This window comes from Oncorhynchus kisutch, unplaced genomic scaffold (genome assembly GCF_002021735.2).
Source record: "Oncorhynchus kisutch isolate 150728-3 unplaced genomic scaffold, Okis_V2 scaffold1570, whole genome shotgun sequence".
Lineage (NCBI taxonomy): Eukaryota > Metazoa > Chordata > Actinopteri > Salmoniformes > Salmonidae > Oncorhynchus > Oncorhynchus kisutch.
In genome coordinates, this window is record NW_022263515.1 from 1 (window position 1) to 52,045 (window position 52,045).

Below are 52,045 nucleotides of genomic sequence, written 5' to 3' on the forward strand. Positions count from 1 at the left end.
AACTGCAATGGCCACCACTATAGTACAACAAGATACATTCTATATGAGAAGTAAGTCACAAGCATATCATGAAAATAAAACATCTTATCTGTGTTACCCAACTATTCTGATTCATCCCCAACAAGTGTAGCAGGAAGCTAGACATACCGTGAAACAAGAGGTTATGAGTTCAAATCACTGGTGAGAACTGTAGAATAATAATTATTGTATAAACTAACATGCACAATGTAGTCAAATATCTCATTTGATTATGTTATGTTAAAAGCATTCTGTGTGAGTATCCCTTGCCAACAAAAAAAGAGCTATGAATGGATCCGTGGTTCACCAATCAGGGCCTTGATTGGCATGACAACACAACAAGTCTTGACTTGTAATGAAACCATTTCTATTTGTTTTGTTCCATCAGAACTGACAACTGATACACAGAAATGTTGTGAAACTGTCTAGAACATGAATATCTTATGTTCTGAGAACACGAAGACACGAAGGCTTGTCTGTCAAAAATGTTGGACATAACTATTTTTGCATCTGAGCTAATAGAAGGCGTGCGGCTCTCCTTACTTAATCTTGTTTTTTGAGAACATAGCAGCCATGTTCTGTGTATGTTTGTTGGGACGTTGATGGAATATTCTCCTAACCCTTACAAAACTGGACACATGGATGTTCTTGCCACGTCCATTAAACATCAATATTGTCCACTGAAATAATTATTTAAAAATATAAACGCAACATTGTAAAGTTTTGATCATATGTTTCATAAGCTGAAATAAAAGATCCCAGAAATATTCAGTCTGCTCAAGTCATTATGCTTTATAGGTGGTGTGGAACGTTCCAGAAGGAGGATTGTTGGAAACTATTTGACTTGAGCCAGTTTTAGATGCATAATGAGTCTGTTTATAATCACAAAAAGTGCTTATTAGTAGTAATAATTTGTAATTGGTTAGGATGTTGGAGCTGGAGAGACAAAGGGAAGTCCAGAAAGTCTCTGTATGGCCAGATATGTTATTTCTGCATATTAATATGTCTAAGGAAGTAGGTAAAGAACCACAGGCGAGTCTCAGTTCCTGGTAAGATCACGCAAGTTTCGGTGGAACTAGGGGCTGGGAGAGACTTCCACATCGAAGTGAGGACAAAGTTGAAGAGAAGAAACCTCTGCGAGGGAGGCCAGAGGTGTCACATCCCATCCACCCTTCAAACTATATGCCTTTTTCTCTCCACACACACCTCCCTGCCCACAAAAGGTCCTGCACTCAGGCTGGGCCACGATTACACCAATAGGGGGCCCATGACCTCAGTTTCTGCCCAACAAACAGAGACTGATTGTATTCCAACATCACAGGAGGTGACTCCTAATCGAAGTATATATATATATATATGCTTGTGTGATTCTATGTGTGCTTGCAGGCAGCACATCAGTTGTTTGGGTGGAATAAATCCGTCTGAGCTTCCGTTTGGTGTCTGACCGGATTTGCACCAGAACTTAGAACCTAACATACAGATAGAAGGTCCCCCTAACCAACGGAAAACTGGACACTCAAAACATTAGGGTAACATTACGGGTAACTTTACAAAAACCGTCTCCCTAGCAGGGGGCGTCATGCACCCAAACTCTGAAGGGGCACAAGTAATACACTGGACTTTGTGCAAACTGGAAACCGCATATCCTAAGCTGCATTTATTGTAGCTGGGGACTTTAATAACATACATCTGAGGAGTATGCTACCGAGTTCTATCAACACATCTCCTGTGCTAACGCGGGCATCGAGAACTCTGGGACCATTGTTTATCCCCCTTCTGGGATGGCGTACAAAGGCCCTCACCCCACCCTCCTGTCAGAAAAATCAGATCACGCCTCCATTTTGCTCCTCCCATCCTATAGGCAGAATTAACACGGAAGTACCCGTGGTAAGGACTGTTCAATGTTGGTCTGACCAATCAGAATCTATGCTTCAAGATTGTTTCAATATTTGGCGATCTGACTTGTTGAAAGGTGGCATCCTAATGAGTGTGCCACGTTGAAAGTCTCTAAACTCTTCATGTAAGTCCATTCTACTGTCAATGTTTGTCTATGGAGATTGCAGAGCTGTGTGCCTAATGTTATAACACCTGTCAGCAATGGGTGTGACTGAAAAAGCCGAATACAAATACTTTTGTACTATAGTTCAGCTCTGAGAGCTGTCTCGTTTTAAAGACTTGTTGGTTTTGGAGGGCTGACTTAGCAGGAACTAAGGGGGATCCGTAATAAACCCCAGAAAGTGTAGCTGCTGCCTTGGGAGGACCAATAGGGATCCATAATAAACCCCAGGAAGAGTAGCTGATTCCTTGGCAGGAACCAATAAGGATCCATAATATACCCCAGGAAGGGTAGTTGCTGCCTTAGCAGGAACTAATAGGGATCCATAATAAACCCCAGGAAGAGAAGCTACTGCCTTGACAGGAAACTAATGGGGATCGTTAATAAGTATAAATACAAATGCAAATACAGCACGTGGAATCATTCCCATTGTAGAGAAGCTACCCTCCAGTCTTCAAGAGAAATGGGTGTCACTGACTGAGTTGCAAACAGCGACACCATGTGGCCTTTCTCCCCTTTCACTTGTCCTTTTTCATCCTCAATGAGACAAACGTGAGGAACGACCCCAGCTTTACCCTTTCAACCACAAGTACATCCATCACAAGACCAGAGAGACTCCAAGTGAGACATGAAGATTCAATCCCATCTCAGCACACTAAACAGAGGTTGGTAAACCTGCCTACCAGCAACATCCAGTTGAGGACGCAATCACAGGGTGCCCTATCCACAAGTACCACACCATCTCAAGAGCTGTAGACGATTCAGACAAATCTTGTCTCATTGCTACAACTCCTGTACTCCAGCCATGCGTCCTCCGAAACACAACCCAACCAAGCCGCACTGCTTCTTAACACAGCTCGCATCCAACACGGAAGCCAACCACACCAATGTGTCGGAGGAAACACCGTGCACCTGGTGACCTGGTTAGCGCGCACTGCGCCCAGCCCGCCACAGGAGTCGCTACTGCGCGATGAGACAAGGATATCCCTACCGGTCAATCCCTCCCTAACCCGGACGACGCTAGGCCAATTGTGAGTCGCCCCACGGACTTCCCGGGTGCGGCCGGCTGCGATAGATCCTGGGCGCGAACCCAGAGTCTCTGGTGGCACAGCTAGCACTGCGATGCAGTGCCCTAGACCACTGCGCCACCCGGGAGGCCCAGCTCGCCGCCATTTGACTCTGGAGCAGTGAAACGTGTTATTTGGGGTGATGAATCATGCCGACTGTGAGCTAGGCCTAATCGCTCAACATCAGTTCCCGAGAGATAGGATTTTTTTGCATAGGCTGCGTCTCAATCAACATATGTGGCACTTCCGCATCTGTGGTGAAAGGTGACAGAGCTAGAACTGTGTTAGTCAGACCGGTGAGACATCACGAAATTCGGTCTTCTCACAAAATTGTCTGTAGAGTCTGAACGGTTTGGCCTACAAACTATTATGACCCCTCTATGGATAGATGAGACTCTCTCGAACATGTCAGTTGCTCAAGGACGCACACAGGCCTCACAAGACTTGAACAGATTTTTTTATTTTACCTTTATTTTACTAGGCAAGTCCGTTAAGAACAAATTCTTATTTTCAATGACGGCCTAAGAACAGTGGGTTAACTGCCTGTTCAGGGGCAGAACGACAGATTTGTATCTTGTCAGCTCGGGGATTTGAACTTGCAACCTTTCGGTTACTAGTCCAACACTCTAACCACTAGGCTATGGAAGTATATATGGAGATTGTTTGGTATATATGGAGATTGTTTGGTGCCAAAAATAAAGGGTAAAATACAGTGCATTTGGAAAGTCTTCAGACCACTTGACTTTTTCCACATGTTGCTACATTACAGTCTTATTCTCAAATGGATTAAATTATTTTTTCCCTCATCAATCTACACACAATACCCCATAATGATAAAGCGAAAACAGGCTTTAATGAAATGTTTGCTAATTTATTAAATAAAAAATTAAATACTGAAATATACAATTTACATAAGTATTCAGACCCTTGACTCAGTACCTGTTGCACCCTCGACAACCACTGTGATTATTATTATTTGACCCTGCTGGTCATCTACGAATATTTTAACATCTTGGCCATGTTCTGTTAAAATCTCCTCCCAGGCACAGCCAGAAGAGGGCTGGCCACCCCTCATAGTTCCTCTCTCGATTTCTTCCTAGGTTCCTTCCTAGGTTCTTGCCTTTCTAGGTAGTTTTTCCTAGCCACCATGCTTCTACACCTGCATTGCTTGCTGTTTGGGGTTTTAGGCTGGGTTTCTTACAGCACTTTGAGATATCAGCTGATGTAAGAAGGGATTTATAAATACATTTGATTTGATTTGATACTTTGCTGAACCACCTTTGGCAGCAATTACAGCCTCGAGTCTTCTTGGGTATGACGCTACAAGCTTGGCACATCTGTATTTGGGGAGTTTCTCCCATTCTTCTCTGCAGATCCTCTCAAGCTCTGTCAGGTTGGATGGGGGGCGTCGCTGCAGTTATTTTCAAGTCAATCGATGGTCAATCGGGTTCAAGTCTGGGCTCTGGCTGGGCCATTCAATGATATTCACAGACTTGTCACGAAGCCACTCCTGCATTGTCTTGGCTATGTGCACCATCCCAAGACAATGCAGGAGTGGCCAAGAGTCTTGGTGGTTCCAAACGTCTCCCACTTAAGAAAGATGGAGGCCACTGTGTTCTTAGGGACCTTCAATGCTGCAACCATTTTTTGGTTCCCTTCCCCAGATCTGTGCCTCGACACAATCCTGTCTCGGAGCTCTACGGACAATTCCTTCGACCTCAAGGCTTGTTTTTTTTGCCCTGATATGCACTGTCAACTGCAAAAAGGTTGAAAAACCTGTTTTCGCTTTGCCATTATGGGTTATTGTATGTAGATTGAATGGAAGAAAAATCTATTTAGTCCACTTTAGAATAAGGCTGTAACAGAACAAAGTGTGGAAAAAGGGAGTCTTACTACTTTCTGAACGCACATGTACAATTTGTTTTAATGATAATGTTCTCCGTTTTGCTCTATAACCCCCACAAGCGTCTTGAGACTCGTCTGCAGTTGGTAGAATCCGATCTGCCAACTTCGTTCTGTAGTGTCCGAACAGTTTGGGCTACACACTACAGACTATTTGTGGAAAGGTGAGAACCTCATGAACAAGTACATGTTGGTTGTTTTGCTCTAGGATGCCCACAGGCCTCAAGAGACTTGTCTGAAGGTCCCCGGTAGAGTACTGTATATATGGAGACAGTTTAGTGCCAGAAATAGGGGATTAAATAATGCTGAAATAAGTATAGTAACATTCCCCATTCTTAGGAAAAGGATGTACTGATGAAGTCTACGTGGTGTAGGTATTTTACAATCATAGGAGGTTGGTGGCACCTTACTTGGGGAGGACGGGTTTGTGGTAATGGCTGGAGTGGAATAGGTGGAATGGTATCAAATACATGAAATACATGGTTTCCAAGTGTTTGATGCCATTCCAGTAGTTTTCATAATTACTGTGTAAGTCTACGGAGAGGAGTGAGAACCATGAGCCTCCTAGGTTTTGTGTTGAAGTCAATGTACCCAGAGGAGGACAGAAGCTTTGACCAGGTTCCAGTGAAGCAATTATAATAACAGTCCACAACAACATACCCAAGAGTTTCCTGGTTAGCAAGGGGAAGTCAGTGTTTCATTTCATTGTGTATTAGAAACACACTTTGAGATCATTGTGAGGGGATTTCACCAGTGGTTGAATGGGGAATTGGGCTTCCAGGGAAAATGTTGTTTGAGGTTGCAAAAGTAGCGAGGCGGAACTTAGTGAAGGGTCAAATATGTGAGGCTTATTTGATCTAATAGTTCCGTGATGTTTAGGCTGTTACAAATGTACTGATATAAGTGGATGCAAGTGACATTCTGGCAACTTTAAGTAAAATAACTTAGTTGTGTATCTGCCCTCTCATTGTCTAGAATGGTACAACCTGATCTCGCCTGCCTTCGATCATTGAGGAGATGTATTTCCATTGTTAGAGCGGTCACTATCTAGTCAATATAATAGATAAACATTGGTCTGGTGCTGTGTTTACGTATGCATGCTATTAACGTGGAAAAGAGGCCTGGTGCAGGATAGTGGAATAGTGGGGAGGTTTTAATGGGTGTAGGATCTGATAGGGCCAAGTAGTGGAATAGTGGGGAGGTTTTAATGGGTGTTGGGTCTGATAGGGCCAAGTAGTGGAATAGTGGGGAGGTTTTAATGGGTGTTGGGTCTGATAGGGCCAAGTAGTGGAATAGTGGGGAGGTTTTAATGGGTGTTGGGTCTGATAGGGCCAAGTAGGCTGAAAAGAGGAAGAGAGAGGAGAATGAGAGGAGAGAGCAGGAGGAAAAGAGGAAGAGAGGAGGAGAGGAGAGAGGAAGAGAGAGGAGGATGAGAGGAGAGAGCAGGTGGAAAAGAGGAAGAGAGGAGGAGTAGAGAGAGTAAGAGAGAGGAGGATGAGAGGAGAGAGTGGGAGGAAAAGACAAAGGCAGAAAATGAAATAAGGATGGGGAGAGGACAAAGGTCATTGGAAGAAATGGTTGTCGAAAAAAGAAGGACCATAATGTTAAAAGATGCTTGTCCCTTTATTTAAGACACTGTAACCAACACTGAGGCACTACAATGGTTAAATGGTTGAACAGTTGAACAGTAACACTTTGGACAACACAGTAGAGATGTCTAATGTCTAATAATGTCCTGAGTTGTCCTTTCATGTGTGTTATGAGTATGTACATAATATGAGTGCATTGCTAACCTGATCCCAGATCTGTTTGTGGTGTTTGTGGTCTGGCCAATGCCAACTGTTGTTCTGCCCCTGAACAAGGCAGTTTAACCCACTGTTCCCCAGTAGGCCGTCATTGTAAATAAGAAGTTGTTCGTAACTGACTTGCCTAGTTAAATAAAGGCCATCGTGCCAGTCTGTCATTGCCAAGTCAACTCTTTGTCACCCATTGTCATGTTTGGCTTGACACAAATGAGTGACTGGAGTTGTCATGATGGCACAAACAGACTGGCACTCAGACTAGTGCATTGAGTCTCCTTCATAAGAGGACTATTTCATTTCAGACACTCTCTGCTGTGTCACACAGCTCTCTGTATTGAGGTGGTTGAGAGGTGAAGATCACAGGTGGCACATCAACCTTTCTTCTCATCTGGCAGAGTATTGTGATGGCCAGGACAACTCCAACATCCTGAGGACAAGACACACAGTAACGGTTCAGTCAGGATTGACGGAGCAGGTGACCAGATGCTGAGTGTAAGAGATAATGGTTCAATCTAATAGGCCTACACTCGAAAGGTATGGTAAAAATCACTATGGTACAGTGTTGGAGTCGATTCATCCATCCTTCAGTTAGCATCCTGACTTTCAGATGTTTTAATTGTTCTTGTTTACTTGTATGTACTGTGTACTGCAATTCAGCTTTTAGCTGCCACATCGGTAATAATTATAATAAACAAATATACTACTGAAGTTTTCAATTCGGGTAATTGAATTTCACTTCCTGAATTGAAAAATACACATGAAACACTTTCAATTTGGGAATTGACTTTCTATTTATTGAATTTAAAAAACTGAATGGACCCCAACCCTGAAATGGTGGAATAGTACGGACATCGATCTGAAATACATACCCATAATGCTTTAAGTGCTACTAATGTTCCTATTATCAGGATGATGTCATAGCCCACGAAAGAGATTAAGATGGGAAGACATGGCTGAAAATGAAAAATCAAGAGTTTGTAAAAAACAAGAGTATCCACTCTGTATTATATCAGAACTTGAACATATAGCTGTTTATTGTATCAATGAGCACTGCAAGACATTTTGCGCAAAATAAAAAAAAATACTTTTTAGTTGCACCTTCTTGACAGCAGAGAGAATTTTTTTACATTTTAGAGTTGATTTCGACCCATTTTGACATGGGGTGGAGAGAAAATCTTGCCGTTTTAAAGCAAGTTTGCTGCAATTCTACACATTTTGCCATGTGGTGGTGAGAAATGTATGCAGTTTTTAATATGACATGAGAGTGAGACTGACTAACAACATCAATGGGGACTCCATGGGCGGTAATTCGACCATGATAACAGGTTTAGATAGCTGACCGGTAAACAAATTTAGCAATCTAAAAGATATTAACTGACATGGCCTAATTGATCTGAGGGCCTTCAAAATGGCCGCCAGTTGCCCATCCCTGGTGTAGTGGAATGGCATGATTTTACCTCTTTATATACCAGCATGTGTTCATCCATTAATCCCTTGTGGTCATCATCCTCAGACATATCACTGTTGGGATAGTGAATAACAAATCTTGTATTGTTACCAGGAGCAACCTGAAATAGAATGTGACAAGGTTTAAAACAGTGCTCCACTTTAGCTGCATGATTTCTTACTAGGCTGCAGCATGGCATCCATTATGTGTCTGGTCCAAATGTGTTCTATCGTATTTGTTGGTCTTTTAGAGTATTGTCATGTACATCTTCCTCAGTTTATTTATGGTCGTCTTGTCACTGTCCTCATCATCTGTTTTGTTTTGTTTTTTAAATAAAAAATGTATTGCTCTTACCGAAAGACAAGAGATTTCCATTTTCATATTTGAGTGATAATTTATTTAACAGACGGACACATTGAAACCCATCCTCCTCATCATACACATAACAACAGCAACAAGTTAACTTATTTAACACAGCAGACTCACACATTTAAAGTCTGTTGAGTCCTCATCAGAGCAGAGACAGGAGATGGGGATGTCTGTGCCCCAGTCTTGGTAGCCTTGTACGAGCCCACAGCATTTGAACTGAAAGTGAAGGAAACAGAACAACAGCACAACAGACATTTTAAAAACATGATTTACCAGGTATAGTTAAGGCCTAGTCCTGAAAGAACCCTACATGGAGAAATCTCCAATGAAAGTGTTTTTAGTCCAGGCCTAGATTTACATAATAAGGAAAACCGGTCCTAAAGACAAACACACACATTGAATTGGCACTCTGGGACTGTGAATTGGCACTCTGGGACTTTGAATTGGCACCCTGGGACTGTGAATTGGCACTCTGGGACTTTGAATTGGCACCCTGGGACTTTGAATTGGCACTATGGGACTGTGAATTGGCACTCTGGGACTGTGAATTGGCACCCTGGGACTGTGAATTGACACTCTGGGACTGTGAATTGGCACTCTGGGACATTGAATTGGCACTCTGGGACTGTGAATTGGCACTCTGGGACTGTGAATTGGCACTCTGGGACTGTGAATTGGCACTCTGGGACTGTGAATTGGCACTCTGGAACTGTGAATTGGCACTCTGGGACTGTGAATTGGCACTCTGGGACTGTGAATTGGCACTCTGGGACTGTGAATTGGCACTCTGGGACTGTGAATTGGCACTCTGGGACTGTGAATTGGCACTCTGGGACTGTGAATTGGCACTCTGGGACATTGAATTGGCACCTTGGGACATTGAATTGGCACCCTGGGACATTGAATCGGCACCCTGGGACATTGAATTGGCACCCTGGGACTTTGAATCGGCACAAGCAGAGACCATAAGAAGCATTAAATGAAGGTGACTTACGTTAGTCTGCATGTTGTATAGCCCTTCTAAATCAGTTTGATTCGCTCCACTCAGAGGCATCATAGCTAGATGTTCCTCTCTGGTTAACTCCTCCATCTTGAAATGAATCAAGTTAACATTGAGTGTTATAGTCACAGCTGAAACCTATAATCAGCTCTGAATTTGAAAAGGACAGATACAGACATTGAATTATCAAGAATCAGATGCATTGCACCATCATACAATAACTTCTCAAATATATTTTTACCAGAACAGCAAACAAACATTGCTTCAAGGCTGAATGAAAGTCACAGCCATGTATATCCCCCCCAAGCAGATACCTCGAAGGCCCTGAAAGACCTACAGGTTGACTGATTATGATTTTTCAACGCCGATACCGATAATTGGAGGACCAAAAAAAGCCAATACCGATTAATCGGACGATTGTTATATATATATTTGTAATAATGACAATTACAACAATCCTGAATGAACACTTTTATTTTAACTTAATATAATACATAAATAAAATCAATTTAGTCTCAAATAAATAATGAAACATGTTCAATTTGGTTTAAATAATGCAAAAACAAAGTGTTGGAGAAGAAAGTAAAAGGGAAATATGTGCCATGTAAAAAAAGCTAACGTTTAAGTTCTTTGCTCAGAACATATGAAAGCTGGTGGTTCCTTTTAACACGAGTCTTCAATATTCCCAGGTAAGAAGTTTTAGGTTGTAGTTATTATAGGAATTATAGGACTATTTCTCTCTATACCATTTGTATTTCATATACCTTTGACTATTGGATGTTCTTATAGGCACTATAGTATTGCCTGCCTAATCTTGGGAGTTGATAGGCTTGAAGTCATAAACAGAGCAATGCTTGAAGCATTGTAAAGAGCTGCTGGCAACCGCAGGAAAGGGCTGTTTGAATGAATGCCTACAAGCCTGCTGCTGCCTACCACCGCTCAGTCAGACTGCTCTATCAAATATCAAATCATAGACTTAATTATAATATAATAAACACACAGAAATATGAGCCTTAGGTAATTAATGGTCAAATCCGGAAACTATCATTTAAAAAACAAAACGTTTATTCTTTCAGTGAAATACGGAACCGTTCCATATTTTATCTAACGGGCGGCATCCATCAGTCTAAATATTGCTGTTACATTACACAACCTTCAATGTTACGTCATAATTATGTAAAATTCTGGCAAATTAATTACGGTCTTTGTTAGTAAGAAATGGTCTCAACATAGTTCACAACGATCCAGGCGGCCCAAACTGCTGCATATACCCTGACTCTGCTTGCACAGGACGCAAGAGAAGTGACACAATTTCACACCCTATTAAGACAGTTTATGTAAGTGTTTCCTTTATTTTGACAGTTACAGTTTCCTCGTAGAGGAAAATATTTCAGTCTCTCGATATGCAAAACTGATAGAGACATACCCCAAGCGGCTTACAGCTGTAATCGCAGCAAAAGGTGGCGCTACAAAGTATTAACTTAAGGGGGCTGAATAATTTTGCACGCCCAATTTTTCAGTTTTTGATTTGTTAAAAAAGTTTGAAATATCCAATAAATGTCGTTCCACTTCATGATTGTGTCCCACTTGTTGTTGATTCTTCACAAAAAAATACAGTTTTATATCTTTATGTTTGAAGCCTGAAATGTGGCAAAAGGTCGCAAAGTTCAAGGGGGCCATTGGCAACAATGCAAAACGTTATGTTTGGCGTAAAAGCAACACAGCTCATCACCCTGAACACACCATCCCCACTGTCAAACATGGTGGTGGCAGCATCATGGTTTGGGCCTGCTTTTCTTCAGCTGGGACAGGGAAGATGGTTAAAATTGATGGGAAGATGGATGGAGCCAAATACAGGACCATTGTGGAAGAAAACCTGATGGAGTCTGCAAAAGACCTGAGACTGGGACGGAGATTTGTCTTCCAACAAGACAATGATCCAAAACATAAAGCAAAATCTACAATGGAATGGTTAAAAAATAAACATATCCAGGTGTTAGAATTGCCAGGTCAAAGTCCAGACCTGAATCCAATCGAGAATCTGTGGAAAGAACTGAAAACTGCTGTTCACAAATGCTCTCCATCCAACCTCACTGAGCTCGAGCTGTTTTGCAAGGAGGAATGGGAAAAAATTTCGGTCTCTCGATGTGCAAAACTGATAGAGACATACCCCAAGCGACTTACAGCTGTAATCGCAGCAAAAGGTGGTGCTACAAAGTATTAACTTAAGGGGGCTGAATAATTTTGCACGCCCAATTTTTCTGTTTTTGATTTGTTAAAAAAGTTTGAAATATCCAATAAATGTTGTTCCACTTCATGATTGTGTCCCACTTGTTGTTGATTCTTCACAAAAAAATACATATATCTTTTATATCTTTATGTTTGAAGCCTGAAATGTGGCAAAAGGTCGCAAAGTTCAAGGGGGCCGAATACTTTCGCAAGGCACTGTACCTGTGTATGTATATATATATATAGACTACTGTACCTCGTGTTTCCTTTATTTTGACAGTTACCTGTGTATGTATATATATATATAGACTAGTGTTTCCTTTATTTTCCTTTATTTTGACAGTTACCTGTGTGTGTGTATATATATATATAGACTACTGTACCTCGTGTTTGCTTTATTTTGACAGTTACCTGTGTATGTATATATATATATATATAGACTACTGTACCTCGTGTTTCCTTTATTTTGACAGTTACCTGTGTATGTATATATATATATATATATAGACTACTGTACCTCGTGTTTGCTTTGATATCCATTCACACACTCCACAAACAGGTACAGGCTGGCCAGTGACATACCTACAGAAAACTACACACATACAGGGGTTGTCAAGCAAAATCAATACTTAAGGTTCATTCAAAACTTATCCTGCTTTTTGGGAAACATGTCATGGGGAAAGTGTTGACTGGTTTCAGTTGAGTTGTATGGCATGGCATTACCTATCAGAAAGGAACAGTTTGCAGCAGAGAAGTCAAGTCAGTAGCCAGATCCCAGACCTGTTTGTGCTGTCTAACCAACTCCTATGATAATTATCCAAGACAAACAAACAGATCTGGGATCAGGCTAACACTTTGAGACAGGTCTCGGCAGGCTTACCAGAACCACAGCCCATTTCTTCTCCTTGCGAGCGCCATAGACACCAAAGATTGACAGGACCAGGGTTGCTGCTTCTAAGACATACAGAACTACTATCCCAGGCAGAATCTCCTCTATCTGTGCATAGGAAGACAAGCCAGATTAATGATATGGCAACTGTGGGTTTATAATCATAATATTACAATGATGCTGATGGATTCTAGCCTGGTCTCAGATCTGTTTATGCTGTATAGCCAACTCCTATGGTTGTTGTCATGCTAAACACTGTAGGAGTTGGAAAGACAGCACAAACAGATCTGGGACCAGGCTAGATGGACACAGAATTATTATAATGAAATCGATATGATATAATTAGTCAATATAATAGGAGCTATAAAAAAAAAACATAATTACTTCTTCTGATTGGTGGAAGTACCCATGTCCAAATAATGTGATGGCCAGCAAGAGGGTGCTGATGATCTGAAGAGAATACAACACATGATACAATCATTACAATGTACAGGGTATTATACTGAGAATTCTACTGATAATGCACAGTAAAGGTTGATACAATCATTACAATGTACAGGGTATTATTCTGAGAATTCTACTGATAATGCACAGTAAAGGTTGATACAATCATTACAATGTACAGGGTATTATACTGGGAATTCTACTGATAATGCACAGTAAAGGTTGATACAATCATTACAATGTACAGGGTATTATACTGAGAATTCTACTGATAATGCACAGTAAAGGTTGATACAATCATTACAATGTACAGGGTATTATACTGAGAATTCTACTGATAATGCACAGTAAAGGTTGATACAATCATTACAATGTACAGGGTATTATTCTGAGAATTCTACTGATAATGCACAGTAAAGGTTGATACAATCATTACAATGTACAGGGTATTATACTGAGAATTCTACTGATAATGCACAGTAAAGGTTGATACAATCATTACAATGTACAGGGTATTATACTGAGAATTCTACTGATAATGCACAGTAAAGGTTGATACAATCATTACAATGTACAGTGTATTATACTGGGAATTCTACTGACAATGCACAGTAAAGGTTGATACAATCATTACAATGTACAGGGTATTATACTGAGAATTCTACTGATAATGCACAGTAAAGGTTGATACAGTCACTTGTTTCAGAGGAGTTGAGGGATACATTTCTTCATAACTTCAATAATGCATTTGACCAACGCCATCTACAAATGGTTTGTAAGCAGACAGTAAATTGTATTTACATATATTATACCTCATTTATAAATAGACTAAGAAATTATACACGATTAAGAAATGAATAGCTGAAATATTTACTTAGTCGGCTGTTTATAAAAATCTAATAACAGTTATTGACTATCCTAATATTCTGCCAAAAACGTGATAACTAAGGTCAGTAAGTCTATTTGAAGATGAGAATAAACATAACTCATGACTTTAAAACATTTAGCAGCGCGAGGATTATACTGAGCAAAACCCAGTAGCCTAATTGCAACATTAAATACATGTAGATTGAATTTGAGTGCTTCTTTCAATGCCGCGCTATAGAACAACTCGCTCATTAGTGTTGATGAATGTGGCACTGCTCTTTATTCCGTCGCGTGTAAACTGCAACTCTCACTACTTGAAGACCCCACCGCGCGCAGAAGTTACAAAAATAACCGGAAATAATTACAAAGCATTTGCCTGTATTAAAAAACGTTGCTCCTATAAAAAAATGGTTTATCAACTCGTATATTAACAGGCCAAAATACTGGACGATAACTTACCCCGATCAAGACACAGACGAAAATGAACGTCCGTTTTACGCAGATATGTATTCTTCCCATTTCTATATTTGGTTATAATAAAAACAACAGTTTGGATAAGCAGTTCACTTCAGAGTTGGTCTTGCTGAAGCCCAAGATCTTTAAGTCCAGAAAATAGATTGTCTGATTCCTTTAACTGTTTCTTCTTCTTCTCAACATGAGCGTGTGTTGACATGATGCTGAATGGTGTTTTGTGACATTGGAGGGACTAGCATGACCATTATGTCACTGATGGTTAGAGCTTAGGCAGGCATAAAGGGAGGGACTTGACTTATATTTTCTTTAAATGGGCTCACCCGGAAGTTAGAGAGAGATGTGAAACCAGGCAGTAAGATTTGTGGCCAGTTGCCCTGAGAAAACGGCAAACAGTGGAGCACAAACAACATTGTAAACATTAATCTGTTTATTTATCTTCCCCCATTATTCGTACTACAACTATTTGCTCATTAAAACCCTGGACATATATGATAATATAACTCTTGAAATGTCTGTATCTTTATGAAACCTTCGTGTTGTTTACTGTTTATTTATAATAGTTTGTTGTTGATGTTGTTTTTTGTTTCTTCTCACTTTCTTTATTGTTTATGTCACTTGCTTTGGCAATGTAAACACATGTTTCTCATGCCAACAACACCCCATTAAAGAGAGAGAGAGAATTAAGAACTCATAAAGCACTTATTGTCTGCTCTTCTATCTGTTGTCTTGGCAGAACAAAGCCTCTACTACAGGAACCCAGACTCCAGAGGTCCAGACCAGAGCAAGGAGGCCTGAGTGAACATGACATCACATAATCAGCCATTTCTGGACAACTATGACCTCACCACTTGCGTCCAAAATGGCACCCTATTCCCTAGTGCTCTATAGGCCCTGGTCAAAAAGTAGTGCACTATATAGGGAATAGAGTGCTATTTGAGAAGCAGCCCCATTGGGTCTCTAGGAATCCAGAGAAGGGCCAGGTGTTAAGCAATGTCAATGTCAATGCAACCCCGCAAAACATCTGGAGCACATTATGTACAGAGGAAGATAGTAATGGAACAGACTCAAGCATATGATAGCAATGGAACAGACTCAAGCATATGATAGCAATGGAACAGACTCAAGCATATGATAGCAATGGAACAGACTCAAGCATATGATAGTAATGGAACAGACTCAAGCATATGATAGTAACAGAACAGACTCAAGCATATGATAGTAACAGAACAGACTCAAGCATATGATAGTAACAGAACAGACTCAAGCATATGATAGTAACAGAACAGACTCAAGCATATGATAGCAATGGAACAGACTCAAGCATATGATAGCAATGGAACAGACTCAAGCATATGATAGTAATGGAACAGACTCAAGCATATGATAGGAACAGAACAGACTCAAGCATATGATAGTAACAGAACAGACTCAAGCATATGATAGTAACAGAACAGACTCAAGCATATGATAGTAACAGAACAGACTCAAGCATATGATAGTAACAGAACAGACTCAAGCATATGATAGCAATGGAACAGACTCAAGCATATGATAGCAATGGAACAGACTCAAGCATATGATAGCAATGGAACAGACTCAAGCATATGATAGTAACAGAACAGACTCAAGCATATGATAGCAATGGAACAGACTCAAGCATATGATAGTAACAGAACAGACTCAAGCATATGATAGTAACAGAACAGACTCAAGCATATGATAGTAACAGAACAGACTCAAGCATATGATAGCAATGGAACAGACTCAAGCATATGATAGTAACAGAACAGACTCAAGCATATGATAGTAACAGAACAGACTCAAGCATATGATAGTAACAGAACAGACTCAAGCATATGATAGCAATGGAACAGACTCAAGCATATGATAGTAACAGAACAGACTCAAGCATATGATAGCAATGGAACAGACTCAAGCATATGATAGTAACAGAACAGACTCAAGCATATGATAGTAACAGAACAGACTCAAGCATATGATAGTAACAGAACAGACTCAAGCATATGATAGTAACAGAACAGACTCAAGCATATGATAGCAATGGAACAGACTCAAGCATATGATAGTAACAGAACAGACTCAAGCATATTCCCCATTCACAGGAAAAGGATGTACGAATGAAGGATAAGGGAGCGTACGACTTTTATAATATGTTTGAGATATAATCAAATCACATACATGTGTATAGTAGATGTTATTGCGGGTGTAGCGGAATGCTTGTGTTTCTAGCTCCAACAGTGCAGTAATATCTAACTAGTAATATCTAACAATATACCCAATCTAAAGTAAAGGGATGGAATTAACAATATATAAATATTTGGACAAGCAATGTCAGAGCTGCATAGACTAAGATACAGTAGAATAGGGCAGAATAAGATGCTGGAGAGTAACTGTTCCTTTCTGGGTAACAGATTAGTTCAACAACTACATAACTGAGCACATACAGTATGTCCAGTTGTTTCCTGTGAGGTCTTGATTGTCAACATGACACTCAACACTGAAGAGGGTCTTGTTTTGAAAACATCCTTCCTAATTCACATTAGTAATCACTGAAATAACACATCAACGGTAAATTGTCTGAAGCTATCACCACTCCACTTATGATATCACTGGTTACATGAACCAATGAATGGAGGAGGGAAGGAAGCGTGGATTGTGTAGTAGTTGGAAATGTCCCAAGTGTTTACCCGTGACAGGTCCCGTAGTACTAACTGCCACCACTAGAGGGGGTGTATAGACGGTGACGGCTGTGTTCGGTGCTGTGTTTACATCTGCGTGCTGTTGACGTGGAAGAGACACAGAAGAAAGATGGCGGCGCCCTCTGCAGAGCAGCAAAACGGCCAAAGTGATGAATCTGATCTACAAAGCCCTATATCGACAAATGATGAAGACTCCGAAACAGGATTGGGTGATGGAGCTCTCCCCGTCTATCTTGTCGACTTGATAGAGAAAGAAATCGGAGTGGATCTGAAGTCGCTGAAGAAAGTTAGCGCGCTCCTGGAGAAACTGACAGCGGAAAACAAGTTGCTGGAGGAGCAGGTAGTTAGCAAGCGCGCTGTTAACTTCATGTTGCACACTCAAAACAGCTTTCAACGCTGTATCAATTATTGCATGAAAAATAATAGAATCGTTACTAATGCGAGTATTATTCTGCCCCTTGCTAGTTAATGTAAGTAATACAAACATGATCTATAGCTAACCTTTGCTAGCTAGTTTAAGGGCGTGCATTTCCCTTGCTGACAGGTCTTCCTCCACCCACCTTCTCAGGTTCTGACGGTGTCCAGTTCGGTGCCGCTGCGGGTGTCAGCAGCGCTGTCTGCTGCCGAGGAGTCCCGTGTGTCTCTGGAAGGTTTGCTCCAGCGGGAGAGGGTCCTGTCCAACACCCTGATACAGCACCTGCAGGGCGCCCAGCCCTGGGCAGACAGCCTGGGACGGACCCTGGAACAGCTGGACAACACAGAGAAACACATGAAATACCTGCAGTGTCTGTCACGCATTGAAGAACTCAGGTGAGCAACAGTATTATTATTTTCTTCTTCTTCTTCTTGTAGTTGGACAATATATTTTCATCTTCTTGTAGTTGGACAATATATTTTCATCTTCTTGTAGTTGGACAATATATTTTCATCTTCTTGTAGTTGGACAATATATTTTCATCTTCTTGTAGTTGGACAATATATTTGACACTATTCAAAGATAGGATCCTGATTGGAATACACACACACACAAAATGGTATCCTACTGTATGTTAAGTTGTTCCGCTAACTGTCGTTCTCTCCTCCCACAGTGACAGCATCCAGCAGTGTCTGATCACCAACAGTATATGGGAGGCAGTGGTGGCGGTGGGCAGTATGGCCAGTCTAGATGTGGGCCTAAAGCAGTCTGGCTGCTCTCATCTCCAGGCCTTCCTCAGAGAGACACTATGCTTCTGGCACAAGATCATTAAGGACAGACTGGCTGGGTATGTGTGTCTGAGTGGGTCAGACAGGGCAGGCAGTGTGTTGCGTTAGCGGGCCGGGCCGGAGCAGAAGGACTGGCGATGGAGAACTCTGTGCTAGTTATTAGGATCTCTGTTTAGATCAGTGGTCAGGAACCCTGGTCCTGGAGAGCAACTGGCCATGCAGGCCTTTGTTCCAGCCTGGCACTAACCCATCTAATTCAGTCTAAATGATTAGTTGACCAGGTGTATTTGTGTTGGGCCAGAACAAGTAAGAGACACACGGTAGCTCTCCAGGACCGGCCTTGGTGATTCACAGTTATAATGATGATCCAAAGTCAAGCTACCTCAGACCTGAATGTGATTTTTAACTCCTCCTCCTCCTCCTCTGTCTGGCAGTGATTTTGAGGAGTTGCTGATCCAGCTCCACTGGCCGTTCATCTCTCCTCCCACCCAGTCTCTCTCCCCCCCTGCCAACGCTCAGGAGCTCCACAGCCAGCTGGAGCTACTGGTGGCCCAGCTCCTGTCTCTACAGACCTCGTATCCTTCACCCTAATATAGTGTTATCAGAGTCGAAGACATACACACTAGCATTATCGTCTGTTATACATACGCTGTTATAGACACTACTAGGTTATACGCACGCTGTTCTAGACACTACTAAGTTATAGACAGGACTGAGTTGTAGACAGGACTGGGTTATAGACAGGACTGGGTTATAGACACTACTAGGTTATACACACTACTGGGTTATAAACAGGACTGGGTTATACACACTACTGGGTTATAGACAGGACTGGGTTATAGACACTACTAGGTTATACACACTACTGGGTTATAGACAGGACTGGGTTGTAGACAGGACTGGGTTGTAGACAGGACTGGGTTGTAGACAGGACTGGGTTATAGACAGGACTGGGTTGTAGACAGGACTGGGTTGTAGACAGGACTGGGTTATAGACAGGACTGGGTTATAGACAGGACTGGGTTATAGACACTACTAGGTTATAGACAGGACTGGGTTATAGACAGGACTGAGTTATAGACAGGACTGGGTTATAGACAGGACTGGGTTATAGACAGGACTGGGTTATAGACAGGACTGGGTTATAGACAGGACTAGGTTATAGACAGGACTGGGTTATAGACACTACTAGGTTATAGACAGGACTGGGTTATAGACAGGACTGGGTTATAGACACTACTAGGTTATAGACACTATTGGGTTATAGACAGGACTGGGTTATAGACAGGACTGGGTTATAGACAGGACTGGGTTATAGACACTACTAGGTTATAGACAGGACTGGGTTGTAGACAGGACTGGGTTGTAGACAGGACTGGGTTATAGACAGGACTGGGTTATAGACACTACTGGGTTATAGACAGGACTGGGTTATAGACAGGACTTAGTTATAGACACTACTAGGTTATAGACAGTGCATTATTTCCACTCTGCACACTTCTTCATACACTAGCTTTATACTTCATACATTCCCAGTCACAGACATACTGTTCCCCGCACACTTCCTAAGATATTGACTGATATTGATGTTGATATTGTACTGAGATGAATACCTAGCCAGTTTCTTTAACCTGTTTCTCAGTGATGATCTCATATCAGAGACATCTGTGTCCCGTGTAGGGTTGCCCCCGACGACACCCCTGTCTCTTCCTGTCCAGATCATGTTGCTTCCTCTGAGCAAGAGGTTTCGATACCACTTCACTGGAAACCGTCAGACCAATTCACTCAACAAGGTTAGAGCAACACACACACACACACACACACACACACACACACACACACACACACACACACACACACACACACACACACACACACACACACACACACACACACACACACACACACACACACACACACAGAGCATGTCTCACACACACACACACACACACACACACACACACACACACACAGAGCATGTCTCACACACACACACAAAGACACACACACACACACACACACACACACACACACACAGAGCACGTCTCAAACACAGACAGACAATGACAATAATAATAACCTCCATCTCTGTCTCCATGCAGCCTGAGTGGTTCCTGACCCAGGTCCTGATGTGGATGGGAAACAGCTCCAACTTCATGGAGGAGAAGATCCAGCCCATTTTGGACAGGAATGGAGCTAACGTCAACGCCAAGGTTAGCGGATCAGCCGCTATATGATCATCTAGAATCCTGAGTTCATGTGCCATTGAAGTATTTGTTCACCCCCAAGATTCAAAGCTGAAAGTCAAGCTGAGTCCATTGCAGTCATCTGTCAATCGTAGCAGCTCTTGATGTCCACAGTCATATGAGAGGATATAAGCATATATCTATTAATATAATAAAATATAATGGTTATAGCTATTGAAGTAGCTCGTGTCATCTCTCACGTCCCCACCAGGTGGAGCTGTGTCGCGGTCTACTCACCCTGGCCCAGGAGAAGCTAGCGTTGGATGCTCCACGGCTGCTCTACGACGACTCTCTCTTCTGCCACCTGGTGGATGAGATCCTGCAGTTTGAGAGGGAGCTGCGCACCACCCACTCCTACCCCAGCACCCTGCCCGGAGTGCTGCATGTACTGCTGGAGGAGGTCGTGCTGCAGAAGTGGCTCACTGTGGAGAGGAAGAGTGAGTGAGAGAGGCAGCAGTGGAGCATCTCTCATCGTTCCCTACTCTTTCCCCTTGGCCCTAACCCTCCAATTTCCGCAGATCTGAAGGGGCTGGATAGGTATAAGCAGTGTACTGGCAGAGCTTCCGCCATATCACTTCTACCTTACAGATCTGCAAACATTGAAGGGTTTGGGTGAAGTGAAGTGGTAGGAAGCCATTTGGGACTGACTAAAGAGATTGATTTTATGTGGGATTTTACTTCTCTGTTAGACTCCGTTTATGTCAGTGTATGTGATTTAGTGAATGTGTGCTCATCCCAACTGTGTGTCTCTCTGTAGTGGCGATAGAGAAGGTGGATGCCATGCTGTCTGCTGAGGGGGCTTGGAGCTCCCAGTACAAAGATATCAGTGACATGGATGAACTCAAGGCTCCAGACTGCGCTGAGACCTTCATGACCTTACTGCTGGTCATCACTGGTAGGATTATTAACTACTTTATCACTCTCTCTCTCTACCTCTCTCTCTACCTCTCTCTCTGTCTCTCTCTCTCTTCCTCTCTCTCTCTCTCTCTTCCTCTCTCTCTCTTCCTCTCTCTCTCTTCCTCTCTCTCTCTTCCTCTCTCTCTCTGCCTCTCTCTCTCTGCCTCTCTCTCTCTCTCTCTTTCTCTGCCTCTCTCTCTCTGCCTCTCTCTCTCTCTCTGCCTCTCTCTGCCTCTCTCTCTCTCTCTCTGCCTCTCTCTCTCTCTCTTCCTCTCTATCTCTCTCTCTCTCTGTCTCTCTCTCTCTCTGTCTCTTCCTCAATCTCTCTTCCTCTCTATCTCTCTCTCTGTCTCTCTCTCTGTCTCTTCCTCTCTATCTCTCTCTCTGCCTCTCCCTCTCTCTCTGTCTCTCTCTCTCTCTGCCTCTCTCTGTCTCTGTCTCTGTCTCTCTCTCTGCCTCTCTCTCTCTCTCTCTCTCACTCTGTCTGTCTCACTCTGTCTGTCTTGTTGGTTGTCACCGTTCATCCCTCTGTTTGTCGTAGAGGGACAACCAGCCTCTGACTTACTGCACTCTCTCTCTCTCCCCTTCTCTCCCTCCCTCTCTCTGTTTTCCCTTTCTCTCCCCTCCACCTCCCTCTATCCTCTCTCTCCCCCTCAATCTCTAATACTCCCCCTACCAGACCGCTACCGTGCCCTCCCCTGCCCTCGTGCCCAGCTGCGTTTCCTGGCGCTACAGAGAGAGTTGGTGGACGACTTCCGTATCCGCCTCACCCAGGTGATGAAGGAAGAGTCCCGTAACCCGCTGGGCTCTAGATACTGTGCTATTCTCAACGCTGCCAACTACATCTCCACCGTGCTGGGGGACTGGGGAGACAACGTGGTACGTGGCCCCTCGGAGTCATCACGCTGTTGCTATACAAAACATATTGATGCAGAAGTAGCTAAGATGGGGAGAAGTCTGTCTATAATAAAGCAATACTCTGCCTTCTTAACAACACTATCAACAAGGCAGGTCCTACAGGCCCTAGTTTCTACCTTCTTAACAACACTATCAACAAGGCAGGTCCTACAGGCCCTAGTTTCTACCTTCTTAACAACACTATCAACAAGGCAGGTCCTACAGGCCCTAGTTTCTACCTTCTTAACAACACTATCAACAAGGCAGGTCCTACAGGCCCTAGTTTCTACCTTCTTAACAACACTATCAACAAGGCAGGTCCTACAGGCCCTAGTTTGTACCTTCTTAACAACACTATCAACAAGGCAGGTCCTACAGGCCCTAGTTTCTACCTTCTTAACAACACTATCAACAAGGCAGGTCCTACAGGCCCTAGTTTCTACCTTCTTAACAACACTATCAACAAGGCAGGTCCTACAGGCCCTAGTTTCTACCTTCTTAACAACACTATCAACAAGGCAGGTCCTACAGGCCCTAGTTTCTACCTTCTTAACAACACTATCAACAAGGCAGGTCCTACAGGCCCTAGTTTCTACCTTCTTAACAACACTATCAACAAGGCAGGTCCTACAGGCCCTAGTTTCTACCTTCTTAACAACACTATCAACAAGGCAGGTCCTACAGGCCCTAGTTTCTACCTTCTTAACAACACTATCAACAAGGCAGGTCCTACAGGCCCTAGTTTTGTTGTACCTTGACTACTGTTCAGTCGTGTGGTCAGGTGCCACAAAAAAGGAAAATTGCAATATTAATTATATGCATGTCAGTCTCTCCTGGCTGAAAGTGGACGAGAGATTGACTTCATCACTACTTTTATTTATGAGAGGTATTGACATGTTGAATGCACCGAGCTGTCTGTCTAAACTACTGGCACACAGCCAGGGGCGGCAGGGTAGCCTAGTGGTTAGAGCGTTGGACTAGTAACCGGAAGGTTGCAAGTTCGAATCCCGGAGCTGACAAGGTACAAATCTGTCGTTCTGCCCCTGAACAGGCAGTTAACCCACTGTTCCCAGGCCGTCATTGAAAATAAGAATTTGTTCTTAACTGACTTGCCTAGTAAAATAAAAAACATTTAACAGCTCGGACACACAGTACTACCCCACAAGACAAGCCACCAGAGGTCTCGTCACAGTCCCCAAGTCCAGAACAGACTATGGGAGACACACAGTACTACCCCACAAGACAAGCCACCAGAGGTCTCTTCACAGTCCCCAAGTCCAGAACAGACTATGGGAGACACACAGTACTACCCCACAAGACAAGCCACCAGAGGTCTCTTCACAGTCCCCAAGTCCAGAACAGACTATGGGAGACACACAGTACTACCCCACAAGACAAGCCACCAGAGGTCTCTTCACAGTCCCCAAGTCCAGAACAGACTATGGGAGACACACAGTACTACCCCACAAGACAAGCCACCAGAGGTCTCTTCACAGTCCCCAAGTCCAGAACAGACTATGGGAGACACACAGTACTACCCCACAAGACAAGCCACCAGAGGTCTCTTCACAGTCCCCAAGTCCAGAACAGACTATGGGAGGCACACAGTACTACCCCACAAGACAAGCCACCAGAGGTCTCTTCACAGTCCCCAAGTCCAGAACAGACTATGGGAGGCACACAGTACTACCCCACAAGACAAGCCACAAGAGGTCTCTTCACAGTCCCCAAGTCCAGAACAGACTATGGGAGACACACAGTACTACCCCACAAGACAAGCCACCAGAGGTCTCTTCACAGTCCCCAAGTCCAGAACAGACTATGGGAGGCACACAGTACTACCCCACAAGACAAGCCACCAGAGGTCTCTTCACAGTCCCCAAGTCCAGAACAGACTATGGGAGGCACACAGTACTACCCCACAAGACAAGCCACAAGAGGTCTCTTCACAGTCCCCAAGTCCAGAACAGACTATGGGAGGCACACAGTACTACCCCACAAGACAAGCCACCAGAGGTCTCTTCACAGTCCCCAAGTCCAGAACAGACTATGGGAGGCACACAGTACTACCCCACAAGACAAGCCACCAGAGGTCTCTTCACAGTCCCCAAGTCCAGAACAGACTATGGGAGACACACAGTACTACCCCACAAGACAAGCCACAAGAGGTCTCTTCACAGTCCCCAAGTCCAGAACAGACTATGGGAGACACACAGTACTACATAGAGCCATGACTACATGGAACTCTATTCCACAGTACTACATAGAGCCATGACTACATGGAACTCTATTCCACAGTACTACATAGAGCCATAACTACATGGAACTCTATTCCACAGTACTACATAGAGCCATGACTACATGGAACTCTATTCCACAGTACTACATAGAGCCATGACTACATGGAACTCTATTCCACAGTACTACATAGAGCCATGACTACATGGAACTCTATTCCACAGTACTACATAGAGCCATGACTACATGGAACTCTATTCCACAGTACTACATAGAGCCATAACTACATGGAACTCTATTCCACAGTACTACATAGAGCCATGACTACATGGAACTCTATTCCACAGTACTACATAGAGCCATGACTACATGGAACTCTATTCCACAGTACTACATAGAGCCATGACTACATGGAACTCTATTCCACAGTACTACATAGAGCCATGACTACATGGAACTCTATTCCACAGTACTACATAGAGCCATAACTACATGGAACTCTATTCCACAGTACTACATAGAGCCATGACTACATGGAACTCTATTCCACAGTACTACATAGAGCCATGACTACATGGAACTCTATTCCACAGTACTACATAGAGCCATGACTACATGGAACTCTATTCCACAGTACTACATAGAGCCATAACTACATGGAACTCTATTCCACAGTACTACATAGAGCCATGACTACATGGAACTCTATTCCACAGTACTACATAGAGCCATGACTACATGGAACTCTATTCCACATCAGGTAACTGACGCAAGCAGTGAAATTTGAATAAAAAAACACCTTATGGAACAGCTGAGACTGTGAAGCAACACAAACATTGGCACAGACACATGCACACACACACACACACACACACGATAACATACGCACTATATATACACATGGTGGAGTAGGGGCCTGAGGGCACACAGTGTGTTGTGAAATCTGAATGTATTGTAATGTATTACAGTTGTATAAACTGCCTTCATTTTGCTGGACCCCAGGAAGAGTAGCTGCTGCTTTGGCACATGCTGCCCGCCTGCCTGTCTGTCCGCCTGTCTGTCTGCCCGCCTGTCTGCCTGCCCGCCTGTCTGCCTGCCTCTCTGTCTGTCTGTCTGTCTGCCCGCCTGTCTGCCTGCCTGCCTGTCTGTCAGTCTGTCTGCCCGCCTGTCTGTCTGCCCGCTTGTCTGCCTGTCTGTCTGCCCGCTTGTCTGCCTGCCTGCCTGCCTGCCTGTCTGTCTGTCTGTCTGTCTGCCCGCCTGTCTGCCCGCCTGTCTGCCCGCCTGTCTGCCTGCCTGTCTGCCTGTCTGTCTGCCCGCCTGTCTGCCTGCCTGTCTGTCAGTCTGTACATGTGTTGTCTGTTCAGAAGTAGTTAAGGGGACAGAAAAAGCCACATATTAACACCTTCACTCTGCTGTATGTTCCCTCCTTCTACTGCACTGCTCCAGAGGTCTTCTTCAAGGCTGTTCAATGTTCTTTTCTCTGTCCTCTGTTCTTCCTCAGTTCTTCCTGCAGCTGCAGCAGTCAGCTGTGGCCCTGGGGGAGGAGGAGCTGTTGGGGCCGCTGGGGGTCACTGAGTCCGGCCGTCTGGCCTCTCTGGAGGGGTCTCTGTTTGAGGGGCTCCTGGGGCTGCTGGAGAGGCTGAGAGGAGACATGCTGGGCAGGTTACTGGAGGCTGTCATGAGGGACGTACAGAAGAAGGCTCAGCCCTACTGCAGGGACAGGTCAGTGGAGACACTTCTCACAGAGGAAGGGCCAGCCCTACTGCAGGGACAGGTCAGTGGAGACACTTCTCACAGAGGAAGGGCCAGCCCTACTGCAGGGACAGGTCAGTGGAGACACTTCTCATAGAAGAAGGCTCAGCCCTACTGCAGGGACAGGTCAGTGGAGACACTTCTCACAGAGGAAGGGCCAGCCCTACTGCAGGGACAGGTCAGTGGAGACACTTCTCATAGAAGAAGGCCCAGCCCTACTGCAGGGACAGGTCAGTGGAGACACTTCTCACAGAGGAAGGGCCAGCTCTACTGCAGGGACAGGTCAGTGGAGACACTTCTCACAGAGGAAGGGCCAGCCCTACTGCAGGGACAGGTCAGTGGAGACACTTCTCACAGAGGAAGGGCCAGCCCTACTGCAGGGACAGGTCAGTGGAGACACTTCTCACAGAGGAAGGGCCAGCCCTACTGCAGGGACAGGTCAGTGGAGACACTTCTCACAGAGGAAGGGTTCTTTCTGTTCAATCTAGTTCCTCTCAAGATGTAGTCCTATCTTTGGCGTTTTAAACACTAGGCACCCACTGTCACTTTGCTTTGCTTGGTGTTTAGGCCCAGGCTGATTGTAAGCACTTTGTGACAAATGTCTTTGTCCTGTAACACGCCTGGACAGTAGGAATGAAATGTGATTTCTTGAAAGAATCTGGTAGAGCTCAGATCATCCCCTACAGCCACCATATAACCAATTGAACAACACAATGTTGGAGTGAACAAAATGTTCAAAACTAGAATGACACTAACGTGTATCCTTCTCCTCCCAGGTGGTTGTCTCTGCCGTCCCAGTGTGACCAGGCCACCATGTCCCTGTCCAGTTTAGCCTGTCCTCTGATGCTCTGTCTCAGGGACCACCTGCTCCAGCTGCAGCAGATGCTGTGTCTGCCTCTCTTCCAGATGGGCTGGCAGGATCTGGCTGAGAGGCTGGACCTCTTCCTCTACCAGAATGTGAGTCACACTGCTGACCTGCTACAATGGGAATTAATCAGATAGTTGACTTCATTAAATATTTGAACTTTTAGTGATTTTGCAGATACTACTGTCTGGAGAGACTTAAAAGAAGGTCATTAGATTGTCACACATCATTAGACACATCTGTTCTCAAATACATTAAAACTACATTGGCTACTGACCAATTCTAATGATAAAATACAGATGTAAGAAAATAGGATGACGCAATAGAGAATGTTTTTTTGGGGGGGGCTAATCACATCTCTATTAACGTATGGACCTGCTACCTGTCTCCCTCAGGTGATTCTGTATAACCACTTCAACGAGGGGGGTGCAGCCCAGCTCCAATTCGACATGACAAGAAACCTCTTCCCTCTGTTTGGACACTACTGCAAGAGGCCTGAGAACTTCTTCAAACAGTGAGTGGGCCATTACATACAATGGCAATTCTGCTGACAATATCACCTGAAAACATTGTCCACTGTACCATAATCTGTAGAAGAGACCTACAGTTTGTTTGTAGTTCTTTAGGTTGTTAAATGTCCTGCACAGGGGTTGAATTCCTTGTCAAATCATTTCTAGGTAAAAAATGATTGGTCATGTCTCCCTCAGTGTGAAGGAGGCCTGTGTCATCCTGTGTCTGAATGTGGGCTCAGCTCTTCTTCTACGAGACGTCCTGAGGCAGGCTGAGGAAGACGAGGAGGAACCAGGGACCCCGGACGGCAAGCAGCCAAGCCCTACGTCAGCCCTCAACGAGCTGGGGGTCTACCGCCTGGCCCCCTGCGACGTCCTCATCCTGCTCAACCTCAGGGCCTCCTGGCCGGGAAAGTGAGGGGAGATGGAAGGAAAAACAGCCTGGTCTCAGATGTGTTTTTGACAACTCCTATGGACTTTGTGACGCCGACTGGCCGTAGGAGTTGAGCAAGGCAGCACTAACAGATCTGTGATCAGGCTAGGACGGGCTTCAGCTGGCAAAGAGCAACCACTACCAATGAACTACACCGTATCCCAGAAACCTGGAATAGACCGCTGTCATTCCTGAATACTCCTGTCCCATCCCGTTTAATCCCTGTTTTGTTTACTTTGCCGATCCTCTGTCTACAAGCTCAGCACCTGTTCCATATCAACTCACCACTCCTGGTCTAAACGCAGGGGAGAGACCTCGACTGGAGCCTGAAGGATGTGTTTATATGAACTACTCATGTAGATGACATTATTTGTCTATTGACTGACAGCACAGACTTCTGTCTTCTTGTGGAGGAGATCTAGTAGTACCACATGGTGTGGATGGGTATTTCAGGAGGTCCCCCTCTCACTTCCTGACAGGGACTGTTGTCTTTAACCACACGAGATATAGGAGACCTTAACACTGCTGTTTTAAGCAGTCCAGTGCATTTGATAACAACAACAGCCCTGTCTGTCACATTACCTTATTTAATGTCATATACATTTGTAAAGAAGTGAGAAATAAAAACGTTTAAATCCCCAAAATGTTATTTATGTCAGTAACTGCCGTTTTGACAACCAATCATGTACGTTCATGCTAATGTGTTTCAGAGTGAAAGATTCTCCAAGTCACTCCAGTGAGCCAAGTGGGTCTCAGCAGCCTGCCCAGGTGCAGTATGGGTCTCAGAAGCCTGCCCAGGTGCAGTATGGGTCTCAGCAGCCTGCCCAGGTGCAGTATGGGTCTCAGCAGCCTGCCCAGGTGCAGTATGGGTCTCAGCAGCCTGCCCAGGTGCAGTTTGGGTCTCAGCAGCCTGCCCAGATGCAGTATGGGTCTTAGCAGCCTGCCCAGGTGCAGTATGGGTCTTAGCAGCCTGCCCAGGTGCAGTATGGGTCTCAGTAGCCTGCCCAGGTGCAGTATGGGCCTCAGCAGCCTGCCCAGGTGCAGTATGGGTCTCAGCAGCCTGCCCAGGTGCAGTATGGGTCTCAGCAGCCTGCCCAGGTGCAGTATGGGTCTCAGCAGCCTACCCAGGTGCAGTATGGGTCTTAGCAGCCTACCCAGGTGCAGTATGGGTCTTAGCAGCCTGCCCAGGTGCAGTATGGGTCTCAGTAGCCTGCCCAGGTGCAGTATGGGTCTCAGCAGCCTGCCCAGGTGCAGTATGGGTCTCAGCAGCCTGCCCAGATGCAGTATGGGTCTTAACAGCCTGCCCAGGTGCAGTATGGGTCTTAGCAGCCTGCCCAGGTGCAGTATGGGCCTCAGCAGCCTGCCCAGGTGCAGTATGGGTCTCAGCAGCCTGCCCAGGTGCAGTAAGGGTCTCAGCAGCCTGCCCAGGTGCAGTATGGGTCTCAGCAGCCTACCCAGGTGCAGTATGGGTCTTAGCAGCCTACCCAGGTGCAGTATGGGTCTCAGCAGCCTGCCCAGGTGCAGTATGGGTCTCAGCAGCCTACCCAGGTGCAGTATGGGTCTTAGCAGCCTACCCAGGTGCAGTATGGGTCTTAGCAGCCTGCCCAGGTGCAGTATGGGTCTCAGTAGCCTGCCCAGGTGCAGTATGGGTCTCAGCAGCCTGCCCAGGTGCAGTATGGGTCTCAGCAGCCTGCCCAGGTGCAGTATGGGTCTCAGCAGCCTGCCCAGGTGCAGTATGGGTCTCAGCAGCCTGCCCAGGTGCAGTATGGGTCTCAGCAGCCTGCCCAGGTGCAGTATGGGTCTCAGTAGCCTGCCCAGGTGCAGTATGGGTCTCAGCAGCCTGCCCAGGTGCAGTATGGGTCTCAGCAGCCTGCCCAGGTGCAGTATGGGTCTCAGCAGCCTGCCCAGGTGCAGTATGGGTCTCAGCAGCCTGCCCAGGTACAGTATGGGTCTCAGCAGCCTGCCCAGGTGCAGTATGGGTCTCATCAGCCTGCCCAGGTGCAGTATGGGTCTCAGCAGCCTACCCAGGTGCAGTATGGGTCTTAGCAGCCTACCCAGGTGCAGTATGGGTCTTAGCAGCCTGCCCAGGTGCAGTATGGGTCTCAGTAGCCTGCCCAGGTGCAGTATGGGTCTCAGCAGCCTGCCCAGGTGCAGTATGGGTCTCAGCAGCCTGCCCAGGTGCAGTATGGGTCTCAGCAGCCTGCCCAGGTGCAGTATGGGTCTCAGCAGCCTGCCCAGGTGCAGTATGGGTCTCAGCAGCCTGCCCAGGTGCAGTATGGGTCTCAGTAGCCTGCCCAGGTGCAGTATGGGTCTCAGCAGCCTGCCCAGGTGCAGTATGATCTCAGCAGCCTGCCCAGGTGCAGTATGGGTCTCAGCAGCCTGCCCAGGTGCAGTATGGGTCTCAGCAGCCTGCCCAGGTACAGTATGGGTCTCAGCAGCCTGCCCAGGTGCAGTATGGGTCTCATCAGCCTGCCCAGGTGCAGTATGGGTCTCAGCCATAGAAACAGAAGCAGCGTTGGAGACACTGAGGTATAATGAGAGCTAGAGACTGCATCCATATCTCTGACTGTTTAAGGTAATCTACTGACATTCTTCATGACCAGGTTTTATCCGGTTTATACAGACCAACATCACATGTGCACTAACACTCAATGTGCAAAGGGAGTAGTGATGACGTCATCCCCAAACAGCAGACATTGGATGAATATTAACATGTTAATGGACTTGTTTGATATTGCAGGTGACTGCTGACTGACTGATCTACAAATCACTTTGCATCATAAATAACGACTCATTATTTGTAGATCAGTCAGTCACAATTGACCTATGATACATCACGTTGATGCTCTCCAACAGGACAACTGTCTTCAACTGTGAGCACTGGGGGAAAATTAATTCAAATAATGAAATGGCTGTTTTGTGCACAAAGCTTATGACTAAAGTGTCTTATTAGGAATTTTCTAATCTGACTTTTTTTTCTGGGCCGGGTGTCAGTTAAACTGCAGTACCGAAGCAAAACTGTAGGAGAAGTTGAAACCATGCTCAAGACCAGAACCCTGGTCCCTTTGGCTGGAGAACATCAAATCCATGATGCATTGTGGGTAAATGGTGACTGACTTTTCTACAAATAATAATCAGTCATTAATTATGATCCAAGGTCGAACAAGCCTATTTTCTCTAGAAAGGGCGGTCTGGTAAACTCATGGATCGGTAGGGCGACACAACTGAGGTATAAAGAACGGCGCGACACTCATTTTCTGTGGATTCGGCGCCATCTTCTGGACACCAAAATCATTAGTGGGTCTGCAATCATCTAGTCTGGTCTGATGTTGTTTCCGGTTTGTGCCTGCACGCCGATTTTGTGATCAACGGTGGAGCTACGTTTTGTGTTTTCCAAATAAACCCGGCGGATTTGAACGAGTCTTTTGTTGTCACCATGTCGACTGCCCTCGAGAGCTACATCAACCGTATCCTTTGAACTAAAGTCATCCTGGTACAGTCACCGAATGGGACTTTTGCTGATGAATCGCGTGATTATTGATGCGTGGGTGCTTTGGCCTGCTAGATTGAGCTTTGCTAGCAATAGCATCGCATATGGCTTTTTAGTAGAATGACATGTAACTGTGCGCTAGTTAGATAAAATATAATACAAATGATTTTGGAAGCCAAACATGGGTACATGTTCATCCAAATGTGTTATTTAAGCAATAAGGCCCGAGGAGGTGTGGTATATGGCCAATATACCACGGCTATGGGCTGATCTTTAGCACAACTCAAAGCTAAGTGCCTGAATACAGCCCTTAGCTGTGGTATATTGGCAATATGCCTTATTGCTATTATAAACTGTTTACAAATGTAATTAGAACAGTAAACATACATGTTTTGTCAAACCTGTGGTATACTGTCTGATATACAACGGCTTTCAGCCAATCAGCATTCAGGGCTTGAACCACCAAGTTTATAATAGTAAGCTAACTATGGATTTGTCGTGCAAGCTCAACAGTATTGCTGCATGTGCAGCTTCTCATGAAATAGCAGCTTGGTCTCATGCCTCGATTGGGGCGTCAGGTAGCCTAGTGGTTAGCGCGTCAGGTAGCCTAGTGGTTAGAGCGTCAGGTAGCCTAGTGGTTAGAGCGTCAGGTAGCCTAGTGGTTAGAGCGTCAGGTAGCCTAGTGGTTAGAGCGTCAGGTAGCCTAGTGGTTAGAGCGTCAGGTAGCCTAGTGGTTAGAGCGTCAGGTAGCCTAGTGGTTAGAGCGTCAGGTAGCCTAGTGGTTAGAGCGTCAGGTAGCCTAGTGGTTAGAGCGTCAGGTAGCCTAGTGGTTAGAGCGTCAGGTAGCCTAGTGGTTAGAGCGTCAGGTAGCCTAGTGGTTAGAGTGTTGGACTTGAAAGGTTGCAAGATCGAATCCCCGAGCTGACAAGGTTCAAATCTGTCGTTCTGCCCCTGAACAAGGCAGTTAACCCACTGTTCCTAGGCCTTCTGAAAATAAGAATTTGTGCTTAACTGACTTGCCCAGTTCAATAAAGATAAAATAAAATGCTCAATGGGTGACATGTCTGAGAATGTAGGCCGTTTTTAGCTTCCAGGAATTGTGTACAGGGCCTTGTAACATGGGGCCGTGCATTATCATGCTAAAACAGATGAATGGCACGCCGATGGGCCTCAGGATTTTGTCACGGTATCTCTATGCATTCAAATTGCCATCGATAAAATGCAGTTGTGTTCGTTGGCCGTAGCTTATGCCTGCCCATACCATAACCCCACCGCCACCATGGGGGGCCCTGGTTCACAACGTTGACATCAGCAAACCTTTCACTGACACAACGCAATACACACGGTCTGTGTTTAGAAGTACTGCCAAATTCTCTAAAACGACATTATGGTAGAGAAATGAACATTAAATTATCTGGCAACAGCCCTGTTGGACATTCCTGCAGTCAGCATGCCAATTGCACACTCCCTCAACTTGAGAAATCTGTGGCATTGTTGTGACAAAATTGCACATTTTGGTGACCTTTTAGGGGCACCCGTGTAATGATCGTGCTGTTTAATCAGCTTCTTGATATGCCTATCCTGTACAGTGGATGGATTATCTTGACAAAAGAGACATTCTCACTAACAGGGATGTAAACAAATTTGTGCAAAACATTTGAGGGAAATAAGCTTTTTGTGTGTATGGGAAATTTCTGGGATCTTTTATTTCAGCTCGTAAAACATGGGACCAACACTTTACATGTTGCGTTTTTGTTCAGCGTATGTACCACTGCAACGCAATGTTGCAAGGCAAGCGCAGCGGTTCTTTGGAAATGAATGCACCAAAACGCATTGACGCTGTCGGTCTGATCGAGTTGATAGACTAAACGTAATATAGTAAACGTAAATCCTGGGCACTCAAATGAGTATATATGTTACGTTTAGTATGGTTACATAAGAGAGAGCGTTACTCAATAAGTAGAAAGTAAAGCAGGGTGGTTGGGCGTGTAACACCAACGTCTAGCAACACAAAAGCTGTAAGAATCTCATCACGGACAACTTAAATGTTTTAGCAACTTTGCAACTACTTCCTATTTGTTTAGCTAATTTGCATGTTAGCTAACCTTAACCCCAAGCCTAGCTAATGTTAGCCACAACAAATTGGAATTAGTATTGTATCATACTTTTTTAAATGTTAATTTGACCTTTATTTAACTAGGCAAGTCAGTTAAGAGCAAATTCTTATTTTCAATGACTGCCTAGGAAAAGTGGGTTAACTAATGTTTGGGGGCAGAACGATGGATTTGAACCTTGTCAGCTCGGGGATTCGATCTTGCAACCTTTTGGTTACTAGTCCAACGCTCTAACCACTAGGCTACCTGCCTCTCACCACTAGGCTACCTGCCTCTCACCACTAGGCTACCTGCCTCTCACCACTAGGCTACCTGCCTCTCACCACTAGGCTACCTGCCTCTCACCACTAGGCTACCTGCCGCTCACCACTAGGCTACCTGCCTCTCACCACTAGGCTACCTGCCTCTCACCACTAGGCTACCTGCCTCTCACCACTAGGCTACCTGCCTCTCACCACTAGGCTACCTGCCTCTCACCACTAGGCTACCTGCCACCCATGGATGGATGAAGGACATCCACAAGTGAATACATACCATACGAAATGTAACTTATACAAATGATGAGTGTCACGGATCTACATTTACTATGTTACGTCTACCTCTGAGACCAGGTTGGAAATAGTGTCCCAAATGTTTTCCTTAGCTGCTGTGTTTCAGGTACAGTGGCCATCGTTACATCTGACGGACGGATGATAGTGGTATGTCTCTAGCTACTTCACTGCCGTACTTGGCTCCAGATCTGTGCGTCTGAAGGGTTTTGACTGGACCATAAACCTGATTTTGTGTGTGTACTGTCTTGATTGGACCGTTGATTTCACTGTGTGTGTACTGTTTTGATTGGACTGTTGATCTGTGTGTACTGTCTTGATTGGACTGTTGATCTGTGTGTACTGTCTTGATTGGACTGTTGATCTGTGTGTACTGTCTTGATTGGACTGTTGATCTGTGTGTACTGTCTTGATTGGACTGTTGATCTGTGTGTACTGTCTTGATTGGACTGTTGATCTGTGTGTACTGTCTTGATTGGACTGTTGATCTGTGTGTACTGTCTTGATTGGACTGTTGATCTGTGTGTACTGTCTTGATTGGACTGTTGATCTGTGTGTACTGTCTTGATTGGACTGTTGATCTGTGTGTACTGTCTTGATTGGACTGTTGATCTGTGTGTACTGTCTTGATTGGACTGTTGATCTGTGTGTACTGTCTTGATTGGACTGTTGATCTGTGTGTACTGTCTTGATTGGACTGTTGATCTGTGTGTACTGTCTTGATTGGACTGTTGATCTGCGTGGACTGTTTTGATTGGACTGTTGAACTGACTGTGTATGTTCAGGGCACCCTGAAGGGCTTTGACCAGACCATCAACCTGATTCTGGATGAGAGTCATGAGCGTGTGTTCAGTTCCTCTCAGGGTGTGGAGCAGGTGGTCCTGGGACTATACATCGTCAGAGGAGACAACGTGTAAGTATCATGTCGACCTCTGGCGGAACTCTCACCTTTCACCCAAACGACCCCTTATGACCTCTCCCTCTCACTGCGCCAGAGGGGGGTCAGACTTCAACACACAGTAGTACACCCAGGCCCAACAGTAGTACACCCAGGCCCAACAGTAGTGCACCCAGGCCCAACAGTAGTGCACCCAGGCCCAACAGTAGTGCACCCAGGCCCAACAGTAGTGCACCCAGGCCCAACAGTAGTGCACCCAGGCCCAACAGTAGTACACCCAGGCCCAACAGTAGTACACCCAGGCCCAACAGTAGTACACGCAGGCCCAACAGTAGTACACGCAGGCCCAACAGTAGTGCACCCAGGCCCAACAGTAGTACACCCAGGCCCAACAGTAGTACACCCAGGCCCAACAGTAGTACACCCAGGCCCAACAGTAGTACACCCAGGCCCAACAGTAGTACACCCAGGCCCAACAGTAGTACACCCAGGCCCAACTGCTCTCCTCTATTTTGCAGAGCTGTGATTGGGGAGATTGACGAGGACACAGATTCTTCGCTGGACCTGGGGAACATCCGCGCTGAACCCCTTAACTCTATAGTCCACTGACCTCTCACCCTGACCCCCCAACTCAGATGTGCTGACCCCTACACCTGAGTGATTGTGTGTGAGAGAGAGTGTGAAAGAGAAAGCTAGAAATAGAGTAGTGTTTCAATTTTCACCACCTACTCTGCAATAGCTGATGTCCCTGTCTGAAGAGCACAGTTTATCTCCCCCATGAAGGACCCAGGGGACTAATAATAGGATGTTGTTGGATGTGGTGATATTTTTTAATAAAGTGTTTCATTTAACATGAAGTGTGTGTTGTTACTCCACAACAACAGTGTGAGTAAAGGGCTATAATAAACAGGGTGGATTGAGCCCTGAATGCTGATTGGCTGACAGCCGTGGTATATCAGACCATATACCATGGGTATGACGAAACAATTATTTTTACTACTACGTTGGTAACCAGTTTATAATAGCAATTGCGTCGTGCGTAGGAACAGCCCGTAGCCGTGGTATATTGGACATATACCACACCCCCCCCGTGCACATATACCCCCCCCCCCCCCCGTGCACATATACCACACCCCCCCGTGCACATATACCACACCCCCTCGTGCACATATACCACACCCCCTCGTGCACATATACCACATCCCCCTGTGCACATATACCACACCCCCCCGTGCACATATACCACACCCCCTCGTGCACATATACCACACCCCCTCGTGCACATATACCACATCCCCCCGTGCACATATACCACACCCCCTCATGCCTTATTTCTTAAATATACAGTACCTTCAGAAACTATTCATTCAGACCTCTTGACTTATTTTACATGTTGTGTTACAGCCTGAATTCAAAATGGATTCAATAAATATTTTTCTCAACCATCTACACACAAACACACAATACCCTGTAATAACAAAGTGAAAACATGTTTGCAAATGTATTGAAAATGAAATCTAGAAATATCTAATTTACATAACTATTCACACTCCTTTGCTCTGATGCTCCACATTGATCTTGGGTGCATCCAATTTCATTTGATCATCCTTGATGTCACTTCAACTTGATTGGAGTTAACCTGTGGCAAATTCAATTGTTTGGACATAATTTTGAAAGAATGTGTGTAGCGAAAGGCTTGTGCTTCTAGTTCCGACCATGCAGTAATATCTAACAAGTAATCTAACAAATTCACAACTACCTTATACACACACATGTAAAGGGATGAATAGGATATGTACATATAAATATATGGATGAGCGATGGCGAGCGGCAGAGGCAAGATGCAGTAGATGTTATAGAATACAGTATATCCATATGAGATGAGTAATGTAGGATATGTAAACATTAAAGTGGCGTTATTTAAAGTGACTAGTGATACCTTTATTAAGTCCATGTATTTAAGTGGCCAAAGATTTGAGTCTGTATGTTGGCAGCAGCCTCTCTATGCTAGTGATGGTTGTTTAACAGTCTGATGGCCTTGAGATAGAAGCTGTTTTTCAGTCTCTCGGTCCCAGCTTTGATGCACCTGTACTGACCTCGCCTTCTGGATGATAGTGGGGTGAACAGGCAGTGGCTCGGGTGGTTGTTGTCCTTGATTATCTTTTTGGCATTCCTGTGACATCGGGTGCTGGAGGGCCGGTAGTTTGCCCCCGGTGAAGCGTTGTGCCGACCGCACCACCCTCTGGAGAGCCTTGCGGTTGAGGGCGGTGCAGTTGCCATACCAGGCGGTGATACAGCCCGACAGGATGCTCTCGATTGTGCATCTGTAAAAGTTTGAGAGTGTTTTAGATGTCAAGTAACATTTCTTCAGCCTCCTGAGGAGATTGGACATTGGCGAGTATTATGCTCGGAAGCGGTGGATGGTGTTGTTCGCCTTCTGAGTCTGACCAGTAGGCCGCTCCGTCTGCCTCTCCTGTGGTGACCGCGTTGTTTTGGGTCGGCCTCTGGGATAAGATCCCATGTCCAGGGTGGAGGTCCGAACAAAGGATCCACCTCAGGAAAGACATATTCCTGGTCGTAATGATGGTAGGTTGACATCACTTTTATATCCAATAGTTCTTCCAGGCTGTATGTAATAACACTTGAGATGTTCTGGGTTAACAATGTAAGAAATAATACATAAAAGGACCTGAAGCGAGGCGACCATCTCTGTCGGAGCCATCTCAATACTTGTCTACATAAGGTTCCACAGTTGACAGTGCATGTCAGAGCAGGAACTATACCATGAAGTCCAATGAACTGTCTGTAGATCTCTGAGATGGAATTGTGATGGGCCATATATCAAGAATGTTGAAAGTTTCCTAGAGCACAGTGGTCTCCATCATTGGGAAATTGAAAAGATATGAAACTACCCAGACTGCCTCGAGCTGGCCGTCCGACCAAACCGGTCAAGATGGTCAGGAAACTGAAGAGAACCCAATGACCACTCTGGCAGAACTAAAGAGTTCCTTGGCTAAGATGGGAGAACCTGCCAGAAGGACAAGTCTCTACAGGACTTCACCCATCTGGGCTTTGTGGGAGTGGCCAGATGGAAACCACTCCAGAGAAAAGGCACTCCTTAAGTTTGGAAAAAGGTCTGATGAGACAAAAATGTTGCTCTTTGACCTGAATGCAAATTAAAAGTAAATCTGGGACAACTCAAATTAGTATAATATGTTATGTTTGGTATGGTTACAAAAGACAGGTTACTTAAGACAAAAACAAAAGTGGACAATTTTAGCAAATTAGCAACTTTGTAACTACTTTTTAGCTACGTTGCAACTCGTTAGAAAGTTAGCTAACCCTTCCCCTAACCTTAACCCCTAGAGCTAGTTAGCGTTAGCCACCTAGCTGTTAGCAATAACAAATTGTAATTTGTGACATGTCATACGTTTAACAAATGGTAGTGTCATAACTATCAAACTAGTCAGGAGTAGAACAAATCTATAGTAGTTTTATGCAATTGCTTTCAATTTGGGTCTGTCAAGGTTTTCAAAACTTCAGAGTTTCCAACCTGTACCAGAAAGCTGCTCCTGAACACTGTCATGTCTTCCAACTTTGAGAACACACACCGGTCAAATACCCCTCTCTGTCTGTCTGTATGGAAGGACTAGTGACCAATGGGTGTGAGTGGTGGAGCGGGTCAGTTAGTCATTAACTACAACAGTAGTCAATACCCATCACGAATCAGAAGGGGAAACAGTCATTTTGACCTAAATAAATATGACCCTACCACATCCCCTCATCCCAATACCCTCACCCTTCTTCTTACCCTCAACCCTCCCCTTACCCTCACCCCCCCACATCATCCAGTGTATTAACTCTATCCATTATCATCAATCTTTACCTGTCTTCCTCTACCTGAACCCTCCCTGATCCTTACATCTGACCCTAGTCTGTACCTGTCTTCCTCTACCTGAACCCTCCCTGACCCTGGTCTGTACCTGCCTTCCTCTACCTGAACCCTCCCTGACCCTGGTCTGTACCTGTCTTCCTCTACCTGAACCCTCCCTGATCCTTTCATCTGACCCTGGTCTGTACCTGTCTTCCTCTACCTGTACCCTCCCTAGTCCGTACCTAACATCTGACCTGTCTTCCTCTACCTGTACCCTCCCTAGTCCGTACCTAACATCTGACATGTCTTCATCTACCTGAACCCTCCCTAGTCCGTACCTAACATCTGACCTGTCTTCCTCTACCCGTACCCTCCCTAGTCCGTACCTAACATCTGACCTGTCTTCCTCTACCCGTACCCTCCCTAGTCCGTACCTAACATCTGACCTGTCTTCCCTCATGCCTTAATAGATATGGGTTTCACTCAAATATGAAAGACACATAATGGAGCTTAATCAAAGCATTTCATAGGCCTATACCCATAACATCACTTACGCCACATCTCACAAACAGAATGCTACTCTGTATGTATAAAACTCACCTGTGTCACTCAAGATAACCAGAGGAGGGTGCCATTGTGAAGAATCAAGAAATCCTAATTTACAGACAATCAATCACTTATCACCAATGTCAGGCATTACACAATGACAGCACTATCAAACTCAATTAAATATTTAAAGGCAGCACTCTTAAGGATCGTACCCTTTTTTTTCAATTTTCGCCTAAATTGACATACCCAAATCTAACTGCCTGTAGCTCAGGACCTGAAGCAAAGATATGCATATTCATGATACCATTTGAAAGGAAACACTGGGAAATTTGTGGAAAAGTGAAATTAATGTAGGAGAATATAACACATTGGATATGGTAAAAAATAATACAACCCCCCCTATAGATACACAGTCACTATAAACTGAAGGACCTGTTTAACATCAACAACAACAACAAACTAACTGAAAAACATGTCAATCAAGACAAATGTGAACAGCTGAGTAGTGTGTGTGTGTGTTTGTTTGTGTGTGCGCAAGTGTATGTGCATGTGTCGGTGTGTTTGTGTGCGTGTCTGTGTGTGTGTTTCTGTGTCTGTGTGTTACCTGAATGTTAAGCAGGACATTCTAACCAAGAGAGACTCATTTCTTCAAACGATCATCTTTATTTAATAAGAATTGCAATAATGAAGCTGGTCGACCCCACACTCTTGAGTGTAAGACAGAGAGCTCAACGGTACAGAAGAAACAGAGGTTCTATATAGCAGACCTAGAAATGCTTAGTCATGGCTGGTTCCACCCCTCCCATGCAGATCGAGGCATCATAAGCTACCTTGGGTTCATCTTGTGGTTATGTTCACCGGGTGTTGTTTCCCCGTACCCTGGCTTAGTTTCTCAGAAGCATAGATGATTAGAAACAAATAGGGGTTTGTTCTATTTCTCAGGCTATCTCGATCTCGGCTCACACCATGTCCTTGACTATACCAACAGACCAGCTGCAGGGAGCTAGAGGGGAACCATCCCTTTACAGAAGCACAGCATTTGTAGTTATGAAAATCTCTTACTATTGTTAAGCATATAATTCAACAATCAATATTCAACAAAGCAGGTAAATACGTAACATTTCCCTTATAGTTTTCACACATCAAAGTTCCTGTAGATTGTTAAAACAGGATCTCACATACTGCAGTTGCACCCAAACGTCTCTTATCTGTACGCCCAGACCCATGACTAAGTCACATAAGACAAGCCTATACTAAAATATAACCATGGATAATTCTCCAAGTAAAAACAGCATAGTATGTTAAATTAAACAACATGGTAGTTAATTCAATCATTTCCTCTATAATGGTTACATAAAACAGGTTTCTTAAGGCAAAAACTAAAGTAGGGCGGTTGGTCGGGGTGGATGAGTGGGCATATAGCATGAACGTCTAGCAACCCCAAGGTTGCGTGTTTGAATCTCATCACAGAAAACTTATCAAGTTAGCTAACCATTCCCCTAACCCGTTAAGCTAACCCTCCCCTAACCCTTTTTGCTAACCCTTTTAGCTAACCCTTCCCCTAACCTGCTTAGCTAACCCTTCCCCTAACCCTTTTAGCTAACACTTCCCCTAACCCTTTTAGCTAACCCTTCTCCTAACCTGCTTAGCTAACCCTTCCCCTAACCCTTTTAGCTAACCCTTCCCCTAACCCATTTAGCTAACCCTTCTCCTAACCCTTTTAGCTAACCCTTCCCCTAACCTGCTTAGCTAACCCTTCTCCTAACCCTTTTAGCTAACCCTTCCCCTAACCTTAACCCCTAGAGCTAGTTAGCATTAGCCACCTAGCTGTTAGCAACAACAAATTGTAATTCGTGACATATATGATACGTTTAACAAATTCGAAACATATCGTGTGAATTGTTATTCATAATATATCATACAAAATGGATAATGGACATCCACAAATAAAGATACAATACGAAACGTAACATATATAAATGGAGTGTTTAGGTTTTATATACACACAAAACAATACGAAATGCTCTGAGACCATGTTGAGAAAACCAGGCACAGCATCATGCTATGGGGATGTTTTTCAGCGGCATGTACTGGGAGACTGGCAAGGACAGAGGGAACAATGAATGGATCCAAATACAGGCAAATCCTATAATCCTAACTATAGACTGTGTCACGTTCTGACCTTTATTTCCTTTGTTTTGTCATTATTTAGTATGGTCAGTGCATGAGTTGGGGTGGGCAGTCTATGTTTGTTTTGGGTATTTCTATGTTTCGGCCTAGTATGGTTCTCAATCAGAGGCAGGTGTCATTAGTTGTCTCTGATTGAGAATCATACTTAGTTAGCCTGGGTTTCACTGTGTGTTTGTGGGTGATTGTTCCTGTCTGTGTTTTGCACCAGACAGGGCTGTTTTTGGTTTTCCACGTTTATTGTTTTGTAGTGTTCGTGTTTATCTTTTTTTATTAAACATGAATCAATATAACCACGCTGCGTTTTGGTCCGCCTCTACTTCACCACAGGAAAACCCTTACAGACTGAGGCAAATATTTATGTTCCAACAAGACAATGACCCCAAGCATACAGCTAAAGCAATACTGGAATGACTTCAGAACAAGAATGTGAAAGTCCTTGAGTGGCCCAGCAAAAGCCTAGAATTGAGCCCATTGAAAATCTGTGGATTGAAGGACTTGAAGATTGCTGTTTTTCACCGTTTCCCATCTTATTTAACAGAGCTTGAGAACAGAACAGAGCGTGAGAAAAGGAAGAATGAGAGAAAACCCCCTAATCCAGATGTGCAAAGCTGATACAGACAAACCCAAGACAACGCAAATCTGTAATCGCTGCCAAAGGTGCTTCTAGAAGTATAGACTCAGGGGTGTGAATACTTAAGCAAATTTTATTTCTGTATATAATTTTCAATAATTTGCTAATCATTTTTCTATTGATTGATATGTAGCCTACATTGGGCCTTTATGATATCCTTTACAAATCAAATCAAACTACATTTTATTGGTCACGTACACATATTTATCAGATGTATGTGAGTGAGTAGTGAAATGCTTGTGTTCCAGCTCCAACAGTGCAGTAATATCTCCTTTCTTTCTGTAATGTTCCCTTTCTTTCTGTCACCAAATGTTTGCATAATGTTAAAGTTACCAGGTTGTTAGGGCCATACTGGCCAAACATTTTGTTCTTATATTTATATTATAATAGAGAGGTGTTTTCATATTTAGAAGCAATGTGGAAAGTAGTATCGTTGTTGTTTTGGAAGAATCTGTTGAGTTCATGCTGAGACAAACCAAAAAGGAAAATCCCTACACACACACACACACACACACACACACACACACACACACACACACACACACACACACACACACACCACATACACACACACACCACACACACACACACACACACACACACACACACACACACACACACACACACACACACACACACACACACACACCACACCACACACACACCACACGCACCACACACACCACACGCACCACGCACCACGCACACCACGCACCACACGCACCACGCACCACATACCACGCACCACACACCACGCACCACACACACCACGCACAACACACACACACCGCACACACCACGCACCACACACACCACGCACCACACACACACACACCACGCACACCACGCACCACACACACTCACCACGCACCACACACACACACACACCACACTCACCACGCACACACACACACACCACACACACACACACACACCACACCACACACCACACACACCACACACCACACCACACACACACACCACACACACACACACACCACACACACACACACACGCACACACACCACACACCACACCACACACACACCACACACCACACACACACACACACACCACACACACACACACACCACACACACACACACACACACACACCACACACACCACACACACCACACACCACACACCACACACACACCCACACACCACACACCCACACACCACACACACACACACACACCACACACCACGCACCACACACACCACACGCACCACACACCACGCACCACACACACCACGCACCACACGCACCACACGCACCACGCACCACACACCACGCACCACACACCACGCACCACACACACCACGCACAACACACACACACACACCGCACACACCACGCACCACACACACCACGCACCACACACACCACACACCACACACACCACGCACCACACACACCACGCACCACACACACACACCACGCACACCACGCACCACACACACACACACACACACACACACACACACACACACACACACACACACACACACACACACACACACACACTCACCACGCACCACACACACACACACACCACACTCACCACGCACACACACACACACACACAGACACACACACACCACACACCACGCACCACACACACACACACACACACCACACTCACCACGCACACACACACACACACACACACACACACACACACACACCACACACCACGCACCACGCACCACACACACCACACATCAGACAGACAGACATACAGACACACTAATGAAACTCAGCTGTAAATCAACATCTGTCTTGACTTAATGTGTGTTTTCCTGGATAACAATACTCTGATTCATAGCAGTTCCTGGAAACGGTTCAAATCTATTTAGTCTCCACAGAACGTTGTGACTTTATATGAGTGAATCAGAGAGGACTTTGAGAGTGAAGAGCAGGACACAGAGGCTTTAGTTCTGAACTATACATCCTTTAAAAAGGCATCTCCCAATCAAGCTTTAACATAGAGTGGATTTGTGTCACTATGGCAGTATGATTTCTGCCACTAGTGGCTGTGTGTGTAGCAGGTCGACGGGCCCCAGTGTCAGCGCCCCTTGTAGACTGAGTCTCTGCTCTGCACTCAGCGCCGGAGTCTCGTAGTGGACACGCAGCCATGGCTGCCCTGGGGTCAGAGGGCAAAGGTCGAGTCAGACTAGGGTGACACCGACCCTACACCCTTCACACCCTAACACACACACACACAGTCAGAGAGTTCTCACCTTTCTCCACCTTATGTCCCAAAGACACCAGAAGCTCCGCCCCCACGCTGTGATTGACAGGGTCTCCGGCCTTCGAACGTCCCGCCCCCAACCTGTGCAGCACCTGAGCAATGACCATGCCGTCTATGTCCAGCACTGTTCCTGTAGACACCAAAAGACAAAGTCATGCAGTGTATATGTATGTGTGTGTGTGTGTGTGAGTGTGTGTGTGAGTGTGTGTGTGTGCGCATTTGCTTTTGTTAATCTGTGCCTGTGTGTGTTACCGTGGCCCTGTGTCTCCAGTTCTGTCTGGTAGTGTGCCAGTCTCAGGATGCTGTAGTAGTCTGCGTTGGTTGAACAGAGTGATGCAGCGATCTGACTGGCTACTCCCTGACCAATCATCATGTTCTGGAACTTTTCCAGGGCTGCACCATTCTGCAGGGTTGTAGAGATCACCTTTTTACCCTCCTCCAGGCTCCCTGCACGGCCAATCATCCACAACAGCAGCCCACCTACACACACACACACACACACACACACACACACACACACACACACACACACACAGAATATTGACTTGAATTTGAAGGTAATGAACATCCACAGCTTCTGTGTCTAGACTGTAGCTAAGCCCGAGCAGCACTGACATTCTAACTAGGTCTTGGTCTGCTTGGTTTTGGTCCAAAGGAACCAATTCACTGAGTGTCTGTGTGTGTGTGTGTGTGTATTCCTCACCCAGACTTGTAACCAGCTCCAGTATGTCGTCTGGGCCCCTCCCCTTTAGACACTCCAGGGACTCCATCACTTCCAGAGTGTTCCCCACACAGCGACCAATAGGACAGTTCATACGACTAAGTACCGCCCCCGTACGGATCCCCAAACTGTTCCCAACTGTCACCTGCAGGAGAGAATGGTAAGGGTGAGGGGTCTGGTAAGGGTCAGGGGTCATGGTAAGGGTCAGGGGTCATGGTAAGGGTCAGGGGTCATGGTAAGGGTCAGGGGTCATGGTAAGGGTCAGGGGTCTGGTAAGGGTCAGGGGTCAAGGTAAGGGTGAGGGGTCATGGTAAGGGTGAGGGGTCATGGTAAGGGTCAGGGGTCATGGTAAGGATCAGGGGTCATGGTAAGGGTCAGGGGTCATGGTAAGGGTAAGGGGTCAAGGTAAGGGTCAGGGGTCATGGTAAGGGTGAGGGGTCTGGTAAGGGTCAGGGGTCTGGTACGGGTCAGGGGTCATGGTAAGGGTCAGGGGTCATGGTAAGGGTCAGGGGTCTGGTAAGGGTGAGGGGTCTGGTAAGGGTCAGGGGTCTGGTAAGGGTGAGGGGTCTGGTAAGGGTCAGGGGTCAAGGTAAGGGTGAGGGGTCTGGTAAGGGTCAGGGGTCATGGTAAGGGTCAGGGGTCATGGTAAGGGTGAGGGGTCTGGTAAGGGTGAGGGGTCTGGTAAGGGTCAGGGGTCATGGTAAGGGTCAGGGGTCATGGTAAGGGTGAGGGGTCTGGTAAGGGTCAGGGGTCTGGTAAGGGTGAGGGGTCTGGTAAGGGTCAGGGGTCAAGGTAAGTGTGAGGGGTCTGGTAAGGGTCAGGGGTCATGGTAAGGGTCAGTGGTCATTGTAAGGGTCAGGAGTCATGGTAAGGGTGAGGGGTCTGGTAAGGGTCAGGGGTAAGGGTCAGGGGTCTGGTAAGGGTCAGGGGTCATGGTAAGGGTCAGTGGTCATTGTAAGGGTCAGGAGTCATGGTAAGGGTGAGGGGTCTGGTAAGGGTCAGGGGTAAGGGTCAGGGGTCTGGTAAGGGTCAGGGGTCATGGTAAGGGTCAGGGGTCTGGTAAGGGTGAGGGGTCTGGTAAGGGTCAGGGGTCATGGTAAGGGTCAGGGGTCTGGTAAGGGTGAGGGGTCTGGTAAGGGTCAGGGGTCATGGTAAGGGTCAGGGGTCTGCTTTGTGTTATGTCCTTTCTATTCCAGACTTGACAACCAGTTGAGTTCCTAACTAAATCAACAACCTTATTTGATCAATCAAGTACAAGGCAGCAGTGAAAACATGGCCCTCCAGACATTCAGACAAGAATGGGGTAAAGGTCAGGTGTCAGTGTTAGGGTTACCATGGACTGGGCCAGCGACTTGGCACTGCCCAGGTCTTTGTAGAGAGCTGCATTCCCAAACTTCACATCCAGAACCAAGGCACTCAGAGACTCAGCACCCTTCTTAGAGATGATAGAGCCTGGAGAGAACACACACTATTCACATGTTCATTTCTCTACTTTGAAAGGTAGTCCAGTTTGCTGTTGTTGTTGTTGTTGACAGACCTGTGATGAGTGGGAGGCTGTCGACTGTAGACGTAACGTCTCTCAGAGCGTACATGACCTTGTCAGCAGGCACCAGGTTATCTGTCTGTCCTACAATGCAACAGCCAACCTCCTCCAGGATTCGATGCAGCTGAGGAGGGTGCCACAATATCACACATTAATAACTTGTAAATGAGAGAGAGAGAGAGAGGGAGGGGGGGGGGGAGAGAGAGACAGACAGACAGAAGAAAGAGAGAGAGAGAGAGAGAGAGAGAGAGAGAGAGAGAGAGTACCTGTTGTACAGACTGATAGACGTTAAAGCCAGGGATGGACTCCAGTTTGTCAAGCGTGCCGCCTGTGTGTGCCAGACCTCTGCCACTTATCATGGGTACCTATGGACACAGCTTCTGATAGTCAGACACACACACACACACACACACACACACACACACACACACACACACACACACACACACACACACACACACAGGTGTATCCAGGCAGGTACCTTGCAGCCGCAGGCAGCCAGAGCAGGAGCCAGCACCAGGCTGATCTTGTCCCCCACTCCACCTGTCGAGTGTTTATCCACCATTAGCCCCTCCCACTCTGCCGGCCATGACATCACTTCCCCTGACATCATCATCTCCTTCGTCAGTGCGAGAGTCTCCTCTGCTACCATTCCCTGCAGCCAGATTGCCATCAGCATGGCTCCTATACACACACACACACATGCACGCACAGACGCAGACACCCACACACACGCGCACACACACACACACACACACATCAGATCAGACTTTCAACTGTAGAGTAGAGTGCAGGTTTTGGACTGAGCTTGATAATTGATACTCAGTCTAAAGTGTGTGGGGGTTGTCTTCCCAGCAGACCTATAATAACTTGCCTTATCTGGCATCCAGAGATGCTTGTTCTAGGTCCCAAGAAACAAAGAGATCTTCTGTTGAATCTGACAATTAATCTTAATGGTTGTACAGTCGTCTCAAATAATACTGTGAAGGACCTCGGCGTTACTCTGGACCCTGATCTCTCTTTTGAAGAACATATCAAGACCATTTCGAGGACAGCTTTTTTCCATCTACGTAATATTGCAAAAATCAGAAACTTTCTGTCCAAAAATGATGCAGAAAAATTAATCCATGCTTTTGTCACTTCTAGGTTAGACTACTGCAATACTCTATTTTCCGGCTACCCGGATAAACACTAAATAAACTTCAGTTAGTGCTAAATACGGCTGCTAGAATCCTGACTAGAACCAAAAATTTGATCATATTACTCCAGTGCTAGCCTCTCTACACTGGCTTCCTGTCAAAGCAAGGGCTGATTTCAAGGTTTTACTGCTAACCTACAAAGCATTACATGGGCTTGCTCCTACCTATCTCTCTGATTTGGTCCTGCCGTACATACCTACACGTACGCTACGGTCACAAGACGCAGGCCTCCTAATTGTCCCTAGAATTTCTAAGCAAACAGCTGGAGGCAGGGCTTTCTCCTATAGAGCTCCATTTTTATGGAACGGTCTGCCTACCCATGTCAGAGACGCAAACTCGGTCTCAACCTTAGGTCTTTACTGAAGACTCATCTCTTCAGTGGGTCATATGATTGAGTGTAGTCTGGCCCAGGAGTGGGAAGGTGAACGGAAAGGCTCTGGAGCAACGAACCGCCCTTGCTGTCTCTGCCTGGCCTGTTCCCCTCTTTCCACTGGGATTCTCTGCCTCTAACCCTATTACAGGGGCTGAGTCACTGGCTTGCTGGGGCTCTCTCATGCCGTCCCTGGAGGGGGTGCGTCACCTGAGTGGGTTGATTCACTGTTGTGGTCATCCTGTCTGGGTTGGCGCCCCCCCCTTGGGTTGTGCCGTGGCGGAGATCTTTGTGGGCTATACTCAGCCTTGTCTCAGGATGGTAAGTTGGTGTTTGAAGATATCCCTCTAGTGGTGTGGGGGCTGTGCTTTGGCAAAGTGGGTGGGGTTATATCCTTCCTGTTTGGCCCTGTCCGGGGGTGTCCTCGGATGGGGCCACAGTGTCTCCTGACCCCTCCTGTCTCAGCCTCCAGTATTTATGCTGCAGTAGTTTGTGTCGGGGGGCTGGGGTCAGTTTGTTATATCTGGAGTACTTCTCCTGTCCTATTCGGTGTCCTGTGTGAATCTAAGTGTGCGTTCTCTAATTCTCTCCTTCTCTCTTTCTTTCTCTCTCTCGGAGGACCTGAGCCCTAGGACCATGCCCCAGGACTACCTGACATGATGACTCCTTGCTGTCCCCAGTCCACCTGGCCATGCTGCTGCTCCAGTTTCAACTTCCACCTGACTGTGCTGCTGCTCCAGTTTCAACTGTTCTGCCTTATTATTATTCGACCATGCTGGTCATTTATGAACATTTGAACATCTTGGCCATGTTCTGTTATAATCTCCACCCGGCACAGCCAGAAGAGGACTGGCCACCCCACATAGCCTGGTTCCTCTCTAGGTTTCTTCCTAGGTATTGGCCTTTCTAGGGAGTTTTTCCTAGCCACCGTGCTTCTACACCTGCATTGCTTGCTGTTTGGGGTTTTAGGCTGGGTTTCTGTACAGCACTTTGAGATATCAGCTGATGTACGAAGGGCTATATAAATAAATTTGATTTGATTTGATTTGATCCCACCCACTGTGACTCTGTGACCTACCTGCATGTCGCTGGATGGTGTGTGTGTGTGTATGTGTGTGTGTGTGTATGTGTATGTGTGTGTATGTGTATGTGTGTGTTGTGTGTGTGTGTGTGTGTGTATGTGTGTGTGTGTGTATGTGTGTGTGTGTGTGTGTGTACCAATCTGGCTCTCTTGGATGGTCTTGTCCTTGACACCCTGTACGAAGTCTCGGATCTCCCCAGCGCTCAGCTGTTCACCATTCCGTTTCTTGCGGATGTGTTCGGGGAAAGTAGCTGTGCTCTGCTCGTGGTGCGCCATCCCTGCAGCTCACTGACACACAATGGACTGACACACAGCGGACTGACACACAGCGAACTGACACACAGCTGACTGAAACACAGCGGACTGAAACACAGCAGACTGAAACACAGCAGACTGAAACACAGCTGACTGAAACACAGCGGACTGAAACACAGCAGACTGAAACACAGCAGACTGACACACAGCTGACTGAAACACAGCGGACTGACACACAGCTGACTGAAACACAGCGGACTGAAACACAGCTCACTGACACACAGCGGACTGACACACAGCGGACTGACACACAGCTGACTGCTGAAACACAGCGGACTGACACACAGCTGACTTGAACACAAGCGGACTGAAACACAGCTCACTGACACACAGCGGACTGACACACAGCGGACTGACACACAGCTGACTGACACACAGCTGACTGACACACCAGCGGACTGAACACAGCAGACTGAAACACAGCTGACTGAAACACAGCGAACTGACACACAGCTGACTGACACACAGCTGACTGAAACACAGCTGACTGACACACAGCTGACTGACACACAGCGGACTGACACACAGCGGACTGTCACACAGCGGACTGTCACACAGCGGACTGTCACACAGCGGACTGATACACAGCGGACTGACACACAGCTGCATGTGACAAGTAGGAGAGGAAAATACACAAGGGATTGTTTTAAATCACTAAACTATTGTGTGTGTGTGTGTGTGTGTGTGGTGTGTGTTTCAACAGAATCGGCGGAATGAATACACCCTGATCAGCGTAAATACAGTTCACTCTCATAACTGCCACGTTGCGCTCCTTCTCTCCCCTTTGCTTGTGGACTTCAATGTACAACACATGTGACCAGGCAAAAACACATTTCCAAGCCAAACCTCTACAAACAACCTACATCTTTGTTACCATATTATCTAAAATAACGGCACACATCGTCAGCATAGTTAATAGAACTAACTCGTTAGTAAACCTGCTACATCATGTAGTAACGTCAGTGTAATAGTCAGTTAATAGTTACACAAGTGGGCCCCAGTGGCAATAAATGAGTAATACCAAAATCTACCTTGACTTAGAAGAGTTCTAGTGTTGTCTTGGAAAGTCTGTTAGAGCAGGGCGTTTCTGTTAACTAGTCAGCTGAACTTGCCAGAAAATGAAACTGAAAAAAAAAAATATAATAACAATAATAATCTCTCTCTTGCTCTATTTCTCTCTTGCTTCTACTTCATTTTGGAAGGAATTCATTTGTTCAAAACTGTTCAACTATTGTCTTTCTCTCTCTGAGTCAACAACCCATATCATGGATTTCTCACCATTCCTGTCGGGTTGTGATTGGTCCATTTGCTGCCAGCTAGTGGACATGTTGCACTATTGCCCTCAGCTGTGTCTGGACCGTTATTGTCCACGTTTGTAGTGTTCTAATGTACTATGGAAAAAGATGGCTCTCCTATTCTTGGCACTTTGCCCAGTCATATTTAAGGTTAGAACTACCTTTCTAGGCAATTCTGATGCCTTCTAGCTTTGAGTTAAATGTGTTGATAGCATATCTACAGTATTTCACTTTTTAATGTGTATAGTATTGCTTACTGAGTGTTGTCCAATGAATGCCTTACGCACTCCCTCTTCAAATCAGGGCTGATGGAAAAATATGTTCAAAAGAGAACATTTGTATTATCATTTCTTTGTACTCTCTGAGGAAGGCCATGCAGCTGAAATGTCGTCTGAGTTTTTAAACTTTGTTTCTATTGAACTGCCATACAAATAAAGACATTGTAATTAATTGTATGAAGAGTACCTTGGTTCTCCTTTTTTTTGATGACCAATTTACCCCTTTTACCAAAGAGCATCTTCTGTCCACCAAGTCTACTATTGTGTACCTCAGCAGCACTTCCATTCCTCCTCTTCTTTTCTGTGTCTATTAAGGTTTTCAGAACTTCAGAGTTTCCAACCTATACCAGAACGCTGCTCCTGAAAC

At 45.4% G+C, this 52,045-nt stretch overlaps 4 protein-coding genes across 5 annotated transcripts; 2 read left to right on the forward strand and 2 right to left on the reverse strand.

Annotated features, from left to right (window-relative positions):
• Positions 1 to 6,647: 6,647 nt before the first annotated feature.
• LOC116366745 (tetraspanin-8-like) lies at positions 6,648 to 14,848 on the reverse strand. Of its 2 annotated transcripts, XM_031818718.1 has the most exons (9): positions 14,550 to 14,848; positions 13,164 to 13,229; positions 12,771 to 12,887; positions 12,408 to 12,482; positions 9,656 to 9,751; positions 8,779 to 8,877; positions 8,303 to 8,413; positions 7,715 to 7,798; positions 6,648 to 7,272 (listed from the first exon to the last, which is right to left on the reverse strand). In XM_031818718.1, the coding sequence occupies exons 1-9, from the start codon at positions 14,607 to 14,609 to the stop codon at positions 7,144 to 7,146; spliced, it is 837 nt and encodes a 278-aa protein (XP_031674578.1). In that variant the 5' UTR covers positions 14,610 to 14,848; the 3' UTR covers positions 6,648 to 7,143. The 2 variants fall into 2 exon arrangements, with proteins under 2 accessions (XP_031674578.1, XP_031674579.1); XM_031818719.1 differs by lacking the exon at positions 12,408 to 12,482 and having other exon boundaries at positions 14,550 to 14,832.
• A 2,508-nt stretch (positions 14,849 to 17,356) lies between these two features.
• LOC109877666 (RAD50-interacting protein 1-like) lies at positions 17,357 to 28,963 on the forward strand. The gene is made up of 13 exons (XM_031818717.1): positions 17,357 to 17,624; positions 17,853 to 18,094; positions 18,373 to 18,546; positions 18,922 to 19,062; positions 20,130 to 20,280; positions 20,590 to 20,700; positions 20,945 to 21,170; positions 21,491 to 21,628; positions 22,310 to 22,509; positions 26,267 to 26,487; positions 27,294 to 27,474; positions 27,778 to 27,896; positions 28,090 to 28,963. The coding sequence occupies exons 1-13, from the start codon at positions 17,394 to 17,396 to the stop codon at positions 28,307 to 28,309; spliced, it is 2,355 nt and encodes a 784-aa protein (XP_031674577.1). The 5' UTR covers positions 17,357 to 17,393; the 3' UTR covers positions 28,310 to 28,963.
• A 2,637-nt stretch (positions 28,964 to 31,600) lies between these two features.
• Positions 31,601 to 36,231, forward strand: LOC116366743 (U6 snRNA-associated Sm-like protein LSm8). Its single transcript, XM_031818715.1, has 4 exons — positions 31,601 to 31,791; positions 34,586 to 34,626; positions 35,262 to 35,389; positions 35,893 to 36,231. The coding sequence occupies exons 1-4, from the start codon at positions 31,761 to 31,763 to the stop codon at positions 35,981 to 35,983; spliced, it is 291 nt and encodes a 96-aa protein (XP_031674575.1). The 5' UTR covers positions 31,601 to 31,760; the 3' UTR covers positions 35,984 to 36,231.
• An 8,303-nt stretch (positions 36,232 to 44,534) lies between these two features.
• LOC116366744 (thymidine phosphorylase-like) lies at positions 44,535 to 50,307 on the reverse strand. Its single transcript, XM_031818716.1, has 9 exons — positions 49,928 to 50,307; positions 47,622 to 47,824; positions 47,407 to 47,505; positions 47,135 to 47,264; positions 46,931 to 47,049; positions 45,580 to 45,742; positions 45,129 to 45,356; positions 44,866 to 45,006; positions 44,535 to 44,768 (listed from the first exon to the last, which is right to left on the reverse strand). The coding sequence occupies exons 1-9, from the start codon at positions 50,064 to 50,066 to the stop codon at positions 44,629 to 44,631; spliced, it is 1,362 nt and encodes a 453-aa protein (XP_031674576.1). The 5' UTR covers positions 50,067 to 50,307; the 3' UTR covers positions 44,535 to 44,628.
• Positions 50,308 to 52,045: the final 1,738 nt, after the last annotated feature.

Excerpts from the sequence above, each read along its gene's own strand:
- LOC116366744 (XM_031818716.1), bottom strand. The coding sequence starts at position 50,066 with ATGGCGCACCACGAGCAGAGCACAGCTACTTTCCCCGAACACATCCGC. Across the intron at positions 47,825-49,927 it reads CATCCAAGAGAGCCAGATTG|GAGCCATGCTGATGGCAATC; the intron begins GTACACACACAC and ends GTGTGTGTATAG. Across the intron at positions 47,506-47,621 it reads TGGCTGCCTGCGGCTGCAAG|GTACCCATGATAAGTGGCAG; the intron begins GTACCTGCCTGG and ends CTGTGTCCATAG.
- LOC116366743 (XM_031818715.1), top strand. The coding sequence starts at position 31,761 with ATGTCGACTGCCCTCGAGAGCTACATCAACC. Across the intron at positions 34,627-35,261 it reads CTGACGGACGGATGATAGTG|GGCACCCTGAAGGGCTTTGA; the intron begins GTATGTCTCTAG and ends GTGTATGTTCAG. Across the intron at positions 35,390-35,892 it reads ATCGTCAGAGGAGACAACGT|AGCTGTGATTGGGGAGATTG; the intron begins GTAAGTATCATG and ends TCTATTTTGCAG.
- LOC116366745 (XM_031818718.1), bottom strand. The coding sequence starts at position 14,609 with ATGGGAAGAATACATATCTGCGTAAAACGGACGTTCATTTTCGTCTGT. Across the intron at positions 9,752-12,407 it reads GATATCAAAGCAAACACGAG|ATGGAGGAGTTAACCAGAGA; the intron begins GTACAGTAGTCT and ends ATTCATTTCAAG. Across the intron at positions 8,878-9,655 it reads TATACAACATGCAGACTAAC|TTCAAATGCTGTGGGCTCGT; the intron begins GTAAGTCACCTT and ends CTTCACTTTCAG.
- LOC109877666 (XM_031818717.1), top strand. The coding sequence starts at position 17,394 with ATGGCGGCGCCCTCTGCAGAGCAGCAAAACGGCCAAAGTGATGAATCT. Across the intron at positions 20,281-20,589 it reads AGACCAATTCACTCAACAAG|CCTGAGTGGTTCCTGACCCA; the intron begins GTTAGAGCAACA and ends GTCTCCATGCAG. Across the intron at positions 21,629-22,309 it reads CTTACTGCTGGTCATCACTG|ACCGCTACCGTGCCCTCCCC; the intron begins GTAGGATTATTA and ends TCCCCCTACCAG.